Source organism: Bos taurus, chromosome 10 (genome assembly GCF_002263795.3).
Source record: "Bos taurus isolate L1 Dominette 01449 registration number 42190680 breed Hereford chromosome 10, ARS-UCD2.0, whole genome shotgun sequence".
Taxonomy (NCBI): domain Eukaryota; kingdom Metazoa; phylum Chordata; class Mammalia; order Artiodactyla; family Bovidae; genus Bos; species Bos taurus.
Genome location: NC_037337.1, coordinates 27,526,381 through 27,598,469, shown reverse-complemented (window position 1 = coordinate 27,598,469; position 72,089 = coordinate 27,526,381). Strand labels below are relative to the sequence as shown.

The 72,089-nt window shown below is 35.6% G+C and overlaps 4 protein-coding genes and 2 pseudogenes across 4 annotated transcripts; 2 read left to right on the top strand and 4 right to left on the bottom strand.

Annotated features, from left to right (window-relative positions):
• OR4K78P (olfactory receptor family 4 subfamily K member 78, pseudogene) lies at positions 3,071-3,972 on the bottom strand (annotated as a pseudogene).
• On the top strand, positions 14,803-30,373 carry OR4F69 (olfactory receptor family 4 subfamily F member 69). Its single transcript, XM_059890698.1, has 3 exons — positions 14,803-15,753; positions 29,963-30,069; positions 30,214-30,373. The coding sequence occupies exons 1-3, from the start codon at positions 14,803-14,805 to the stop codon at positions 30,371-30,373; spliced, it is 1,218 nt and encodes a 405-aa protein (XP_059746681.1).
• OR4K60P (olfactory receptor family 4 subfamily K member 60, pseudogene) lies at positions 19,602-20,492 on the bottom strand (annotated as a pseudogene).
• Positions 30,374-30,592: 219 nt separating the features above from the next.
• On the top strand, positions 30,593-35,463 carry OR4G21 (olfactory receptor family 4 subfamily G member 21). Its single transcript, XM_024998212.2, has 2 exons — positions 30,593-30,602; positions 34,535-35,463. Exons 1-2 carry the CDS (start codon positions 30,593-30,595, stop codon positions 35,461-35,463), a joined length of 939 nt encoding a protein of 312 aa, XP_024853980.2.
• Positions 35,464-38,724: 3,261 nt separating this feature from the next.
• OR4K35 (olfactory receptor family 4 subfamily K member 35) lies at positions 38,725-39,630 on the bottom strand. Its single transcript, NM_001390479.1, has one exon. The coding sequence runs from the start codon at positions 39,628-39,630 to the stop codon at positions 38,725-38,727; it is 906 nt and encodes a 301-aa protein (NP_001377408.1).
• Positions 39,631-57,214: 17,584 nt separating this feature from the next.
• On the bottom strand, positions 57,215-58,153 carry OR4K55B (olfactory receptor family 4 subfamily K member 55B). Its single transcript, NM_001390802.1, has one exon. It carries the CDS (start codon positions 58,151-58,153, stop codon positions 57,215-57,217), a length of 939 nt encoding a protein of 312 aa, NP_001377731.1.
• Positions 58,154-72,089: the final 13,936 nt, after the last annotated feature.

Genomic DNA, 72,089 nt, shown 5'->3' with positions numbered 1-72,089 from the left:
TCACTTCCACTGTATAATCATAAGGGATTTGATTTAGGTCATACCTGAATGGTCTAGTGGTTTTCCCTACTTTCTTCAATTTCTGTCTGAATTTGGTAATAAGGAGTTCATGATCTGAGCCACAGTCAGCTCCTGTTCTTGGTTTTGTTGACTGTATAGAGCTTCTCCATCTTTGGCTGCAAAGAATGTAATCAATCTGATTTCGGTGTTGACCATCTGGTGATGTCCATGTGTAGAGTCTTCTCTTGTGTTGTTGGAAGAGGGTGTTTACTATGACCAGTGCATTTTCTTGGCAAAACTCTATTAGTCTTTGCCTGCTTCATTCTGTATTCCAAGGCCAAATTTGCCTGTTACTCCAGGTGTTTCTTGACTTCCTACTTTTGCATTCCAGTCCCCTATAATGAAAAAGACATCTTTTTTGGGTTTTAGTTCTAAAAGGTCTTGTAGGTTTTCACAGAACTATTCAACTTTAGCTTCTTCAGCATTACTGGTTTGAGCATAGACTTGGATTACTGTGATATTGAATGGTTTGCCTTGGAAATGAACAGAGATCATTCTGTCATTTTTGAGACTGCATCCAAGTACTGCATTTCTGACTCTTTTACATCTAGTTCTGCTTTATTGACTATGCCAAAGCCTTTGACTGTGTAGATCACAATAAACTGTGGTAAATTCTGAAAGAGATGGGAATACCAGACCACTTGACATGCCTCTTGAGAAATCTGTATGCAGGTTAGGAAGCAACAGTTAGAACTGGACATGGAACAACAGACTATTTCCAAATAGGAAAAGGAGTATGTGAAGGCTGTATATTGTCACCCTGCTTATTTAACTTATATGCAGAGTACATCATGAGAAACGCTGGACTGGAAGAAACACAAGTTGGAATCAAGATTGCTGGGAGAAATGTCAATAACCTCAGATATGAGATGACACGACTCTTATGGCAGAAAGTGAAGAGGAACTAAAAAACCTCTTGATGGAAGTGAAAGTGGAGAATGAAAAAGTTGGCTTAAAGCTCAACATTCAGATAATGAAGATCATGGCATCCAGTCCCATCACTTCATGGGAAATAGATGGGGAAACAGTGGAAACAGTGTCACATTTTATTTTGGGGGCTCAAAAATCACTGCAGATGGTGACTGCAGCCAGTCCAGGTTCGATGCAGGATACTGGATGCTTGGGGCTGGTGCACTGGGATGACCCAGAGGGAGGGTATGGGGAGGGAGGAGGGAGGAGGGTTCAGGATGGGGAACACATGTATGCCTGTGGCGGATTCATTTTGATATTTGGCAAAACTAATACAATTATGTAAAGTTTAAAAATAAAATAAAATTTAAAAAAAAGAACAAGTAAAAAAAAATAATGAAAAAAAAAAGGAAAGTTATGACCAACCTAGATAGCGTATTCAAAAGCAGAGACATTACTTTGCCAACAAAGGTTCATCTAGTCAAGGCTATGGTTTTTCCTGTGGTCATGTATGGATGTGAGAGTTGGACTGTGAAGAAAGCTGAGCGTCAAAGAATTGATGCTTTTGAACTGTGGTGTTGGAGAAGACTCTTGAGAGTCCCATGGACTGCAAGGAGATCCAACAAGTCCATTCTGAAGGAGATCAGCCCTGGGGTTTCTTTGGAAGGAATGGTGCTAAAGCTGAAACTCCAGTACTTTGGCCACCTCATGCAAAGAGTTGACTCATTGGAATAGACTCTGATGCTGGGAGGGATTGGGGGCAGGAGGAGAAAGGGATGACAGAGGATGAGATGGCTGGATGGCATCACTGACTTGATGGACGTGAGTCTGAGTGAACTCCGGGAGTTGGTGATGGACAGGGCGGCCTGGCATGTTGCGATTCATGGGGTCGCAAAGAGTCAGATACGACTGAACGACTGAACTGGACTGAACTGAAAAATGGACTGGACACAGCAGCAGAAAAAAAATCAATGGATTCAAGACAAATCAATAGATATTATCCAAAGTGAATACAAATATGTAAAAGAATAAGAATATCAGAATATATGTGCATATATACATACACATATGAAAATAGCAGTTATTTTATTTAAGATTTATTCCTGAGATTCTTTATTGGAAATGTTACAAACTACACAGGACTATGTCATCTTTAGAAAGTAATATGGAATTGGTAGTATATCTAGATCCATGGATTTTATATAAATGGATGTAAACTTGTATAACATTTTGAGGAAGATTTCTGAAGAAAAGTTTTGTTTTGTTTAATGTAGTAATGAATAATTTGCAAACTTTAAACATAATCTAGTTCTTACAGGCTATTTGAACACTTCAGTGAAATAAAGGATTGCTGATTCCAGAGCTACATTTTGACCTACCTGTATGATGAACTGCCTAACCCATTTATGAATAGGAAGGGAAAACAAATTCTCCAAAGGTTGTTAATATAGACATCTTTGTGTTTAATATGTATCTTTTAAAGAAATTACATTTTTGCATATGACTAAAACATGATATTGAGGGAACAAGTCTCTCTCCAGATTATGATTATGATTCAACTTTCTTTCTGAATATGATTAGGAATACTTAATGATTACTTTTGTAGATATGTCTACAGAAGGTAATAGAATGTTAACTAATTGATAGACTAATTTATCATTTTGTATAGATAAATATAGCAATATAATGCAGTAACTTATTAAAGAAAACTTTAGAGAAGTCTATGTGAAATGCTCTACTAAAAGAAATGCATAGAATAGTAAAAAATTTTCAGATATGGTGTCAGTGTTGAAGTAACCAAAGAAGAGTAATAATTAATGTTAAAATTCTTATTAATTTAAAGTCATTCTTGAGAACAATAAAAATAATACTTATAAAGACTGGCCAAACTTCCCAAACAAAAACTCATTTTGACAATTCTGGAATACTAAAGAATTGACACAAAACTGTCATCAAGAGATATACATGATTTCCATATGTGCATTGGGGAACTCTTCCCAGTCTTAAGTAACAGAATAGGTGTGACTAATTTAAAGAACTCACAGAAAACATTCTGATAATTTGAGATGATGAAATACCAACAGAAACCTACAGTCTGTCATCATACTCTCTTAATGGCATTTCTAATCTCTTTATTTCTGAAAGTATAAATGATTGGATTTAGTAGTGATATGATGATCTCATAAAGTACAGCAAGGAACTTGCCCACCCAAGTAGTGCTGAGTGGAAACAGATAGATGAAGATGCAAGGCCCAAAAATAACACAACCGCCCTGATGTGGGTAGTGCAAGTGGAGACAGCCTTGGATGCCCTGTGCATTGATTGATGCAGACAGTAAGCAGAATAGAAGAGTAAAAGATCAGCAAAGAATGGAGCAGATGGTGGCCAAGTACCCCACTGTCAGCATTTATCAACATTTCAAGAATATCAGTGCCCATGCAAGCTAGCTTGATCACCAAATATTATAGAAAAAACTATCCAATTCTCTGGGTCCACAGAAAGGCAATTGTATAATTATAGCTAGTTGGCTTATTGAATGCACAAAGCCAATGATCCATGGTGTCATCACTAGCTGAATGCACATTTGTGTGTTCATGATGCTAGAGTACTGGAGTGGCTTTCAGATGGCCACATAACGGTCATAGGCCATAGACACAAGCAGCAACCCCCTCCCACCCCCGCCAAAAAAAAAAGAGGAACAAAAACAATGTGACACATGCATGCTCTAAAAGAGATGGTCTTGTTTCCTTTGAGAAAGTTTGAGGTCAGTTTAGGAGTAATTACTGTTGAAAGCCATAAATCAATGAAAAAAAAGCTTGACTAACAGGAAGTACATTGAGGAGTGGAGATGAAGGTCAGCAGTAATTAGGAAAACAAGAAGATGTTGCCCAAAATGGTGATTAAATAAAGTGAAGAAAATATCTCTAGGAGGAAGGCCTAAAGTTGTCATGAGTCACACAGCCCGAGAAAAATAAATTCAGACACCACAAATTGGTTATTTCTTCCATTTATTCAGTTTATTCTAATTTTATCTGAAGAAAAGACATAAAAATATTTTTTTCTGAATCAAGCAAGTTTCTTATTTATTGGTGATGGAAGCTTATTCTTACATAATCACTTTGGAAAAAAATTTGTGCTTTTCTAATAAAGCTCAATACTCACACATCCTATGGTCCAGCAATTTCAGTCCTATGTGTATGCTTGAGATAAATTCTTACAACTGCACATATAGAGATATTTATAATTATGCATATAAACAGGACAATGAAATATTATTCAGAATCATAGCATATAAGATACAACTATATAAAATGACAGATATATAGCTTTTTGATACACCATAATGAAGAAAAAAGAAGTTAGCAAAATTTTTGTAAAGTAAACAGCAATATAAAAATGCTGTATTTTGTAGGAACTTCTATATATAACTATTAAAAATGATGTAAGTAATTCTAACTGTGGGAGGCTAAGGATAAGGAAGAGTATGCACACATTATCAGCTATATTATTAACTGTTTAGGTCATATATTAGTCATGTTTTTATAGATATAGTTTTATTATCGAATAAACAAGCATAAAAATTCAAAATCACCATTGAAAAAGATGTTGAATATACTATGAATCAAGAATTATGATCAATTCAGTGCTGTGGACCTGAGGTTTAGTCTGGGTTTACCCTCCCTGTTGTCTGTAACTGAAGGCTATTGATGAGACTGTTTTTGTTTAAATCCACAGAGTTATCAGGTACCGAGGATAAAAATAAAAATAGAATTAGAAAGCTATAGATGTAGGAGGGGCTTTTAATTTTTTCCAGTGTGGTAAACAGAAATTTATTGAATATTTTCTTACTATGAACTGTGATCACTTTTGCGCACTTCAGTGAAAAAGAAATAGATTGTAGGTGGTGTATGTTATATCAAAGAATAAAAGCATATGCCTGCTTTTTCACCTAATACTAGCTTAATAGGCTGTCAATGTTATTTTAGTTAAATTAGAAAGGGCAACATATTGCTGCTATATAAAACTATATTAATAATACTGTTAAAATAATTATATAAAATAAGTATGTAATTTTTAACTCTAAGTAAAAGAAGTAAGCCTAAATATTCTAAGAGTATAGCTGTAAAATCAAATGAGTTAGAGCAGAACTCACAAAATAATCAAAAGTTAGGAAAATTAAAAATAAGAATTGAAAAAAAATTCATTTTATTCTTTGAACTGCTAATTTTAGGGCCATGGGAAAACTAAACATCCCTGTTTCTTTATATCTCCCTGTCACTCTCTCTCTGAATACCTCTCATATGATAGAAATTTTCACCTACATTGTCTAAAATAATCTTCACAATAACTAAATGAAATAAGTTAAATATTCTTACTATTCTGAGTTTGGCTGTCAGTGCAATCTGTTGGAGTTTCAGAGTGAGAAATAGCATGACTAAAGTGTAATCTGAATGTTCTCTGATGCCAGGCCTTCATCTATGTTGTCATTCTTTCTCTCCTGTTCAGTTCCAAGAGTATAATTCCATTTCCAGGGTAACTATTAATTATTATAGGCTTTGAGAGATTTCTCTCCATAATCTCTATCAGATTCTTTCCAGAGTTAACCATCACTTTTCTAAATATTTAGAAATTTCTATTAATTACAGTTATATATCTGTATCCAGAACACAGTTTTCCTTAACTTAAAGAAAACTGTAGACCCTGATGATTGTGGCTCTGTGACTACCTCAATATTACCTCAAAGAGGGCACCTCTGTAGCTGTAAGACTCTGTAGGAGTTACTCTTTTTGATGCTATAGGGAGTCCAGAAATTTCAAAATGTACCTTGGAGAAGAAACCCTTGATATTTCTGAAAGTTATGTAAAAATTCTAAACCATTCTAATTACTGTGCATGGAAATATAGCATTAAAAGATTGTCTTAAATATGACAGAGAAAGAGAACCAAGGGATAAGTTAAGAAGTTTACAAAATGTAGTGTAGAGTGTATCTTCTTACCAGAGAGAAACCATGGGGTCACAAAGAGTCAGACACAAGTGAGCGTACATGTACGCAAAGGCAATATTATCGATATTCTTCAAAATATTTTAAGGGAAGCTTACCTTTTATTTTCATTTATACAAATTATATGATTTAGTTAAGGACAAGAATCCAATACTTTAGTGATCTGAGAAGGAAATATGGTAACATGTGTCTATCTGCCCATGGCTGTTACATTTTTTTCATCAGAATAAAATTATTCACATATTGGTGTTTATGGTTTCAGTTTGTTTTCTATGCAGTTACATACTTACATGTGCACATCTCTCTCTCTCTCTCTCTCTCTCTCTCTCTCTCTCTCTATATATATATATATATATATATGCATACACACACACACATATATATATATATATATATACACGTATGGTGGAGTTTTTTCCTTTGAGATATAGAGTATGGGAGGATATTTTAAATTCAACTAATTTAAAATAATATTATGCTTAAATATACTTCATTCAATGCAAATGGCTGTTTTAGACAAATAGAAATTAGAGAAAATTTATGCAACTTCACATTTTTAGAGTTCTCTTTGCACTTTGGGAATGAATGGCAGGGTTTGGAAAGCAGGCATGAAAAGAATGAAGTAGAAGAGTGGCATTATTACACTTGACATTAACTATGTGGATAGTGTCAGTGATGTCAATCCACCACTAGTCAACTCAGCTGATGATCAGGCATAGGAGGGTCTTCTATCTTGACACACTGGAGACAGTGAAAAGTTAGGTGCTTGTCAGGGGATCATGAATTCATGAGGATGAATGAATATGTGAAGCACAGGAGATTTTAGTGTAATGAAATTCTTTATGATAACTGTAATTAAGAATATATTGTCTTAGGCATTTTCTATGTCTTCTGTGAGGGCCTAAATGCAATGGCACTCTAGAAACAATGAGCACGTTTATTTCTAATTCCATTATCCGTAAATGGAATCAGGGATCTTTGGAGATAGGGCTATTGTTGGAATAGGAAATTAAGATACAAGATAATCTGGGAGCATCTTTTAGTCCCAGAGAATAGAATGCTTAAACATACATAAACTCACAAAATTTGATGTGGCTATACATCAAAGAGGCTTTCAGAGCCAAATGAAAATATTCCCAATAGCAGTGTTTGATTATAATCCAGATTATAAAATAAATATCCATGATTTCATACTAATATAAATGATTGAATAAATTAGTACATGGGGTAGCAAAGTATGCAGGAGAATTAGAGATAAATTGCATAACACGCTACCCTAATCAAGGGGAGCATACTACTCATTCCTTAAATGTGGGCTGAGTATAGTGACTTTTCTCAAAATACAGTGTGGATAGTACGGAAAGTAAATCTACAGTGAGGGAACCTGACATTTCAGGCAAACGATCAAGGTCAACATCAGCAGACATATATCATGGTGATGGTATAGACACTTGATGCTGCTAAGTCACTTCAGTCGTGTCTGACTCTGTGCGGCCCCATAGACGGTAGCCCACCAGGCTCCCCTGTCCCTGGGATTTTCCAGGCAAGAACACTGGAGTGGGTTGCCATGTCCTTCTCCAATGCATGAAAGTGAAAAGTGAAAGTGAAGTCGCTCAGTCGTGTCCGACTCTTAGCGACCCCATGGACTGCAGCCTACCAGGCTCCTCCATCCATGGGATTTTCCAGGCAAGAGTACTGGAGTGGGGTGCCATCCCCTTCTCTGGTGTAAAAAATGGCGGATCACCTGTGGTGTGCATCCCCTGAACCCCTAACTTTGGTATAATCATGAGAAAATGCCAAATACATTTTAGTGGGGTGATAACCTTCCTACTTTGCCCTTCCTCACAAAGTTAAACAGAATTATCATAAAACTCATCAATTCTGCTCCTAGTCTATAACCCCAAAGAATTAAAAACAAGTATTAAAATCTCGTAATGAGTATTTAGAACTATTCACAATGGGCAAAGGTGTTCATCCACATGTTCATCCACTGATGAATGGATTGACAAATGTGGTAATCCATACAAAGGAATACCATTCAGACACAGACACATATCAGATACACATTTCAATATGGATGAAAATAGTCTGGGACTGAGTCAAAGTGATGATCCCACATATAATGAATGCCTAAATGCCATTGGTTTGTAGCTCTCAAATGGTTGATTTTACATTATGTTAATTTATCTTAATAACATAAAATGTAGCACTAAAAAGATAAACTAGTAAATATTATTTTCCACTATGAATTAAGATTTTAGTTATCAACTTTTTTTAGCTTATTTAAGGAAAAAAAACATACTTGGATAATGTGTATTTTTGATGTAAAAGAGAATGCTACAATTCTAACACTAAGATTTCGTTCATTTCTTTCTAGGCTGAATGTTATGTAGAAATTAGTCTACATTTTTGTAAAATGAGAATAATAGCAGTTTAATAAAAAGAATTTTAGTATAATATGTTGAAATGTAGCTCTTATAATAATGTTAAATTTTATAAGAATGGTGATATTTGATCTTCTGTGTGTACACATTGCTTTTCTGAGCAGTATTATAGAGTTAGAGATATTCGGTATTAGTATTAGAATTAGTTAATGAATAAAAAAATCACAGTGCTGAATGCCAAGGTACACAAATTATTTCCCCTTAACTGTGAAGTCACAGTCTTATTTCTCATCAGGTGAGGAAGAATATGGGATTTCCATCTCACTGTTTGGTTAGACATAATAAATGAGATCGTATAGGTATTATACTCAGAAAAGTGCAAAGCTTAATACACTTGTGAACTTCTCTTTAATACATCATGGCATTGATCTAAAAAATAAGCAGCATAGCTAGGGAATGAATTCATAAACTTCGAGATCAGAATATTTTTTCACTTGAATATTCATTTTGATTTTAGTATTCTGACCTTTGCCAACATATTTATTTATGTTTTTAAGATATTATCATGGCCAAAATGGGATTGGTAATTATATCAATGAGGTAAAAGCAGGGATAGGGTTTCTAGGAATATTGCATGAATATGTTTCCATTAGAATTTGAAATAATTTTTACTAATGAGTGTGTTAATAGGCATTCCTTTTTCACTAGTATTGGTCTAAATGATATTGATCAGTAGGTATTAAAATATTAGGAGATAAGTTTCCTTGAATATATTTTGCTGTCACAGTTTATTAATCATAGCTTCCTTTTATTCACATTTACTTTTTAAATCAAGCTTCTAATATTTTTTTTTCTCTTAATGGCATGGGAATTCAGGTAGAAATCTCATAATAAACGGCCTGGGGACTCAGGTCACTGAGTCATCAAAGGGCCACCCAAAAGTGTTGTTAGAGCTGGACTAGTTGTAAGGAGTACTAACCACGGAGATCAAAGAGGGAAACACTTCTTAAGAGGTTCATTTATAGTGAAAACATTGTTTTCTGGGGCTTTTTTTCGGGAAGTGAGGTCAGGTAAGTGAGGACAGTATAATTTAAGTGAATAGCCTGTTAAAATTACCAGCTGCTTTCCCTCTATGGGCAAAGTATAGCAACTCTGCTACAACATTTCAAAAATTCTCCCCTCTCCACCCCACCACTTTGCCTCCCACTCTCTCTAATCTCTATTTCTGGTTTTCAATTCAACATACATTTTTTGGAACTTGTTGAACCTATACAAGTGCCAGTCTTTCCAAGGGGAAGTTTTACTTTTCAGATTGCAAGAAGCTCTTCATGTGCCTGGATTGTATCTGAATTTACAGGGAAATTTTTAGATCTGGATTATATTTCACTTAAACTAGGAAGGACCTTGGGAATTGGTTTTGATGTGAATCATCTTTGACCTGTCATTTTTTTCATGGCAATTTCTAGAATGAAAATTGCTTTTTAATTCTACTGGCATCAGTTTTCAATGAGAATAATATAAAAAACCAGTGTGTTTACCAATAAACTGTTATCAATTTTCAAGGTATATGTACATGCATGCCCACAGACATCCAACCCCTTGTCTTCTCTCCCAAATTCACATGATTTCGTCCCTGCTCTCAAGAAGCTCATACCCTTTGCAGAGGAGACAGAGAAACTAGTCAATTGTAAATTATACTGTCATGAAAAAGTTATCATGAGAACTTCACAAGTAAGATGTGATAGCAGGGTGGAGGAATATCTCATGCAGACTGGAGGAAAGAGAGGGGTATCACTGAGTAATAACTGACAGAAATTTTAGAACAAGAATTAATCAGCCAAGGCACAAATGTAGAGAAAACTATAGGGCAGAACAAAAGTATGAGTAACCCTCATATCAATGAAAGAACAATTGTCTTAGTAGTTCAAGTGATTTGTGAGGTGGAGTTGTGAGATCAGAGGCTGGGAAAATGGGTTGTAGGCTGTTGTATTATGTGCCTTGCTGAGACATTGTATTGAGAGAAGTTACTGAGAGTTTGTAATTGGTGAGCAGGCAAAAAAGACTCAGGAACCACTCCTAAGGTATGCTGTTCTGACTGCTTCCTTTTTAATTGTTATGCTATTCCTTCTTGCTTGCTTCTATTCTTTCCTTTTTCTTTTGACTACTGTGCCTGTGTCTTCTGTCTCCTCTCTTTTCATCTCATTCCTTACTAGTATCAATCAACTAAATGATAGATAAATTTTACAGCCCTAGCAGTAGACTGCCACAAAGAGAAGATTTTTTTCTTGGCCGTTGATTTCTTATGGACAACACTTTCTGTTAAGGAGCTATTGTGATTTTCTATGAGTAAACAGTTGTTGACACACTTGTAAAACTTTATTTCAGTTTTTAAATGCTTGATTAAGTGGTACTACCGTCATGGCTCAGAGGGTAAAGCATCTGCCTGCAGTGCGGGAGATCGATCCCTGGGTCGGGAAGATCCCCTGGAGAAGGAAATGGCAACCCACTCCAGTATTCTTGCCTGGAGAGTCCCATGGATGGAGGAGCCTGGTGGGCTACAGTCCACGGGATTGCAAAGAGTTGGACACGACTGAGCGACTTCACTTCACTTCACCATCACTACAATCTGAATTTGAAGGTTATACATCTGGGACTCTTATTCTGTATTTTCACAATACATTTCATTTTTAAGTCAAAAGCCAATACCAGGTTGTTTTAGACCATTTGAATAATACAGAAATGTAGGTCTTAGGAGATGAAAGCCACGTGTATCCTATTTTGAGGATTCACTATTTGTAATATTTGGTGTGCAGTTTTGGAACTTTTTTCAAGTACAAACATATTTCATAAAAAGAATTCTGTTTTTGCCATTAGAGGCTCTTGATTTAATCCAGTATTTGGATGGTTGTTTTAGTTGTTTCCAGTTATTTGCTGCTGCTGCTGCTGCTGCTAAGTCGCTTCAGTCGAGTCCGACTCTGTGCGACCCCATAGATGGCAACCTACCAGGCTTCCCCGTCCCTGGGATTCTCCAGGCAAGAACACCAGAGTGGGTTGCCATTTCCAATTATTTAAATACGCATAAAAAACTGCCATCAGCATTTTACCAATTTAAGACACAGTATTGATCATCATGTAACAATTTTTACAGGAATTAATACTTGGCTATGAATATACATACCCAAATATCTTCCTCTAATACTTTTGACTTCACATCTAGATGATGATAACCTTATGATTACTCATGAGAACAGTACCTGAATTTTCATGTACCATCAAATTTAACTATGTTTCTGAATTGTATGATGCCTCATGTACGATAGCATGCAGTGTTTTGCTTTCTGTGACTGGCTTATTTCACTTTCTCTATGTTTAATCGCAAGTTGCTCTTGTGCTTTTTGGAAACGGCAGGAAATTTTTGTTCTTTTAACTTGAATATTATGTTGGTGTTTGTGTGCTGTGTGTGTGTATCACATTTGCTTTATCCATTCATTGACAAAGAGAAAAACAGGAAAAAATAATCACCTAATTTTCTTACTACTACCAACAATTTTTAATTACTACTTTTTAAAAAACTAACCTTTTATTGGTCTTTGAAACAGTTTTAAATATTTTTTACATATGAAAACAAAGTAAATATACATTGTTTTGTACACCAGACAATGTATATTTTTAAATCTACATATTGCATGATCATAGCCTTTAGATAGAGATTTGATTATAGCCCCTTTGAAATGTCACACCCACTGCAGTTAACTCTGATGATTGTCCTGTTCATTCTCCCTTGTTCTGTCCATATCTATTTTTTTCCCAGTTATTGGCTATAAAATCCTCCATCCACTGCCCCTGTATCAGGGCCTCCTGGCAGCACCCCTGCAGTGTTTCCTTTTGGCTGCAAGACCCACTTCACAACCATTACCCTCACAATGTCCTTCCTCACTGGCCTGGCTGCCTACTTGTCTCTTCTTGGCTATAACAGTTTCAAGGGGCTCCAACAGACTTAGGCTGCTTTCCCACTGAGGCAGTGCAGAGTTGTGTCCACGGGAGAGCCCAGGCGTGGTGGTGGGGAGAGCCCAGGCGTGGTTTGGAGTGCCAAGGGAGGAGTGATGAGAGAGAGCGTGGTTGTTGGTGTGGGGCCTGGAGGAAAGCTTAGTGGTGGCTGTGCAAGTGGGGGACTCCTGGTATTTAATTCAGATGTGGAACAAGCATCAGTAATTTGGTTTGTTTCAAGATACAGTTGTTTAATATTATGTCTAAAAGAAATAGTATGTGTATTAGGTTGAACTCTATAAAATTGATATTTGATCAAATATGAACTGACTGAAAGAATAATCTCTTATGACTCAAACTAATAAATGCATATAAGCCTGGAGAGGAACAATTTAGTGATAAGAATTAAAGATATGCATTTTCTATTTTCTCCTTAGACATACAAGTTTTAAAAATGAGTTTCCTGTATATCTTTCTTGTGAACTTCTCAGTTTTTAAATGGCTGTTATTCATATATTTCATAGCAATGAATTTTATTCCTATATATGAGTAATAATACACTTCCAAGATGAAAGAACTATGAATATTTAATTCATATTTATTTAACTATGAAGATGCTCCATTGCAGACTTTTATGTTATTTCTAAATTTTTTTATAATTTTTTTTTATCATTGATGCCTCTTGTAGCTTAACTGTTAGTTTATCTAGTTTCAATACACTAAGAAAATTTTCTTTTTTACTGAAGTATAGTTGATTAATTATTTTATATGTTTTAGGTAAACAGCAAAGTGATTCATTAATATATATATATATGTATATATATCTCTATATATACATATATATTCTTTGGCAGATTCTTTTCCATTAGAAATTATTACAAGATATTAAATATAGTTGTCTCTGCTATAGAATAGCTTTTGTTATTTATCTATTTTGTATATAGTAGAGTGTATATGTTTTCACTTGACTTAGTCATAAATAGTGAAAAATTTGAAGTTTAGGTGTCTATTTCTGAAGTACCTTCTAAACAAATTGAATTTCTTTTCTCTTTATCAGTGTATGAATGTGACTTTTTCCTCATAGCTTCACCCATGATTTCATCAATTTTTTTAAACCTTTGAAATTTGTTAATACAGAATAGCACCCAACGCAATCTTATTTACATTTCTTTGAGTGAGAGTTTAACTTTTCATATGACTATCAGCTATTAGGATTTCTTCTGTGTCAGTAGTCTTATATGTTTTTCTCATTGTAAATTTGGTATACCACACTTTCTATTTAATCTATCTGGAGGAACTAATTTCATAAAGAAATATTAGTCATCTTTCTGATATTTTATAACTTGTTTTTCAGTGTGTTTTTAATTTTTATTTTATAGTGCTTATATATCCATATAAGATATCTATGTAGCTATGTATACAAACTTTGTACATATACCTATATCTAAGTATAGTAAGAACTGAATATTATGGATAGTGCCAACTATTTTTCCTCCCTTATTTGTTAATGAGATATTCTTAGAATGACTTTTAGATGTTAAATATTTGTTTAAATATTATTTTTCTTTCTTTTGATTTGTTACCCTTTTGATGTTTAAATATCATTTTGAAACTTTCTTGAGTTTATGATGAGAGGCAATAATCTATGCATTTACAAGTTTATCTGTTGTGCCAACACCATTGAATGAATAATTCACCCTGTCCACACTGGTGTGATATGATTCTTCAATAGTCTCTTGAGGTTACTCATTTATTCTGGCCCTCTCCTTCCATTGTTTACATTGAGGTTTTTATAACTCTCTGAAAACAGAAATATTATCAGCTAGAGCTGAATATCCCCCCAGATTTTCTACTGCTTTCAGGGTAAAAAGCAAAATTCTTATTGTGGATCAAATATTTCATCCTGTTTGGCCTATTTCTCCAGCCTGATCTTAGTCATTCATATTCTTGTCCCCCCGAATTGTGTCTCAGGGCCTTTGCACACAGCATTTCCAAAGTCTGGACTACTCTACTTAATTTCAGTGATAGCTCATATTTTGCAGAGCCTAAATAATCATGATGGTGATGTGTCACATTATCATAGCCCTCTGATATTTCCTTCAAATTAGTTGTCAGAGATGTATCTGTATTTAAAGTTATTTAATGTTGATCTATCTGTATCTATCCATCTAGATCAAACCTGTAAAACTTCAAAAGTCAGAATTTCTGTTTCACCTCAGAACTTGACATTGGACTTAGAATATAGTAGATACTCATTAGGATATGAGTTACACTCGTTAGTTGTGTTACTTGAAGAAATAAATTAATGCATGATATTTTCATATTAATGGCTGTTAGTGAAGTTTTTTTCTTCATAAAATTGAATTTGATAAACGCTTAAATCTGTTTCTTTAAATATTAATATTTGTAAGTTCTTTGGATATTTTGTTTCTGGATTTTAGGTATCATCAGAAAAAGCCAATGTATGAAAGAAATGACACTTCAGTGTCTGAATTTGTTTTTCTGGGACTTTCTGCCTCTAGACCAGTGCAGCATTTCCTCCTTGCCTTCTCTACAGTGTTTTATGTCACAATTGTTCTGGGGAATCTCCTTGTTGTGTTTGCAGTGACCTTTGACCCTCATCTACATTCCCCCATGTACTTCCTTTTAGCCAACCTCTCATCTATTGATTTGTGTCTTTCTACCTTAACAGTGCCTAAGATGATCTCTGACCTGTACTCTGGGCACAAAACCATATCCTTCCAGGGGTGCGTCATCCAGATATTTGTCCTTCACACGCTGGGTGGATCTGAGATGGTGCTGCTCACTGCCATGGCCTTTGACCGCTATGTGGCCATATGTAAGCCCCTGCACTACCTGACCATCATGAGCCCACAGGTGTGCCTTTTGCTTCTGTGTGGTGCTTGGGCTATTGGCCTCATTCACTCAGTGGTCCAGTTAGCCTTTGTGATCCATTTGCCTTTCTGTGGTCCTAATGAAATCGACAGCTTTTACTGTGACCTTCCTTGGTTTATCAAACTTGCCTGTGTAGATTCCTACAGAATGGATTTCATGGTCACTGCCAACAGTGGGTTCATATCCATGGGCACTTTCTTCTTGCTGATCATCTCCTATGTTTTCATTCTGGTCACTGTATGGAAACGCTCTTCAGATGGTTTGCACAAGGCCCTCTCTACTCTGTCAGCGCACATCACTGTGGTGGTTTTGTTCTTTGGACCCTGCATCTTTGTTTACATGTGGCCATTTCCCACGGTGCCAGTGGATAAGTTTCTTGCCATTTTAGACTTTTTGGTTACACCCATCCTGAATCCTGCCATTTATACATTGAGGAACAAGGACATGAAGACAGCAATGAGGAGACTAGTAACTCATGGGAGCACAGCTTATTTCAAACAACTTCATGAAATACAAGTGGTTATATACAAATTTGGGGCTGTTTTTTTCTGAAGTTACCATTTTATAATATTTAGACTAGACCATTGGTTATGTTGTTACATTGAATCATCATGTTAACTCTCTAGATAAAGATTTGTCAGCCAAATTAAAGCCCCAATAAGTATTTGGACATTTTTGGCAAAGCAATGATTAGACACTTGTGTCTGCTGAAAAGTATGGCCTTATGCATCAGACTGCCCATATTCAATTAATCAACTGAATTTTATTAATTCAATAATGTAGAACTAATACCTGCAAATTTTCAGAAAATTATGAAATATATAACTCTCCAATTTAAATGCTGGATATAAATAATTAAATTTATCCTTTCTTCTGAAAGACAAAAATATGTGTCTGGGAGTATTTATGACCTGGGGCAAAAAACAGCGAGTGAGAGGTGGAGTAGAGAGAAAATGGATCATATGCTGTAATAGAGATTGACAGATACGGGGAAGGAAAACAAGGAGAACCTCATAAACAGTATGTTTTATGAGTTTGAATATGTGCATCCCTTCCTTGTTTCATTTCAAATGGACTCAAGTCATCTCCAGTTGACTTAGGACAGGAAAATTTATGTATGTCGGTACTTCACAATCTTTGAAACTGTGACTTAATCCATTGATGAATATTCATCAAACATCAGAATGTGTTGATCTGACTATAGCCTGGATGGTATTATTCTTATCCAACAACTACTCTATCCAAATTTTTTGCTGTTTTCCCTAGTAACTCATATAACTCTCAGTTCAGTTCAGTCGCTCAGTCGTGTCCGACTCTTTGTGACCCCATGAATCACAGCACGCCAAGCCTCCCTATCCATCACCAACTCCCGGAGTTCACTCAAACTCACGTCCATTGAGTCGGTGATGCCATCCAGACATCTCATCCTTTGTTGTCCCCTTTTCCTCCTGCCCCCAATCCCTCCCAGCATCAGCACCTTTTCCATTGAGTCAACTCTTCACATGAGGTGGCCAAAGTACTGGAGTTTCAGCTTTAGCATCAGTCCTTCCAAAGAACACCCAGGGCTGATCTCCTTTAGAATGGACTGGTTGGATCTCCTTGCAGTCCAAGGGACTCTCAAGAGTCTTCTCCAACACCACAGTTCAAACGCATCAATTCTTTGCGCTCAGCTTTCTTCACAGTCCAACTCTCTCATCCATACATGACCACTGGAAAAACCATAGCCTTGACTAAATGGACCTTTGTTGGCAAAGAAATGTCTCTGCTTTTCAATATGCTATCTGCTGCTGCTGCTGCTAAGTCACTTTAGTCGTGTCCGACTCTGTGTGACCCCATAGATGGCAGCCCACCAGGCTCCCCTGTCCCTGGGATTCTCCAGGCAAGAACACTGGAGTGGGTTGCCATTTCCTCCTCCAAAGCATGAGAGTGAAAAGTGAAAGTGAAGTCACTCAGTCGTGTCCGACTCTTAGCGACTCCATGGACTGCAGCCCACCAGGCTCCTCTGTCCATGGGATTTTCCAGGCAAGAGTACTGGAGTGGGGTGCCATGTCTCAATACATGGGTCTTAAATATGTGTTAGTGTGTATGATCTGTGTAAATTACAAAACCTATTTAATTTATAGCTGGCTTTGACAACTAGAAGACTGAGCCAGGTTCACTGTGAAGCTATGAAAGGACACTATGTCCTGAGTATTTGTGATCACAATTCTTTCAGGATTATGCAATCAGTTTTTATTTCATATTTTTCTGTTTGCAATTATTTTGTAATTTGATTTATATTTTTAGTTGATTTTTTTTAGGTACATTAAGTTAGAAAGTACAATATAAAGCCAAAACTCTGACTGAGGAATTTGCCTTACTTTTGAAAGTAGCAGGAGAATAGAGAAGACTAAATTTGTAAGCTCAAAAGTTCTGAAAGGCAATAGGAAACCACCTGAACTCTATCAGACTAAAGAGCAAAAGATCTATTAGAATCATAATCCAAATGTGGAAAGGATATATCCAAGAAACAGGAGCAAACCTTAACTGTACCAAGTCTTATAAAAATTACACTGTAGAATCAAATAGGGTAGTACTTGATCAGATTGAAGTGATCACACCTTAACATTTTATGCCTCAGAGAGGAAGGAGTAGATTATTTCTGAAGGAATTTATTATATCAGCACTATATGATCTTTGATATACAATGTGTAAAATATAAAAAAAAATAATTGTGGAATATGCAAGAAGCAGGGATATGTGATTGATAATTAGTGGGGAATGAGTTAAGAGAAGCAGACCACATAAAACACAATTTGTGAAATCAGAAGAGAGCATAAAATAATTGATATAGTTAAAAGACATTAAGAATTTGAAAAACTGAAAAAAATTACACAGAGGAACAGAATATCTAAGAAAGAACCAAGTGATTTTAGAATCGAAAAGGAAATGTGCAATATTATGAATTTAAGAAGACAAAAACAGATTGGACACAGCAGAAGGAAAAAATCAGTAGATTCAAGACAAATTAATAGATATTATCCATAATACAAAGATATAAAAGAATATAAGAATAAATTTTATAAAAGACTAAAAATAGCAGAATGCATGTGCATATATACATACACATATGAAAATAGCAGTTATTTTACTTAAGGGTTTATTCCTGAGATTGTCTATTGGAAATTTACAAAATACAAAGGATCATGTCATTTTTAGAAAAGAATATGAAATTGGTAGTATATCTAGATCCATAGATTTCATATAAATGGATGTAAACATATAACATTTTGAGGAAGATTTCTGAAGAAAAGTTTTGTTTAATGTAGTAATAAATTATTCACAAGCTTTGAACATACTCTAGTTCTTACAGGCTATTTGAACACTTCAGGGAATTAAGTGGATAATTTATTCCAAAGCTACATTTTTTGACCTACCTAATGATGAACTACCTAACCCATTTATGACTAGGAAGGAAAAAAGCAAAATCTCCAAAAGTTGTTGATATAGCCATCTTTGTATTTAATGGGCTTCCCTGATAACTCAGCTGTTAAAGAATCCACCTGCAATGTGGAAGACCTGGGATCAGTCCCTGGTTTGGGAAGATGCCCTGGAGAAGGGAAAGTCTAACCCACTCCAGTATTCTGACCTGGAGAATTCCACGGACTGTATAGTCCATTGGGTTACAAAGAGTTAGACACGACTAAGTGAATTTCACTTCACTTCACTTGTACTTAAGATATATCTTTTAAAGATATTAAAAAAAAAGTGTACTGTTTCACAAATGACTAAAACATGATGTTAAGAGAAAAAAAACTCTTCAGATTAGGATTATGATTCAATTTCCTTTCTGAATATGATTAAAAATATTTAATGATTACTTATATATATATGTTTATAGAATGTTAATAGAATGTTATCTAATTGATAGACTAATTTATCATTTTATAAAGATAAATATAGCAATATAATGCACTAACTTATTAAAGAAAATTTTGGAGAAGGCCTATGTGAAATGCTCTTTAAGAAATGCATAGAATAATAGAAAATTTCTTGATATGGTGGTCAGCATTGAAGTAATACTAAGAATCATAATAATTAACATTAAAATTCTTACTAATTTCAAGTAATTCTTGAGAACAATCAAAATCACACTTATAAAGACTGGCCACATTTCCCAAACAGGAACTCATTTTTGCAATTCTAGAATACTAAAGAATTGATACAAAACTTTCTTCAAGAGATATACATGATTTCTATATGTGAATTAGGAAACTCTTCCCAGTCTTAAATAACAGGATAGGTGTGGCTAATTTAGGGTGCTCACAGAAGACATTCTGATAATTTGAGATGATGCAATACCAACAGAAATCCACAGTCTGTCATCATAGCCACTTAATGGCATTTCTAATCTCTTTGTTTCTTAAAGTATAAATGACTGGATTTAGTAGTGGTGTGATGATCGCATAGAATACAGTGAAGAACTTGCCCACCCAAGTGGTGCTGAGTGGAAAAAGAGATGAAGATACAAGGCCAAAGAATAAAATGACCACCGTGCTGTGGGCAGTGCAAGTGGAGAGAGCCTTGTATGCCCTGCACCTGGATTGATGGCAGACAGTAAGCAGAATATAAAAGTAAGAGATCATCAGTAGAATGAAGCAGATGGTGGCCAGTACCCCGCTGTCAGCATGAATCAACATTTCTAAGACATAAGTGTCCAAGAAAGCTAGCTTGATCACCAATCGAATATCACAGAAAATACTATCCAATTCTCTGGATCCACAGAAAGGAAATTATATAGTTAGTAGGCTTATTGAATGCACAAAGCCAGTGATCCAGATGTCATCACTAGCTGAATGCACATTTGTGTGTTCATGATACTAGAGTAATGGAGTGGCTTGCAGATGGCCACATAAAGGTCATAGGCCATGGACACAAGCAGCACCATTTTGCCCCATCAAAAAAAATGTCCCCCCAAAAATCTGAGACACGCATGCTCTAAGGGAGATGGTCTTGTTTGCCTTGAGAAAGTCTGAGGTCAGTTGAGGCGTGGTTACTGATGAAAGGCATACGTAAATGAATGAAAGATTGACTAATATGAAGTACATAGGGGAGTAGAGATGAAGGTCAGCAATAATTAGCAGCACAATGAAGATGTTGCCTAATATGGTGATTAAATAAAGTGAGTAAAATATCATTAGGAGGAAGGCCTATAGCTCCCATAAATCACACAGCCCAAGGAAATTAAATCCGGACACTACAGACTGGTTCAGTTCAGTCCAGTTCAATTGCTCAGTCGTGTCCGACTCTTTGTGACCCCATGAACCACAGACTTTTTACTTCTTCCTTTTACTTCAGTTTATTCTAATTTTATCTGAATAAAAGACATAAAAATATATTTTCTGAATCAAGCAGGTGTCTTATTTATTGCTGATGGAAGCATTTACTTACATAGTCACTTTGGAAAAAAATTGTCCTTTTCTTGTAAAGCTCAATATTCATATATCCTGCTGCTGCTGCTGCTAAGTCGCTTCAGTCGTGTCCGACTCTGTGCGACCCTGTAGACGGCAGCCTACCAGGCTCCTCCATCCTGGGGATTCTCCAGGCAAGAACGCTGGAGTGGGTTGCCATTTCCTTCTCCAATGCATGAAAGTGAAAAGTGAAAGTGAAGTTGCTCAGTCGTGTCTGACTCTTAGCGACCCCATGGACTGCAGCCAACCAGGCTCCTCCATCCATGGGAGTTTCCAGGCAAGAGTACTGGAGTGGGGTGCCATTGCCTTCTCCGCTTGTACATCCTATGGTCCAGCAATTTCAGTCTCATTTGCATGCTTGAGATAAATTCTTACAACTGTATATATGGAAATATTTATAATTATACATATAAACACGACAGTGGAATATTATTCTGAAATAAAACATAAAATACAACTATATAAAATGACAGAGATGTATCTTTTTGAGACATAGTAATGAATAAAAAAGAGGTCATCATAATGTTTATAAAGTGAACAGCAATAGAAAATGGTGTATTTTATAGGGACTTCTATGTATAAACTATGTATTTAAAATGATGTAAGTAACTCCAGCTGTGGGGAAGTAAGGATCAGGATGAGTATGCACACATTATCAGCTATATGATATTATGAGCTATTTAGGTCTTGTATTAGTCATGTTTTTATAGCTATAGTTTTGTTGTAAATAAACAAGCAAACAAATTCAAAATAGACATTGAGAAATTTGTGAATGTGCTATGAATTAAGAATTATGATCAATTCAATGCTGTGGTCCTGGGGTTTTACGTGAATATAATCTCCCTGTTGTTTGTAATTGAAGCTATTGATGACACTGATTTCGTTAAAAGAAAATTAGAAAGTAATAGATGTAGGTGGGGCTTTTAATGTTTTTCCAGTGTGGTAAACAGGAATTTATTGAATATTTTCTTACTATGATCTGTGATCACTTTTGAGCACTTCAGTGAAAAAGAAATAGATTGTAGGTGGTGTATGATCTATCAAAGAATAAAAGCTTATGCCTACTTTTTCACCTAACAGTAGCTTAATAGGTTGTAAATATTATTTTAGTTAAATTACAAAAGGCAAAGTATTACTGCTAAGGTAATTATATAAAAACTATATTAATAATATTGTTAAAATTAATTATATGAAATAGGTATGTAATTTTTAACTCTACCCTAAGTAGCAGAAGTAAGCCTAAAGATTCTAAGAGTATAGCTGAAAATCAAATGAGTTAGAGCAGAACTCACACAAAAAAATCAAATGTTAGGACAATTAAAAATTAAAATAAATGCGACAATTTATTTTCTTTGAGCTGCTAATTTCAGGTTATGGGAAAACTAAACCTTTCTCTTCCTTTGTCACTCTCTCTCTGAATACCTCTCATATGCTAGAAATTTTCACCCATATTGTCTAATCTTCACAATAACCAAATAAAATAAAATAAGTGAAATATTTATTACTATTCTGAGTTTGGCTCCCAGTGTAACCTGTTAGAGTCTCAGCGCTTGGAAACAGCATGACTGGAGTGCAATCCCGATGCTCTCTGATGCCAGTCCTGCATCTGTGCTGTCATTCTGCGTCTCCGGTTCAGTTCCAAGAGCAAAATCCCATTTCCAGGGTAACTCTTGACTATTTCAGGCTTTGAGAGATTTCTGTCCATAATCTCTATCAGGTTCCTTCCTGAGTTAAATTAATAACTATCACTTTTCTCAATATTTGGAAATTTCTGTTAATTACAGTTACATATCTGTACCTAGAACATAGTTTTCCTTAAGTCAAGAAAACTGTAGACCCTGATGACTGTGGATCTGTGAGGACCTGAATATTACCTCAAAGAGGGCACCTACATAGCTATGAGACTGTGTACTCATTTTGATTATATAGAGAGTCCAGAAGGTCCACCAATACCTTGGAAAAGAAATCTTTGCTATTTCTAAAAGTTATGGAACAATTCCAAACCTTTCTAATTAGTGTGCATGGAAATATGGCATTAAAACATTGTCTTCAAAATGATAAGAAAGGGAACTAAGGGAGAAGTTAAGAAATTTAGTGTGCAGAGTGTATCTCTTCACCAGAAAGGCACCATATTTGACCACACTTCTTCCCGAGAATAAAACATCGTCCATATTCTAAATAGACTCTGAAATAGAATCATTTTGCATCAAAACAAAGAATCCACTTTCTGCTGTGACCAGCGTTCATGGGGGAGTGTGAGGCATATATTTAGTATAGAGAAAGGCCTCTGGAGTAGGAAATTTTTCAAGCTACTCATGCTATGTTCTTTTGAGACCACTTCATTCTGATCTCTCTGAATTAAGAATATCATCTGGGAAGTGTGTCTTTTGTCAAGATAAGAGTAAGAACTGGTGAGGACAATAATAAAAGTTCTAATGAAGAATAGAGAGACATTTTAAAGTGTCAAAAGTTTCTTTGATTATTTGAGCAATGATCATGATTAAAAAATGAGTACAAGGCAATATTGGGGCTTCCCAAGTGGCTCAGCAGTAAAGAATCTCCTGCCAATGCAGGAGATGCAAGAGATACGGGTATGACCCATGGATGGAGAAGATCCCTAGTATAGGAAATGACAACCAACTCTAGCACTCTTGCAGGCATAATCTTTTAGACAGAGGAACCTGGCAAGCTACGGTCCGTGGGGTCACAAAGAGTTGGACACAACTCAGCACTCTCATACCCAAAGGGCAATATAAACAATATTATTCAAAACAACAAAACAGTAAGGGAAGTTTACCTCTTATTTTCATTTATACAATATTATATGATTTAATCTTATGGACAAGAATCCAACACTTTAGTGGTCTGAGAAGGAAATATGATAGTGTGTCTCTATCTGCCCATTGCTGTAACTTTTTTTTTTTATCAGAAAAATAAAATTGTTCACATATTGGTGGTTATGGTTTCAGTTTGTTTTCTATGCAGTTATATACTAACATGTGCACTTTTAAATATATGAAAGAATCTTTTTCTTTGAAAAATATTCAGTGTTAAAGGATATTTTAAATTCCAGTTACTCTAAAATAATATGTTTAAATATATTTCATTAATGTATATGGTTGTTTTTAGAGAAATTAAGAGAAAATTTATGTAACTACACATTTTTAATGTTCTTTTCACACTTTGAGAATGAGTGGTTAGGGTTTGGAAAGCAGACAGGAAAAGAATGAAGTAGAAGAGCGGGATTATTACACTTGACATTAACTATGTGGATAGCGTCAGTGATGTCAATCCACCACTGGTCAACTTGGCTGATGGTCAGGCATAGGAGAGTCCTCTGTCTTGACACACAGTTTAGAAACATCTGTACGTTAAACTTTAGCTGACTGTGTTTAGGAATTGAAGCCAGAGATAACTCTTTAAACCATTTACTTAGGTTCCATTGTATGAATATCTCAAACATTGGGAATACAAACATTTAATGATGATAGCTACATTAAAATAACCTTGAATATGGGGTTGGGTGGAGAAGGAAATGGTGACCCATTTCAGTGTTCTGGCCTAGAGAATCCCAGGGACAGGGGAGCCTGGTGGGCTGCTGTCTATGGGGTCACACAGAGTCGGACACGACTGTAGCAACTTAGCAGCAGCAGCATGGAGTTGGGAGAGGGCAGAGTCAAATACCTTTATCTCAGCTCCACATCAGCTCATCAAGAAAGGGTGGCTACAATGCAGCATATCTACAGGATGACTTTCCATTCATTTTCTTCCCTTCTTGTTGTTAGAGAGCTTTTGTTAAACAGACATTTCACTATTTCTCAGGGACTGGGGACTCTGGACGGATCCCCAGGGTTTATCTAAACTTTATGGGTACTTCCTCTCTATCTAGTATATCTATTCATGCGTTTTAGGGAGTAAATGAATCTTGTGTTTCAGGAGACACAATAATCTTGTCTCTTAGGAGACAACAATTGGAGGAGGTGGACATTCTATTCCATTAATCAAGGTGTTGATATTGTTATTCTTATACTCCTGTGACTTCTAGGACTTGGGGCTTTTAAAGAAATCAAATGGGACAACCAATGAAAGAGTAATCTAAAGAAACCTCTAGGCCAATTAAAACAGCTTTGAATAAGGACAAAGATTTGGAAGATAGTTTGGTAGAGCTTTACAAAACTAATGATCATATTGCCTTATGATAAAGTAATAGTACTGCTGGGCATTTACCAAACTGAGATAAAAATTCTGTCTATACAAAACCTGCATGTGAACATTTGTGGCAGCTTTATCCATAATTACCAAAAACTAGAGCCATCCAAGATGTCCTTCAATCTGTTAATGGTTAAATAAAGTGTGGTACACTGGTACAATGGAATATTATTTGGCAATAAAAAGAAATAATCTATCATGCCATAAAAAGATATACAGGATCCTTAAGTGTCTATTGCTACACAAAGAAAGCCAATCTGAAAAGTCTGTGTGCTGTGTGATTCCACCTGTATGAAATGCAAAATTATGGATACAGTGTTAGGTGGTTAGGTGGTGGTTAGGTGGTTGTCAGGGGTTCATGGGTTAAGGGGAATGAATGAATAAGTTACACCCAGGAGATTTTAGTACAGTGAAATTATTTTTTATGATACTGTAATTTGAAATATATTTTCTAAGACATTTGCTGTGTCTTCTATGGATGCTTGAATGGAATGACAGCCTAGCAACAAGCTTGAGAGCTCGTGAGCTTGTGAGCTTCTGTTTGTTTCTAAAACTGTTATCCAGTTAAAGGAACTAGGGATCTTTCGAGAAATGGCTATTGTAAGAATAGGAAATAAAGATACAAGATAAGCCAGGAACATCTTTTGGTCCCAGAAAATAAGGAAATGCTCAAACATACATATACTCACAAAATTTGATGCAGGTATACATCAAAGAGGCTTAAGAGCCTCATGAAAATAAAACGCCCAATAGCAGTTTTAGATTATAATCCAAATGATAAATACTCATGATTTCATACTGATGTAAATGATTGAATAAATTAGTACATGGGGTAGAATAGTAATCACCCATGCAGGAGAATTAGAGATAAATTATGAAGCACACTACCCTAATCAAGGGGAACATAGCTACTCGTTCCTTAAGTATGGGCTGAGTGTAGTGACTTTCCTCAAAATACAGTATGGATAGTAGGGAAAGTAAATCTACAATTAGGCAACCTGAGACACGTTTCACTCAGGTGATCAAGGTCAACATCAACAGACATAAATCATGGTGATGGTACAGACACTTGATGGGAGGTGTCAAAATGGCAGATCTCCTGTGGTGTGCTTCCCCTGAACCCATAACTCTGGTGTAATCATGAGAAAAATGTCAAATACATTTCAGTGGGGTGATACCCTTCCTACTTTGCAGTTGCTCAAAAAGTTAAACAGAATTACCATAAAACTCATCAATTCTGCTCCTAGTCTATAACCCCAAAAAATTAAAACCAAGTATTAAAACAAAATCTTGTATGTGAACATTACAGAACAGACTCTTGAGAGTCCCTTGGACTGCAAGGAGATCCAACCAGTCCATTCTGAAGGAGATCAGCCCTGGATGTTCTTTGGAAGGAATGATGCTAAAGCTGAAACTCCAGTACTTTGGCCACCTCATGCGAAGAGTTGACTCACTGGAAAAGACTCTGATGCTGGGAGGGCTTGGGGGCAAGAGGAGAAGGGGACGACAGAGGATGAGATGGCTGGATGGCATCACTGACTCGATGGACCTGAGTCTGAGTGAACTCCGGGAGTTGGTGATGGACAGGGAGGCCTGGTGTGCTGCGATTCACGGGGTTGCAAAGAGTAGGACACGACTGAGCGACTGATCTGACCTGATCTGATCTGATCGACAATGACTTAAGGTGGAAACATTCTAAGTATTAATCTGCTGATGAATGGATGTATTAATCCATAATGAACAATAATATTCAGCCAAAAAAAGGACTGATGTACTGATACACATTTCAGTATGGATGAAAATATTTTGGAACTAGATAGAAGTGATGATTCCACAATATAATGAATGCCTAAATGCCATCAGTTTGTAGCTTTCAAATGATTGATTTTACCTTATGTTAATTTTACCTTGATAAGATAAAAGTGAAGTGAAGTGAACTTGTTCAGTTGTGTCTGACTCTTTGTGACCCCATGAACTGTAGCCTGGCAGGCTCCTCTGTCCATGGGATTTTCCAGGCAAGAATACTGGAGTTGGTTGCCATTTCCTTCTCCATATATAAAATGCAACGCTAAAAAGATAAATGAGTAAATATTATTTTCCACCACCTTTTTTTAAGCTCATTTTTTTTAATCATGCTAAGCTAATGTGTACTTATGTAAAAAAGAATGCTATTGTTCCAACACAAAGTTTTTGCTTATTTCTCTCTAGGCTAGATGTTATGCAGAAATTAGTCTAAATTTTTGTAAAATGAAAATAATAGCAGTTTAACAAAAATTAATTTTTTAAAACAATCTGTTGAAATGGAGCTCTTATAATAATGTTAAATGATATAAGAATTGTGATATTTGGTCTTCTGTGTGTACACATTACTTTTCTGAGCAGCGTTATAGAGTTAGATATTCAGTAAGTCTAGATTTAGTTCATGAATAAAGAATACACAGGGCTGAATGCCAACACACACATTCTGTCCCTTTCCTACTATTAACTGGTAAATTACAATCTTATTTCTTCATCTAATGGGGAAGAATATTGTATTTCCATCTCACCATTTTGTTGGAAATAATAAATGAGGTAGTAGAGGTATAATACTCAGAAAAACAAAAAGCTTAATAGACATAAGAGCTCTTTTTTAAATATGTTATAACATTGATCTAAAAAAGAAGCAGCATTAGTATAGGGATTAAATTCCTGATTCAGAATATTATTTCATTTGAATATTAGTTTTGACTTTAGCATACTGACCTTTGCCAGCATATTTAATTTCTATTTTTTTAGATATTATTATGGCTAAAATGTGTTTGGTAATTATATAAATGAGGTAAAAGCAGGTATAGGGTTTCTGGGAATATTCCATGAATATGCTTACAGTGGAATAGTAAATAATTTTTACTAATGAGTGTCTTAATAAGCATTCATTTTGCACTGGTATTGGTCTGAAGTGAAGAAGTGAAGTGGTCGCTCAGTCATGTCTGACTCTTTGCGACCCCATGGACTGTAACCCACCAGGCTCCTCCATCCATGAGATTCTCCAATGGAGTGGGTTGCCATTTCCTTCTCCAGGTATTGGTCTAAGTGATATTTAATTTATCAATAGATATTTAAATGTTAGGAGATGCTGAGTTTCCTTGAAGATACTGTTGTCATAATTTATTAACCATAGCTTCCTTTGTTTCCCATTTACTTTTTCAATCAAACTTCTAATATTTTTTATTCTCTTAATGCTATGGGAATTCAAGGTAGAGATCTCATAATTAACAGCCTGGGAATTCAGGTCACTGAGTCATCAAAGGGTCATCCAAAGCTGTTGTTAAAGCTGGAGTAACTATAAGGAGAACTCACCACAGAGATCAAAGACGGAAACAGTTCTTAAAAGATTTTATTATAGTGAAAATATTGTTTCTTGGGATTTGTTTTTTGGGGAGGTCAGGTAAGTGGAGAAAGTATAATTTAAGTGAATAACCTGTTAAAATTACCAGCTCTTTCCCCTATATGGGCAAAATATAGCAACTCTACTACAACATTACAAAACTTCTCCCCATGTACCACCTTACCTCCAGCTCTTTCTTATCTCTGTTTTTCAATTCAATATGCATTTGTTGAACCTTGTCGAATACACAAGTGCCAGTCTTTCCAAGGGTAAATTCAAGTTGTCATTTCAGGTTGTGTACAGCTCTTCATACACCTAAATTGTATTTTAATTCACAGGGAAATTTTTGGACATGGATTATATTTCACTAAGTACTAGAAAGGACCTTGGGAATTGATTTTGATGTGAATCATCTTTTACCTGTTGTTCATTGAAATTTCTAGAATGACAATTGCTTTTTTAAATATTCTACTAGCATTAGTTTTCTTTGAGAATAATATAAAAAAATTAGTGTGTTTAATGAGAAACTATTATTGTCAATTTTTGAGACATATGTATATGCACATCCACAGCCATCCAAACCGTTGTCTTCTCTCCTAAATCCACAAAACTTCATCTGGTCAGGATTTATGTTTAAGACATAGTTCCTGCTCTTAAGAAGCTCATACTCCTAGCAGTGGAGACAGAGAAACTGTGGTTAGTCACTCAGTTGTTCCTGACTCTTTGCGACCCCATGGACTGAAGCCCACCAGGCTCCTTTGTCCATGGGGATTCTCCAGGCAAGAACACTGGAGTGGGTAGCCTATATCTTCTCCAGGGGAACTTCCCAACCTACGAATCGAGCAGAGGTCTCCTGCCTTGCAGGCAGATTCTTTACCAGCTGAGCTACCCGAGAAGCCCACAGAGCGACTAGCCAATTGTAAATTATAACATCATGAAAAAGAATATGAGACTCTCACTAGTAAGATGTGGTAGCAAAATGGAGGAATATCTCAGGAAGACTGGAGGAGAGAGGGGGACATTGTTGAGTAAAAATGGACAGAATTTCTACAACAAAAAGTAATCAGCTACATGAAAAAGTAAAGCTATAGTGCAGAACAAAAATATGGGTAACCTTGATATTAAGGACAGAACAAGTGTCCTTGTAGTTCAGGTTGTGAGGCAGAGAGGTGAGATACGGGGCTGGGAAAATGAATTATAGACAGTCCCATTATGTGCCCTGCTGAGACGTTGTGAATACAGAAGTTACTGAGAGTTTGTAAGCAGTGAGCAGGCAAAAAAGACTCAGGAACCATTCCCTAGAACGCTGTTCCAACTGCTGCTTCCCTTTTAGCTGTCATGGTATTCCTTCTTGCTTGCTTCTATTCGCTCCTGTTTTTTTCCTCTGTTTGTTCTTGTCTTTTCTGTCTCCTCTTTTTTCTTTCCTTTTCCTTTCATCTTCTTCCTTATTAGTATCAATCAGCTAAACAATAGATATGCTTTAAAGAAACTAGAGACTGTGACTCAGCAACGCTGTCTCCGCTCTCGCAGTGTTCCAGAAGGCCTACACCCCCAACCCCCCAACCCCCCACACACCCCCCCCCACCCCCACACCCCCCCCACCCCACACCCCCCACACACCCCCCCACACCCCCCACACACCCCCACACCCCCCACACCCCCACACCCCCACCCCCCCACCTCCCCCCACACCCCGCAGGGCTTGTGGCCCGAGTCCCAGGCAGCTGCAGAGCACGGCTCACTCAGGAACGCACGCGGTGTCACACGACGGGACAATCGGACGGCGGACTGCTTTCGTCGTCGTCGGTTTGTTGTTTTCTCTTCCAAAAAAAAATAAAGTCAAGATTTAACGGCTGATTGGCAGGTGAAAGGGAATGAGAAAGGACTTCAAGACAGGTCAAACTCGAGGCAGAAGCCTGCTCTGTAAGAAGCTTTTCATGCTGCGGATAGGTCCAATGTCGTTCTGGTGTTTGCGCCGCGCAATGAAGGAGGTCAGTCTGGACGTGTCGAGGACGCCCGCGCCTTTGCCGTGGCCGTGGCCTGCCTGCAGCCACCGCTCCTGGAGGGCCGACGCAGCCGAGGGGCGTTTGGCGGGGTCCTCATGCAGTAGGAAGCACACGAAGTCCTTGGCCCTCTGGCTCACTCCTTGGGAAGCTGAAGTCCAGGCGGCAAATGTTGAGGCAGGTCTCTTCCACACTGTCGTCCAGGAAGGGGGACACGCCGCTGAGAAGCACGTAGGCCAGCACGCCCACGCTCCATGTGTCTGAGGTCAGGGAGACCGGGTTCCCCAGGATGATCTTGGGGGCCGTGAACTCGGGGTTCCCCAGCAATGGGTGGAGGTAGTAGGTTGTGTTGAGTTGGACGGCATCTCCAACTCAGCTGAGTTTCTTTACTCAGCTATTAAAAATAATGCATTTGAATCAGTTCTAATATGGTGGATGAAACTGGAGCCCATTATACAGAGTGAAGTAAGTCAGAAAGAAAAATACCAATACAGTATATTAACACATATTATGGAATTTAGAAAGATAGTAATTATGACCCTATATGCGAGACAGCAAAAGAGGCACAAATGTAAAGAACAGACTGTTGGACTCTGTGGGAAAAGGTGAGAATGGGATGATTTGAGAAAATAGCATTGAAACATGTTTAAAAAAAAAAAAGAAACTAGCAGTAGACTGTCACAAATAGAAGGTTTTAACTTGGTCATTAATTTCTTATAGAGAACATTTTCTGTTAAGGAGCTATTGTGATTTTTTTACGAGTAAGCAGTCATTTACACACTTGTAAAATTAATGTTTAATTGTTTGACTAAATGGTACTGCCATCACTACAGTCTGAATTTGAAGGGTTGTATGTTTATCTGAGGCTCTTATTCTGTGTTTTATCAATAAATTTTATTTTTAAGTCATAAGCTAATAACAGGTTGTTTTAGACCATTTAAATAATACAGAAATATAGGCCTTAGAAAATAAAAGCCATATGTAGTCCTATTTTTCAGGATTCACTATTGGTAATATTTAATGTGCAGTCTTAGAACATTTTTTCGAGCACAAACATATTTTCATAAAAATAATTTTTTGCTGTTGGAGGTTCTCACTTTAATTCAGTATTTGGATGGTTGTTTCCAGGTACTTAAATAAATATAATAAACTGTCATCAACATTATACCAATTTAAGACATAGTACTGGTCATCATGTTACAATTTTTACAGAATCAATACCAACTATGAATATGAATACACAGATATCTTTAATACTTTTGACTTTGCACATAGGTGATGATAATATTATTACTCATAAGAACAGGACCTCAATTTTCATGTAACATCAAATTTAACTAGATTAGTTCCTGAATCGCTGTGGGTGGAAAGCTCTTTTTCTAGGACTGCACAAGCCCCAACAAATGATGATTAATATAGGCTTTTTCAGATAGTTTACAATGTTATTATGCAGTAACAACCTTAATGCAAGTGGCTTATAACAGGTTTTTATTTTTTCAGAAAAATTGAGGTATAATTGTCACAAATATTGTGTATATTTAAGGTGTACAACTTGATGCTTTGATTTAGGTCTATTATACATATGTATATCAAATAATTTTTGTTATATGTCTATATTATATATGACAAATAATTACCAATAATTATCAAATAACTACCACAATCAAGCTAATGAATGTATCCACCACTTGGCACAATTACCATTGTTTTGTGCGTGAAAACACTGCAGGTTTACCTCTCAGCAAATTTCAATATAAAGCACAACTTGCTTGTGCATTAGGTCTCCAGAACATATTCACCTTGATATGTGAAATTTTGTCTCTTTTGACCAACATCTCCCCATTTCACCCTCCCCTCAGACCCCGAAAGCCACAATTTCACCCTTTGCTTCCATGAATTTGACTCTTTTACATGTCTCATATGTGATGCGATGCAGTGTTTTGCTTTCTATGACTGGCTTATTACACTTTTTTCTGTGTTTAATCACCTTGTTGAAAATGGCCGGATTTTCTTTTTTTTTAGAATGAATTGTATTTTGGTATGTGTGTGTTGTGTTGTGTTGTGTGTGTGTATCACATTTGCTTTAACTGTTCATTCATCACCAGAAATTTTGTTTGTTTCCATAATTTGGTTAATGTGAGTAATGCTGCAATGAACATGGGATTGTCATTATTGCTTCAAGATACTGATTCCACTTCCTTTGCATATATAAGAAGTGAAATTGTTACATGAAAGGATAGTTCCTAATTTTAATGCTTTGAGAACCTCAATACTTTTTACAAAATGGAAGGCGTAGTGTTATTTTTATGTACTTTCTTGTGTCCCCTAAGTTGAAAATCTTTCCATATCTGTATGTATAGAGAACTATTTATTTAATTTTTATAGCTTCATAATATTGGAAATTCTTTTTCATTTTCATCTGTCTCTTTTTCTCTTTCTTTTTTCCCTGTCAGTTGGTGAAACAGAAAACTGTGAGTCTCCTCATCACTGCTGCTGCTAAGGCTAGGCGTCTATCAATACGTTCGTTGGTCACCTGTATGTGTTGTTATTGTTCCTCCTTGTCAGTGCCTGTGCACGTGTCTCCACTTTTTCAAGTTTAATCTCCTTGTGCAGTTGCTATATTGACCTTTGCATCAAATATAATCTTTCATTTGACTAATGCCAATATATTGCCTTTCCTACTGAACTATAACAAATGAAGAATGTATTATTAATGGATTTTTAATGTTTAGAAAGTTTAGAAAGAGAAAGGAAAAAAATGATCACCTAGTTTTCCTAATACTAATACAAAAATTAATCAGTATTTTTTTAAACTGAACTTTCTTTGGGTCTTTGAAACACTTTAATTTATTTTTTACATTTGGAAACAAAGTGAATATACATGTTTTGTATACCAGACAATGTATATTTTAAAATCTACATATTGCATGATCAAAGCCTTAGACAGAAGCTTGATTATAGCTCCTTTGAAATGTCACACTCACTGCAATTAACTCTGATGATTGTCCCATTCATTCTCTCTTGCTCAGTCCAATTCTATTTTTTTTGGTTATTGGCTATAAAATCCTCTAGTCACTGCCCCTGTATCAGGGCCTCCTGGCAGCACCCCTGCAGTATTTCCTTCTGTCTATAAGACCCACTTCACATCCATTACCCTCATAATGTCCTTCCTGACTGGCCTGGCTGCCTGCATGTCTGTTCTTGGCTATAACAGTTTCAAGGGGCTCCAACCGGCTTATGCTACTTTCTCTCTGAGGCAGTGCAGAGTTGTGCCCACAGGAGAGCCCAGGCGTGGTGTGGAGTGCCAAGAGAGCATGGTTGTTAGTGGTGTGGGGCCTGGAGGAAAGCTTAGCGGTGGCAGTGCAAGTGGGGGATTCCTGGTATTCAATTCAAATGTGGAAAAAGCATCACTAATTTGGTTTGTTTACAGTTGTTTAGAATATCATATATGAATAAATAGCTTATATATTAGATTGAATTTTGTAAAATTGATATTTGACCAAATATGAACTGAAAGAACAATTTATGACTCAAACTGATAAATGCATATAAGCCTGGACTTGAACAATTTACTGATAAGAACTAAAGATAAACATTTTTCTATTTTTCCCTAGACTTTGTAGGAAAATGGGTTTCCTATATATTCTTCTTGTAGATTTCTCATTTATTAAACATGGATATAAGATTCCATCCTGTCTGGCCTGTTTCTCCTCCTGAGCTCAATCATTCACCTTCCTCACTGGCTTTTGTATCTCAGGGTCTTTATACATGGCATTCCAAAGTCTGGACTACTGTATTTACTCTTTGAAAATAACTCATATTTAGCAGAGTCTGAGTAAGTATGATGGTGATGTGTCATATTGTTCTCATAGCCCTCTGTTCTTTTCCTTGAAATCAGTTGTCAGAGATGTATCTGTATTTAAATTCATTTAATCTATGTATCTACCTGTATCTACCCATCTAGATCTAGTCCATTTTCTCTCAAAGTCAGAATTACTGTTTAACCTCAGAACTTAACACTGAACTTGGAATATAGTGGATACTCATTAATAATATCAGTTACACTCATTAGCTGCATTAGTTGAAGAAACAAATTAATGCATTATATTTTCAGAATATATTCATGGCTGTTCGTGAAGATTTCTGATTTAAAACTATATTTGATAAAAGCTTAAATCAGTTTCTTTAAATAAAAATGTTTGATAAATGCTTTGGTTATGTTTTGTTTCTAGTCTTTAGGTATCGCCAGACCAAGCCAATGTATGAAGCAAATGACTCTTCTGTGTCTGAATTTGTTTTCCTGGGACTTTCTGCCTCTAGACCAGTGCAGCATTTCCTCCTTGCCTTCTCTACAGTGTTTTATGTCACAATTGTTCTGGGGAATCTCCTTGTTGTGTTTGCAATGACCTTTGACCCTCATCTACATTCCCCCATGTACTTCCTTTTAGCCAACCTCTCATTTATTGATTTGTGTTTTTCTACCTTAACAGTTCCTAAGATGATTTCTGACCTGTATTTTGGGCACAAAACCATATCCTTCCAGGGGTGTGTCATCCAGATATTTGTCCTTCACACGCTGGGTGGATCTGAGATGGTGCTGCTCACTGCCATGGCCTTTGACCGCTATGTGGCCATATGTAAGCCCCTGCACTACCTGACCATCATGAGCCCACAGGTGTGCCTTTTGCTTCTGTGTGGTGCTTGGGCTATTGGCCTCATTCACTCAGTGGTCCAGTTAGCCTTTGTGATCCATTTGCCTTTCTGTGGTCCTAATGAAATCGACAGCTTTTACTGTGACCTTCCTTGGTTTATCAAACTTGCGTGCATAGATTCCTACAGAATGGAATTCATGGTCACTGCCATCAGTGGGTTCATATCCATGGGCACTTTCTTCTTGTTGATCATCTCCTATGTTTTCATCCTGGTCACTGTATGGAAACGCTCTTCAGGTGGTTTGCACAAGGCCCTCTCTACTCTGTCAGCGCACATCACTGTGGTGGTTTTGTTCTTTGGACCCTGCATCTTTGTTTACATGTGGCCATTTCCCACGGTGCCAGTGGATAAATTTCTTGCCATTTTAGATTTTTTGGTTACACCCATCCTGAATCCTGCCATTTACACACTGAGGAACAAAGACATGAAGATGGCAATGAGGAGACTGAGTAGTCAGCTTCTGATTTGGAGGAAGGTCTCCTAAGTAACTCATGGAAGCCCAAGTTACTTCAAATAATTTCATGTAATAAAAATGCTTAAATTAATATACAAAATTTGGGGATTTTTTTTCCCTAAAGTCACCATTTTATAACATTTAGACTAGACCATTTATTATGAGGTTACATTGAACTCTTTGGGTAACAAGTTGTTTGATTGCCAGATTAATCCCAGGAATTGCTTGGTGGAAATTTTTGAAAACGTGTCAGTTATACACTTTGAATCTGCCGAGTGTATGGCCTTATACATCACCCTGCTTGGATTCAATTAATCAATGTAATTCAGTTAATTGAATTAACTTATAACTAATATTGTCAAAAGCCTGAAAGAGTTGTGAAATATCTAACTGGCCTTTGATTTAAAGCTAGGATGTGAAAAAATCATATTTTTTCTGAAAGACAGAAAAATGTGTGAGGGAGGATTTAAAACCTGCCGAAACAAAACAGGGTAATAGAAGTGGAATGGACAGAAGATGGATAAGGTAGCATAATAAAGGGAGACTAACAGATGGCAGAACAAAAGCATTTGGGAGAGCCACATAATATATTTCATGAGCTTGGCCTCTGGCTACTAATCTCACCCTAGTTAGTTAGTTAGTTCAGTCTCTTCAGTCGTGTCCAGACTCAAGTCATCTACAGTTGGCTTTGGACAGGGAAATTTATGAATATGTTGTTATTTCACAGTTTTCTGAAATTATGACTTAATCCATCAATGAATATTCCTCCAACATTGAAACATGTTGGTCTGACCATAGCCTGTTATTAGCTAACAGCCATTCTGTCCAAATCACTATTTTTCTCTAATAACTCATCTTATATAACTCTTTTGTGTCAAAACATGGGTCTCGGTTATGTGTTATTGTGTATAACCTGTATAAATAACAAAACTAATTTAATTTATAGTTTACGTTGATAACTAGAAGACTGAACCAAATTTCCTGCATAGCTGTGAAAGGACCCTATGTTTGAGTATTGTGATCCAAGATTCATTTAAGATTATCAATCAGTTGTACATTTTATATCTTTCCTGTTCACAATTATTTCATTGCTTTTATTTGTATTTTTAATGGATTCTTGTTAGGTACATTCATTAAAAAGAACAGTGTAAAGCCAGATTTCTCTTTGGGTAATTTTCCATACTTCTTGAAAGTAGCAGGAGAAGGAAGAAGACTAAAGTCTAAAGTTCTAAGCATAAAAGTTCTGAAGGGCAAAACTGAATCACCTGAATTCTTTCAGACTGAGGAGAAAAAGATCTAGTAGAATCATCATCCAAACTTGGAAGGGATATATCCAAGGAACAGGAGCAAACCTGAGCTGTACCAAGTCTTAAAATTTACAATCCAGATTCAAATAGGCTTTAGTACTTGACTGGATTGAAGTGATCACGCCTTAATCTTTTATGCCTCCAAGAAGAGAGAGTAGATAGTTTGTGGAGGAATAGTGACTCAGATGGAAAAGATTCCACCTGCAATGCAGGAAACCTGGGTTCGAGAAGATCCTGTGAAGAAGGAAATGGCAACCCACTCCAGTGTCCTTTTGTGGAGAATTTTGTGGACAGAGGAACCTGGTGAGCTTCAGTCCATGGGATCGCAAAGGGTCAGATATGATTGGGTGACTAACACACACACATATCATGCCAGAGCTAAATATTCTTTTATACACAGTATTTAAAATAGAAAAAAATATGATATATAAGTAGCAGGGATATGTAACTGATAATTAAGAGGAAAATAATAGAAGTAGACTATGGATGGCTCAATTGTTAGCAAAGAGTATTACTCGTATAATCTAAAGCGACATGAAAAAGTTGAAAAACTGAAAAAATTTTCACAGACAAGCAATCTAAGAAAGAACCAAAGGATGTTTTGAAATAAAATTAAATATGTGCAGCTATAAATTTAAGGGGACTTGATTTAAAAACAGACTGGACACAGCAGAAGAAAGGCTCAGTGGATTCAAAGATAAGTTCACTATATATTATCCAAACTGAGTAAAGAGAGACTAAAAGAACAAAAAAAAGAATACATACGCATATGCAAGTAGCAATTCTTTTATTTAAGGGTTTATTCTTGAGACTTTCTATTGGGAATGTTACAAAATGCACAGAACCATGTCATCTTTTGCTTCCCTGGAGGCTCAGATGGTAAAGAATCTGTCTGGAATGCAAGAGACCTGGATTCAATCCCTGGGTCGGGAAGATGCCCTGAAGAAGGGAATGGCAACCCACTCCAGTATTCTTGCCTGGAGAATTCCATGGAGACAGGAGCCTGGCAGGCCTTGGGGTCACAGAGTTGGACACGACTGAGTGACTAGCATACATGTCATCTTAAAAAAATAATATAAATTTGAGATGTATCTAGATCCATGGATTCAGATAAATGAATGTAAACTTGTTTAATTTTTTTTGAGGAAGATTTCTGAAGAAAAGTTTTCTTTTGTTATATGTAGTAATGAGTAACTTGCAAATTTTGTATATAATCTTATTTTTACAGGCTATTTGAACACTGCAATGAATTAAATGGATAGTTTATTACAAAACTAATTTTTTTAACCTACCTATACGATGAACTGACTAACCAATTTATGAATTGGAAGGAAAAAAGCAAAATCTCTAAAGGTTGTCAATATAGCCATCTTTGTATTTCATATACATCATTTAAAGACAATTATGGTGTTTCACAAATAAAACATGATGTTGAGGGAACAAAGCTCTATCCAGATTATGATTATGGTTCAACTTTCTGAATATGATTGGGAATGCTTAGTGATTACTTTTATAGATATGCCTATAGAAGGTAATTGATGACTATTGTTTTGTAAAAGTAAAAAGAGCAATATAATGCAGTAGCTTGTTAAAGAAAATGTTAGAGAAAGTCTATGTGAAATGTTCTGCTAAAAGAAATGCATAGGATAATAGAAAACTTCCTGATATAGTAGTCAGTGTTGAAGTAATAGAATAGTAATATAAAATATTAACATTCTTACTAATTTCAAGTCATTCTTGAGAACAATCAAAATCATACTTTTAAAGACTGGCCAAATGTCCCAAACAGGAACTCATTTTAACAATTCTAGAATCCTAAAGAACTGACACAAAATTTTCATCAAGAGATACACATGATTTCCATATGTGAATAGGGAAACTCTTCCCAGTCTTAAGTAACAGGGTAGGTGTGGCCAATTTAGTGTGCTCACAGTAGACATTCTGATAATTTGAAATGATGAAATACCAACAGAAATCTAAGTCATCATAGCCGCTTAATGGCATTTCTAATCTCTTTATTTCTTAAAGTATAAATGACTGGATTTAGTAGTGGTGTGATGATCCCATAAAATACAGCAAGGAACTTGTCCACCCAAGTGATGCTGAGTGGACATAGGTAGATGAAGATGCAAGGCCCGAAGAATAACATGACCACTGTGATGTGGGCAGTGCAGGTGGAGAGCGCCTTGGATGCCCCACCCTTTGATTGGTGACAGACAGTAAGTAGAATATAAGAGTAAGAGATCAGCAACAGAATGAAGCAAACGGTTGCAAGTACCCCACTGTTAGCATTTGTCAACACTTCTAGAATATAAGTGTCCATGCAGACTAACTTGATCACCAATGGAATATCACAGAAAAAGCTATCCAATTTTCTGGGCCCACAGAAGGGTAGTTGTGTAATTATAGCTAGTTGGCTTATTGAATGCACAAAGCCAATGATCCATGATGTCGTCACTAGTTGAATGCACATTTTTGTATTCATGATGCTGGAGTAATGGAGTGGTTTGCAGATGGCCACATAACGGTCATAGGCCATCATCACTAGGAGCACCATCTCACCCCCTCCAAAAAAATGTCCAAAAAACATCTGACACATGCAACCTCTAAAGGAGATGGTCTTATTTTCTTTCAGAAAGTCTATGATCAGTTTAGGGGTGGTTACTGAGGAAAAGCATAGGTCAGAGAATGACAGATTAGCCAATAGGAAGTACATAGGGGAGTGGAGGTGAAGGTCAGCAATAACTAGGAGCACAATGAAGACATTGCCTAAAATGGTGATCAAGTAAAGTGAAGAAAATGCCACTAGGAGGAAGGCCTGGAGGTCCCATGAGTCGCACAGCCCAAGAAAAATAAATTCAGATACCACAGACTGGTTTGCTTCTTCCATTCTGTTCCGTGTCTTCTAAATTTATCTGAAGAAAAGATGTAAAAATAGATTTTCTAAATAGTCTGTGCATCAAGTGTGTTTTTTATGTGCTACTAATGCAAGCGAGTACTTACATAATCACTGTAAAAAGCAATTGGACTTCTCTTTTAATGCTCAATATACATATATTTCACAGCAATTTCACTCCCATTTGTATGCTCAATGTAAACTCTTGTATCTGTATACAAGGAAAATTTACAGCAATGCCTATAAACATAGTGATAGAATCTTAACAAAGTACAGCTATATAAAATGACATGAATGTGTGTTAGTAAAATATAGTAATAAAGAAATAAAAAGCCTCACATAGATCCTCTCAGCATAAATTTTATAAGATGAAGAGCACTACAAAAATAACAGTATATTTTGCAGGAATTTGTATAAATAATAAAACTATGTCCCAAAATGTAACCTCAATTGTGGGAAGCCAAGATTCTGCGTGAGGATGAACACATAAGCAGTTGTCCATTATTATCATCTGTTTAGGGCTTGGACTGGGAATGTTTCATAGGTATAGGTAAGGTAAGTCACTTCAGTCGTGTCCGACTCTGTGCAACCCCATAGACGGAAGCCCACCAGGCTCCCCCGTCCCTGGGATTCTCCAGGCAAGAACACTGGAGTGGGTTGCCATTTCCTTCTCCAATGCATGAAAGTGAAAAGTGAAAGTGAAGTCGCTCAGTCGTGTCCAACTCTTAGCGACCCCATGGACTGCAGCCCACTAGGCTCCTCTGCCCATGGGATTTTCCAGGCAAGAGTACTGGAGTGGGGTGCCATTGAGTTTTATTATTATATAAACAAGCAAACAAACTCAAAATGGACATGGAAAAATTAGGAGAATATACTGTGAATCAAGAATGATGATCTATTCAATACAGCAGACCTGAGTTAAATAGTGGTTTCAAAAAAATGGTATTTGCATTTGTTAATTGAAGTATAGTTGACTTATATTAAATGACTTAAATTCTGCCATCTACAGCAACATGGATGGACCTATAAAGTATTAGTTAGTGAAATGCCAGAGGAAGACCAGTACTGTTTGATATCACTCATATGTGGAACCTAAAAAATAATACAAAAAGTGACATTTTATTAATATCTTGAAGCTGTGTGGTAAAAAGATATTTATTATACATAAATTTGAAAAACTCTTTATTTTTTTTATAATGTATTTTATTTAACAATATATCAAAAATATTAACATTTAAACATGCATTCAGTATAAAATAGAAGGAGTATATTTTACCTATTTGTTTTCTAAGTCTTGAAATCTGATGTGCATTTTACAGCTATGGCACAACTCAGTTTGGACTAACCACATCTCAAGTGGTCAATGGCCATACATGGCTGGTGGCTACTCTATTGGGTAGTGGAGGCCTGGAACATTAAATGAAGATGAATAGCTGAATAGACCAATATAACTAATTAGGTTATTTCAAGAACAACTATTTAGTATGGCAATTTCCCAGACCCTGAGTGGCCATGTAATATTTGGGCATTGGTCTTAATATTACATTGAAAGAAAAGCTGAGTAAAAATAGAAATGATATTAATAAAAAGAGGGTAAATTATCTGCTTGGCAGATATGATATTTTATTTTATTTTTTTTTCTTTTATTTTTTATTATTTTTTTTAATTTTTAAACCTTACATAATTGTATTAGTTTTGCCAAATATCAAAAACTCAATATTTAACATATTATTGAAGAGTAATAATAATTTAAATCAATGGATCCAGTAAAAAAAGAGATATTAATACTAGTTTTGATAAAATGAACAAAATTTTTTTACCAAGAAGAGCAGATAAGCTAATCAACGGTAATGTGGAAGAATACATGTTGCATGCATAAGGAGTAAATCACAAGCATCAGGAAGAAATGTATTCTGTTCATGAAATTCAAAGCTACATAGCCTGTAATTGAGATAAGAAGATACGTGCTTCCCAAACTGTATGAAGTTGCATTACTGCTCTTGGCACACATTGCTTCTGGTTTTGCTTTCCTTTAGTCTTGGTTTACTTTCCCTGTTTTCTGTAATTGAAGTTGTTGTTGATTATATGTTTGTTGTTTAAATCAACACAGTTATCACGTACTAGGGATGAAAATAAGAACAGAATTAGAAAACACTAGATGTAGAAGGGATTTTTAATTTTTTCTGATAAGGTAAACAGGAATTTATTGAATGCTTTCTTACTGTGAACTGTAATCACTTTTGAGCACTTCAGTGAAAAAAAAGTGGATTGCAGTCATTTGAGATTATACTAAAGAAGTAAAAGGTTATGCCTACTTTCTCACCTAATTTCTGTAAATGTTGTTAATATTATTTTAGTTGAATTACAAAAGATAAAGTATCACTGGTAAATTAATTATGAAAAATGAAAGTGAAAGTTGCTCAGTCATGTCTGACTCTTTGTGACCCCAAGGGCTATTCCAGTCCATGGAATTCTCCAGGCCAGAATACTGGAGTGGGTAGCCTTTCCCTTCTCCAGGGGAACTTCCCAACCCAGGGATTAAACCCAGGTCTCCCACATTGCAGGTGGATTCTTTACCAGCTGAGCTACTATATTTAATTTTCAAGCACATACTACATGGGAGAAGTAAATCTAAAGATGTTAAGAGTACAGTTGTAAAATCAAATGAGTTAAAGCAAGACACAAAAAAGAATCAAAAGTTAGAATAATTAAAGTAAAAAAAAGGAGACAATTCTCATTTTTTTAAGCTGCTATTTTTAGGATCATACATAAATTAAGTCTCTCTGCTTCTTTGTATCTCCCTGTCTCTCTCTGACTAGCTCCCCTGTGCTATAAATTTTCACCTTCATTATCTAAAGTAATCTTCACAATAAGCCCATGAAAGACATCTTATTCTGAGTTTGACCATCAGTGTAACCTGTTAGAGTCTCAGAGCTGAGAAAGAGCATAACTGGAGTGCAATCCCAGTGCTCTCTGATGCCAGTCCTTCCTTTGTGCTGTCATTCTGTGTATCTTTCTGTTCAGTTTCAAGAGTGTAATTCCATTTACATGGTAACTATTGACTGTTACAAACTTTAAGAGATTTCTCTTTGTGTTCTTTGTCATTTTTCTTCCTGAGCTAAAATAATAGCAATCACTTTTCTCGATATTCAGAAATTTCTGTTAATTACAGTTACATACCTGTGTCTAGAACACAGTTTCCCTTAATTCAGGGAAACTGTAGACACCAATGATTATGGCTCTGTGAGGACATGAATGCATCCTCAAAAAGGGAGCTGTAAGGCTATATAGAAGGTACTCCTTTTGATGCTGAAGGGAGTCCAGAAGTCCCAGCATGTAACTGGGAGAAGAAATCCATGATATTATTGGAAGGTATACAGCAATTCCAAACCATCCTAATTAGCACATATGGAAATATGATATGAAACATTCTCTTAAATGTGATAAAGGAAGGGAACTAAGGGAGAAATTAAGATATTTACAGAGCATATAGACTATATCCTTACCAGAGAGACACCATATTTGACTACCTTTTTTTCCCAAGAATAAAGCATTGTTTATATTCTAAACTAGAATCTGAAAAAAAATCATTACTTCCTCAAAACAGAATCTGCTTTCTGTTGTGATCAGCATTCATGCGGGACTGTGAGACATATATTTAGTGAAGAAAGTGGCCTCTGGGATAGGAGACTACCAAGCTATATTCCTTTGGGACCACTTTATTCTGAGTCTCTCTGAATTGAGAGTTCACCTGGAAAGTGTTCCTTTTGTGTACGTCAGAAAGAGACCTGTGGGGACAATGATAAAAGTTCTACTGGTGGAAGTTAAGCACAGTTTTAAAACATCTATTTGCTTACTGTTTTAAAAAGAAAAAATATTATTCCAGAACTAAGTTGTCATGTCTAATTCCAGATGACTTGAGTGGGTGGATAGGAGATGATCGGCAGAGGGAGATGACCTAGTTACTGCTGTCCTATGTCCACGGTGAAACAGCCTTAACTGCTGGTTTTGTTGGGTTTCAATGAAGATTAGAAATATTATGAAGTATTAAAAATTTCTGATTATTTGAACATGATCTTGGTTTAGCATTGAGTAATGTGAAGGTACAGTTGTACAGTCATGTCTGACTCTTTGTGGCCTCATGGTCTGCAGCCCACCAGGTTCCTCTGTCCATGAAGTTTTCCAGGCAAAATACTGCAGGGGGTTGCCATTTCCTACTCCAGAGCACCGTCCTGACCAAGGAATCGAACCATGTCTTTTCTGCATTTCCTATATTGGCAAGCAGATTCTTCCACTGCGCCACCTGGGGAGATGCTACCATTGACTAAAGGGAAATATTATCAATATTCTACAAGACAAAAGGCAATAAAGGAAGCCTACATTTATTTTTCATTTAGGGACTATTATATAAATTCAATATTATTGACAAGATTCCAACATTTTAGAAGCTTGAGAAGGAAATGTGATAGTCTGTCTCTACCCATCTCTATTACTTTTTTCACTAGAAAAAAAGTTATCCATGCTTAGTGGTTATTCCATGCAATTACATATGCATATGTCAGCATATATGTTATGGAGGAGTCTTATTTGCTTTGTGGAATATATAGTATATGTAAGGGTGTTTTAAATTCCAATTTATATAAAATCAATTTATGCTTAAATATCCATCAGTCAATGTAAATGGTTGCTTTTAGAGAAATTTAGAGAGAAATGTATGTAACAACACATTTTTAGTGTTTTCTTCACACTTTAGGAATAGATGCTTGTGGTTTGGAAAGCAGATGTGAAAAGACAATGAGGTACAAAGATGGGATTATTGAGCTTGACATTAACTTTGTGGATAGTGTCAGTGATGTCAGTCCACCACTGGTCAGCTTGGCTGATGATCAGGCATAGGAAGATCCTCTGTCTTGACATTTAGCCTAGAACATCTGTGCATTAAAGTATAGTTGACTATATTTAAGGAATAGAAACCCAAGGTAAATTAGGAAACTACTTCAAGTCCAGTATTCTTGAACATAGGGTAGCACAAACATATAAATATGACAACTATACTAAAGTGTCCTTGAATATGGAGGGGGCAGAGTCAAAATACTTCATCTCAGCTGCATATAAACTCATTAAGGAAGGGTGGCTATAATGCAGTGTATCTGCAGGATGACTTTTGTTCATTTCCTTTCCTTCTCATTGTTAGAGAACTTTTGATAAACAGACATTTTACTCTTTCCGAGTGATGGGGGACTCTGGACAGGTTCCAAGCATTTATGTAAACTTCATAGTCACTGTCTTATCTACCCAGTAAATCTATGTGTTCTAGGGAAGAAATGAATCCCATGTTTTAGCTTCATCAAGTTTCTAGGTGACACAACAGTAGAGGAGGATGGTGACAAGATTCTATTCAGTTAATCAAGGTAGCAAGGCTGTTATTCTTGTACTCCTACAGCTTCTAGAAAATGAGGCTTTTAAGCAAAGAAATCAAATGGGGAAGCCAACCAAATAATAATATATTGAAATCTCTAGCCTGATTAATACAATTCTAAATAAGGACATACATCTGAAAGATAGCTTTGTAGTGCCTTATAAAGCTAAAGATCCTATGGCCATGTGATAAAGTAGTAGTACTCCTAGGTACTTACCAAACTGAGTTAAAAAATCCTGTTCATACAAAACCTGAATGTTTGTGGCAGCTTATTCATAATTATCAAAAACTAGAGATAACCAATATTTCCTTCAATATGTTAGTGGACAAACTGTGATACATCCTTATAATGGAATACTATACAACAATAAAGGGATGTAATCTATCAAGTCATGAATAGATATAGAAAATCCTTAATATCTTGCTACATGAAATAAGCCAATCTGAAAAGTCTACATACTATATGATTCCCCATATATGACATGCTAGAAAATGCAAAACTATGGAGACAGTGAAAATGTAGGTGATTCTTAGGGATTCGGGGGGATGGATGAATAGCTGAAGCATAGGAGATTTTAGTATGGTGAAATTACTTTTTATGATGCTGTAGTTTTGGACATATGGACTTAGACATTCGCTGCATCTTCTGTGAGGACCTAAAAGGAATGACACTGTAGTAACAATAAATTCAAATATGCTTCTAATGCCACAATCCAGTAAAAGGAGCCAAGGATCTTTGGAGAAATGGCTATTGTAGGAATAGGGAAGAATGAGGAAGAAAGGTACAAAATAATCTTGGAGCATCCTTTAATCTTAGAATATCAGGAAGTGCTCAAACATACATAAAATCACAAACTTTGATGTGGATATACATCAAAGGGACTTAGGAGGCAAATAAAAAATCTCCCAGTATTAGATTATAATAATAATTATATACATAAATAAAAAATATAGAGAGAGATTATAATTAGCAGTATTATATTATAATCCAAAGTATAAAATAAAATCCATGATTTCATACAGATATAAATGATTACATAAATTAGTACATGAGGTAGAAGAGAAATCACCCATGTAGAAGAATAACAGAAAAATTATGCTGTCCTACACAAGGAGAACTTAGCTTCCTATTCCTTAAGTATTGGCCGAGTATAATGACTTTTTTTTTTTTTTCAAAAAGTGCATTGTGGATAGTAAGGAAAGAAACTTTACAATGAGGCAACTGACAAACATTTCAGTCATATGATTAAGGGCAACGTTAGCAGTATAAATCATGTTGATGGTATAGACCCTTGATAGGAGGTGATGAAAATAGGACTTTACCTGTGATGTTCCTCCCTTGAGCCCATAATTCTGGTATAATCATGGGAAAAAATGTCAAGTAAATGTCAATACAATGGTATCCTTCTTACGTTGCAGTTCCTTAAAAAATTAAACATACAATTATCCTACAACCCATCCGTTTTGCTCCTAGTATTTAATCCCAAAGAAATAAAAGCAGGTATTGAAATAACAACTTGTACACAAATGTTTAGAGTAGAACTATTCACAATGGCAAAGGGTGAAAACAATCCAAATGTTCATCAGCTGATGAATGGATAAACAAATGTGGTAATCCATACAAAGGAATATCATTCACCACAAAAAAGAACAGTGCACTAATACACATTTCGATATGGTTAAACTTGAAAACATTATGCTACATGAAAGAAGCCAGACACTAAAAGCAACATAATTGATTTGATTCTTTTTGTGTATGATATGCAGAATAGGTTAATTCATATAGACAGGAAGCAGACTAATAAGTGCCAGGGGCTTATTAGTGGACAATGATTGGGAGGAAATGATGATTGAACAGTACTGTGAATGTACTAAATGCCATTGGATTGTACTCTTCAAATGATTTGCATCACATTATGTGAATTTTACCTGTATGATAAAATAGCATAAAATTTAATACTAAAAAGATAAATGAGAAAATATCATTTTCCATTATGAATAAAGACTTTAGTTATCGACTTTGTTTTAGCTTATTTTTTTCAAAATCATACTTGGTTTATGTGTACCTTTCCCTTTTTTAGGTAAATGTATAATTCTTATGTAAAAGAGAATGCTGCAGTTCACACACTAAGTTTTTGCTCATTTCTCTCCAGGCTAGATGTTATGTAGAAATTAGTCTAAATTTTTATAAAATGAGATCATAGCAGTTTAACTAACAGAAATCAAATTTTTGGGACAATGTATTAAAATGGAGCTCCCTGGTGGCTCAGCAGTGAAGAAACTGCCTGCCAACGCAGGAGACAGGGTTCAGTCCCTGAGTCAGGAAGACCCCTTTGAAGAAGGAAATGGCAACTCATTACAGTAGTCTTGCCTGAGAAATCCCATGGACAGAGGAGCCTGGAGGGCTACTAGTCCATGGTGTTGCAAAGAGTCAAGCATGATTTAGAAACTAAACAACAAAATAATGGTGTTAAATAAGAACAGTGACATTTGGTCTTCTGTATGTGCATGTGGATTTTTTGAATAGCATTAAAGAGTTAGAGATATGCAGTATCTCTAGGGATCAAGACCATCCCCATGGAAAAGAAATGCAAAAAAGCAAAATGGCTGTCTGGGGAGGCCTTACAATTAACTGTGAAAAGAAGAGAAGCAAAAAGCAAAGCAGAAAAGGAAAGATATAAACATCTGAATGCAGAGTTCCAAAGAATAGCAAGAAGAGATAAGAAAGCCTTCTTTAGCGATCAATGCAAATAAATAGAGGAAAACAACAGAATGGGAAAGACTAGAGATCTCTTCAAGAAAATCAGAGATACCAAAGGAACATTTCATGCAAAGATGGGCTCGATAAAGGACAGAAATGGTATGGACCTAACAGAAGCAGAAGATATTAAGAAGAGATGACAAGAATACACAGAAGAACTGTACAAAAAAGATCTTCATGACCCAGATAATCACGATGGTGTGATCACTGACCTAGAGCCAGACATCCTGGAATGTGAAGTCGAGTGGGCCTTAGAAAGCATCACTACGAACAAAGCTAGTGGAGGTGATAGAATTCCAGTTGAGCTATTCCAAATCCTGAAAGATGATGCTGTGAAAGTGCTGCACTCAATATGCCAGCAAATTTGGAAAACTCAGCAGTGGCCACAGGACTGGAAAAGGTCAGTTTTCATTCCAATCCCAAAGAAAGGCAATGCCAAAAACTACTGCAAAATTGCATTCATCTCACACTCTAGTAAAGTAATGCTTAAAATTCTCCAAGCCAGGCTTCAGCAGTATGTGAACCGTGAACTTCCTGATGTTCAAGCTGGTTTTAGAAAAGGCAGAGGAACCAGAGATCAAATTGCCAACATCCACTGGATCATGGAAAAAGCAAGAGAGTTCCAGAAAAACATCTATTTCTGCTTTATTGACTATGCCACAGCCTTTGACTGTGTGGATCACAATAAACTGTGGAAAATTCTGAAAGAAATGGGAATACCAGACCACCTGATTTGCCTCTTGAGAAATTTGTATGCAGGTCAGGAAGCAACAGTTAGAACTGGACATGGAACAACAGACTGGTTCCAAATAGGAAAAGGAGTATGTCAAAGCTGTATATTGTCACCCTGTTTATTTAACTTATATGCAGAGTACATCAGGAGAAATGCTGGACTGGAAGAAACACGAGTTGGAATCAAGATTGCCGGGAAAAATATCAATCACCTCAGATATGCAGATGACACCACCCTTATGGCAGAAAGTGAAGAGGAACTAAAAACCTCTTGATGAAGGTGAAAGTGGAGAGTGAAAAAGTTGGCTTAAGGCTCAACATTCAGAAAATGAGGATCATGGCATCCAGTCCCATCACTTCATGGGAAATAGATGGAGAAACAGTGGAAACAGTGTCAGACTTTATTTTTCTGGGCTCCAAAATCACTGCAGATGGTGACTGCAGCCATGAAATTAAAAAAGACGCTTACTCCTTGGAAGGAAAGTTATGACCAACCTAGATAGCATATTCAAAAGCAGAGACATTACTTTGCCAACAAAGGTTTGTCTAGTCAAGGCTATGGTTTTTCCTGTGGTCATTATGGATGTGAGAGTTGGAATGTGAAGAAAGCTGAGCGCCGAAGAATTGATGCTTTTGAACTGTGGTGTTGGAGAAGACTCTTGAGAGTCCCTTGGACTGCAAGGAGATGCAACCAGTCCATTCTAAAGGAGATCAGCCCTGGGATTTCTTAGGAAGGAATGATGCTAAAGCTGAAACTCCAGTACTTTGGCCATCTCATGTGAAGAGTTGACTCATTGGAAAAGACTCTGATGCTGGGAGGGATTGGGGGCAGGAGGAGAAGGGGACGACAGAGGATGAGATGGCTGGATGGCATCACTGACTCGATGGACAAGAGTCTGAGTGAACTCCGGGAGTTGGTGATGGACAGGGAGGCCTGGTGTGCTGCGATTCATGGGGTCGCAAAGAGTCGGACACGACTGAGCGACTGATCTGATCTGATCTGGTCTGATAGGGAAAAAAATCATAAGGCTGAATACCAAAGCACACAAATTCTATTACCTATTCCTCTATTAACTGACCTATCACAATCTTATTTCTTCATCTTATATGAAAGAATATTGGGTTTCCATCTCACCATTTTATTAGAAATAATAAATGAGATAATATAGGCAAAAATACTCAGCTAAGCATAGAGTAAAGTAGACTCGTGAACTCTTATTTATATGTTCTGCAATGATCTAAAGGAGAGAACATATAGTGTAGGAATTAAACCCATGGACATTGAAATCAGAAAGTTATTGTGTTTGAATATTAGGTCTAACTTCAGCATATTAACTTTTGCCAACATGTTAAACTTCCATATCATTTAATATTAGTATCACTAAAATGAGGATGGTAATTGTATTAATGAGATAAAAAGCAGGTTTAGTGTTTTCAAGGATACTCCATGGATATGCTTGCAATGGAATTCTAAATATTTGTTAATAATGTGTTTGTTAATAGGTATTCCTTTTTCAATGGTATTGGTCTAAATGATATTTATCAATAGGCATTAAAATGTCAGGAGATACTGGTTTTCCTTGAAGACATTTGCTGTCATATTTTATTAGACATAGATTCCTTTGTTCTCCATTTACTTTTTAAACCAAAGTTCTAATAATTTTTTCTTCTCTTAATGTCATGAGAATTCAAAGCAGAGATCTCATAATAAATGGCCAGGGGACTCAGTTCACTGAATCATCAAGGGTCCAAGCTTGCTCTGCTCTTCACAGGGTAAGTCAATGACTGAGAAATGAGGTGTTGGGATCAGCAAGAGACTTTATCAGGAGCTAGCTGGCTGACTGAGAAGATGGTGCTTGCACCTCAAAATAATCATCTTGTCAGGGCCTGGTTGCCAGGTTCTTTTATGGATCAGAGATGGGGTGGGGAGATGAGGAGACAAAGTAAATACTATTCAGTCCTTGCAAACGTCCCCCAGAATGCCAAGCCTCAGGCAGGGGAATGTGTTGGTTTCACTTCCTTATGGTCCTTCACAGGTAAGCAGCTTAGATTATCTCCTCGAGGCAGTCCGTAATTCATGCTTGCAAAAGTGGCAAGATGAGGGTTAAAGTTACAGAAGTAGATACAGCATAAATTCAAAATTAACCTTTCCCAGTTACAAAGGGTCACCAAAAAACTGTTGTTAGTCCTGGAGCGGTTCTAAGGAGTACTAACCACAGAGATCAAAGAGGGAAACATTTCTTAAAAGGTTCAATTATAGAGAAAATATTGTTTTCTGAGTTCCTTTTTTTGAGAGGTCAGATTATATGGGCCAGTATAATATAAGTGACTACCTTGCTAAAATTATCAGCTGTTTTCCTTTTATGGGTAAGGCAGAGCACCTCTGCAACATTACAACAAATCTTCCACTCCCTCTTTCCTCTGACTTTTCATTACTGTTTTCAATTCAACAAGCATTTACTGAACTATTACAGGTACCAGCCTTTCCAAAGGGAAGTTAGTACTTCATTCCAAGTTGCTTGAATTGCTTCATATACCTTGATTGTTTCTTGATTTACAGGGAACCTTTTGGGTCTGGTCTATATTTCACTAGGGACTTGAAGTGTTAGTTGCTCAGTCATGCCTGACTCTTCGTGATCCTATGGACTATAGCCTACCAGGCTCCTCTGTCCATGAAATTCTCCAGTCAAGAATACTGGAGTGGGAAGCCATTCCCTTCTCCAGTGATTTTCCTGACCCAGGGATTGAAATGAGTTGTCTTGCATTGCAGGCAGACACTTTACCGTCTGAGCCAAACAAGTGGAATACATATATTGGAAGGACAGAGGAGGGGATAAAAAGCCTCCAATTGAGCGGGGTCCAGCTTGTCGATCCAAATGGTGATTACCTCTTTGTGATGATCTTCCTCAACATCATCATAAAGTGGATGCTATCTTACCATACAAGCCTTAAAATTGAGATGCAAAAAGAGCATTTTATTTTCAAGTGGAAATCATAAGTAAGAGATTAGGTTTAGGCAGGTCCACAGGCATAGAGAAGTTACATTAATTTATGACTCAATTCATTCAACAACTACTATTGTCCAGTTGCCTTCCTTTGCCCTCTACATACACCTATAGTTAACACAGAGAATTCCTTATAATGAGTAGAATGAAAATTTAAAATTTGGGCCTGAACATACAGATGGTTTTGCATGATATGTTGGTAGCAGCTAGGAGTAAAGGGCTACAGCTTTACAGCCCCAGTTTAGTGAAGTACTGTGGTTGCATATAACTTAGTTGTGGTTAGTATTTGGGCTTCCAAGGCGATGCTAGTGGTAAGGAACCCACCTGCCAATTCAGGAGACATAAGAGATTTGGGTTCAATCCCTGGGTTTGGAAGAGCCCCTGGAGGAGGGCATGGTAACCCATTCCAGCATTCTTGCCTGGAGAATCCCATGGACAGAGGAGCCTGGTGGGTTACACTCCATGGGACTGCAAAGAGTTGAACACAACTGAAGCAACTTAGCACGCACATTGTCAGTATTCTGATTATGGTCCTGAAAAACACTAATAAGAAATTCTCCCATTTGGAAGAAATACAAGCAGTATATTTGGTTTTCCACTTTGTTTGGTTAGAAGCATGCATATATACTGATTCATGAAAAGTTATTAATGGTTCGATTAGATTCATGGGGTCGCAAAGAGTCAGACACGACTGAGCAACAGAACTGAACTGAACTGAACTGAACTAGATGGTCAGAACTTAAAGTAAATAGAATTGGAAGACTGGTGGTGAAGAATTCCTAGGGGATAATTGGTGGGAATTGATCTCAGAATGGGCACAGATTATGAAAAAATCTGTGTCTCGTGTATTCTTACCAAAGGGTATCCATTATAGAGGAAACTTTAGTAGTAGACTAATAAATTCTTTGTATGCTAACCTATTTTTCCAGCCACCTCCAGTGCTTGCTAAATGGGATTTTGTACAAAATAACCATGGTCAGAAATCATGTATTGCTAAACACTGAATTTTATCAAGTTTATTTTATAGCAAAGCAATTAGCAACAATAGTTACAGAAGCAGATTTGTGGTCATGGAATTCATGGATCATAACATGTACTTAATCACCCATAAATAGCTGATCTAATAAATGGTAGAAGGGCATACTGAAGACTTCCTTATGAGAAGGAAGTTCTCTTTTGGGAGATAATATCTTCATTCTCTGATTCTGGAATCAAAATGTGGAAGTGATAGTTAATCCTTACACTCTGATGTTTCATAACCCACTCACAAAATTTTTGCATCCCACCTACCACTTTGAATGCTTCCACCAGAGTAAATGGCATTTTCACTAACTTGGAAGTTAAGACTGACTACTGGCCATGTAAGTTTAGCTAGAGAATGTATAAAACTATGCATCCCACTGATTAATATCTTTGAGGATGAATATAAAAGAAACCAGTGAGAATTAAGGAGAATTTGCCTTTCTGATAAGTGTGTGAAAAATAATGTCAGATGGTATGAAAGTGACTGTAATGTTTGAGTTGAGAGCATGTGATACTTGCATTTGTTGTGGCAAATTATATTACAAGACAGTATAAGCTGCATTTTCCATCCTTATGCCCTTCTATCTTCAGAATATTAGAAAGTTCATACAAATTGTACTTAAGAGGTTTATTTTTTAAGGACTGAGAGAAGTAAAAAGATACCCATTATTCTAAGTAGGATAAAAGATGCTTTAAAAATACAGAGATGACAATGCAGCAAATGAATGGGCATAGCCATGAGAAAGAACTGAGGCAACTGCCCAAGATAGAGACAGCCATGTGGTTGGCTCTTGGTCCTTTGGCACCACCTCTGTGCAGGCATGTTCTTGGTGATGTTTCTTTTATTCCCAACTTTCACTTCATGATACAATTAGCTTGCAAATCATATTACTCTCAATATTTTTATACAGTTACATTGATAGAGACACTCTAATATTTTATTCTTGGCATAATTTATTCTTTTATTCTCAGGAATAATTTTCTATTGTACTGTGTACTGTCATATAATAAATGAATAATTTTTGAAATCAGATTGACCTTTGAATCTTTAAGTGAAGAAAAAATTAAATTGTACTATCTTGAGGAACTGTATTTCATATTTCTGAGTCTCATTTTCTTATCCATAATTTGGATAATATAATAATAGTAAATTTATATAACAAACATAACAGTGGTATAGAGCAGGCATTCAAGGATGATAAGTGCTATTTTTTTGCTAAGATTGTTTTAATTTTTTCACTTTAGTTGAAGCATAGTTGGTTTATAATATTATACAGTATTCGTTTTAGGTGTACAGCAAAGTGATTCAGTTATATATATATATATATATATATATATACACACTCAATATATGTATTCAGCTATTATAGGTTATTACAAGATATTGAATATAATTCCATATGATATATATAAATCATTGCTGCTTATCTATTTTATGTATAGTACTTTGTATCTGTTAATTCCATTCTCCTCATTTATCCCTCATCCCACCCTTTCTCCTTTGGTAACTCTAAGTACGTTTCTTTTGAGAATCTGTTTCTGTTTTATGTATAGATTCACATATTATTTTTATATTCTACACATTTCTACACAGAAGTGATAGCATATAATATTTTTCTTTCTCTGTATGACTCATTTCACTTAGTATGATTTTCTCTGTATTCAACTATCTTGTTAAAAATGACAATATTTCATTCTTTTTTGTATCTGAGTAATAGCCAGTAAGTATGTGTGTGTGTGTGTGTGTGTGTGTGTGTGCATGTGTGTATCACATCTTCTTAAATCAATCTTCTGTTGATGAGCAGTTGGTTTGTTTCCATGTCGTGGCTACTGTAAATAATTCCTATGAACATTGGGGTGCATGTATCTTTTCAAATTAGAGTTTTCATGTTTTCTGGATATATGGCCAGGAGTGGGATTGCTGTACATTTATTTCTAGGCTATTTTGTTCCATTGACCTATATGTCTATTTTGTGCCAATACCATGCTGTTTTGATACTGTAGCTTTATAGTATAGTCTGAATTCTAGAAGGGTTGTCTCCAGCTTTGTTCTTTTTCTTCAAGATTGCTTGGCAACTCTGGGTCTTTTGTGGTTCCAAAAAGATTTTAGGATTGTTTATTCTAGTATAGTGAAGAATGCTATGAATGTTTTGAAAAGTATCACAGTAAATTTGTAGGTTGTTCTTCCCTGGTGGTCAGACGGTTAAGTGTCTGTCTACAATGCGGGAGACCTGGGTTCAATCCCTGGGTTGGGAAGATCCCCTGGAGAAGGAAATGGCAATCCACTCCAGTACTATTGCCTGGAAAATCTTATAGACAGAGGAGCCTGGTAGGCTACAGTCCATGGTGTCACAAAGAGTTGGACACAACTTAGCAATTTCACTTTCACTTTGGGTGGTATAGCCATTTTAACAGTGTTAATTCTTCCAATCTAAGAGCATGAGATATCTTTCTATTCCTTTGAATAAGTTTCAGTTTCCTTTATCAGTTTTTTATAGTTCTCAGCATATAGATTTTTCACCTCCTTGATTAAAGTTATTCCTAGGTATTTTAATTTTTTTTTTTTTTTGGTATTTTACTTTTGACACAATTTTAAATGGAATTTTTTTTTTTGCTTTCATTTTCTGATACTTCATTTTTATATAAGTACATCACTTTTATTCTGACATTTTTCTATTTTTGTGTCCATTTTAAGAGAATGAAATTTCTATATGTACCATATTTTTATTTTAGGACTTTTATTGTTGATTCTTACAACTGAATTTACCTAATTTATACCTCTAAAGGAAAGTAAATTCTATTTATTATTTAAAATTTTTAGGAATTTTTAATTCATGAAAAAAGACTGTACTTAAATACCTCATGATTGATAAATGGTATTGATATTTGAATAAAAAATGGCCTTTTATATATAAATTAAAATATGTTTGTTAAATATTGATTACAAGTACTAAGTACTGTAGTTTAAAGAATTAACCAGGTAAGGCATGCTGTCTGACTCTGTGCGACCCCATAGACGGCAGCCCACCAGGCTCCTCTGTCCATGGGATTCTCCAGGCAAGAACACTGGAGTGGGTAAAGCATAGCCCCTACCATTAAGGAGTTTACAATTTCAGGACTTCTAAACCAATGGTTAATATAATTCAAAGTAAAAATGTTAATCCTTGAGACTAAGATAATCAAAGGAAATATCATTTGGGTTTTTTTTTCTTTTATTGAGTTAATGGAAACCAAACACAGAACAGCTTCTGTTGTTATTCTAGTGTCCACTGTCATTCCCTATGTACTGTACCACTGTTACTCTCTCTTTATTTTTCTCCTACTGCTTTCCATTAGTATTTGGGTAGAGAGTTAAGCTAAACAGTAATTCAGTTGACAAGAGGTCAAGTGAAAAGTCTGAGGAAAAGAGTCAGTGTTACAGAAATACCTTCCAAATGGAGTTAGGAGAAAATTCTAAAGAAGTTTATTAAGATGCTATCCATCAGAATGGGTGTATAGCTTGGTTGAATGAATTTTAGCTTCTCACTTAATACAGTTAAAGGCATAGGAAAGTTGATTAGACAATTCACTTACAAAGAAGAACCATTTGTATTGAATTTTAGGGAAACATTTTGTGGTGTTCCACTGGTTGATTAGTGAATGTTAAAATTCGATGAACTTCATTAACCCTATTCCTGTACTTGGAGACAGGCATTAGTTAGTTCAGTGGCTCAGTCGTGTCCGACTGTGACTCCATGAATCGCAGCATGCCAGGCTTCCCTGTCCATCACCAACTCTCGGAGTTCACTAAAACTCATGTCCATCGAGTTGGTGATGCCATCCAGCCATTTCATCCTCTGTCATCCCCTTCTCCTGCCCCCAATCCCTCCCAGCAGCAGAGTCTTTTCCAATGAGTCAACACTTTGCATGAGGTGGCCAAAGTACTGCTGTTTCAGCTTTCGCATCATTCCTTCCAAAGAAATCCCAGGGCTGATCTCCTTCAGAATGGACTGGTTGGATCTCCTTGCAGTCCAAGGGACTCTCAGGAGTCTTCTCCAACACCACAGTTCAAAAGCATCAATTCCTCGGTGCTCAGCTTTCTTCACAGTCCAACTCACATCCATATATGACCACTGGAAAAACCATAGCCTTGACTAGACGGACTTTTGTTGGCAAAGTAATGTCTCTGCTTTTGAATATGCTATCTAGGTTGGTCATAACTTTCCTTCCAAGGAGTACGCGTCTTTTAATTTCATGGCTGCAGTCACCATCTGCAGTGATTTTGGAGCCCAAAAAAATAAAGTCTGCCACTGTTTCCACTGTTTCCCCATCTATTTCCCTAGAAGTGATGGGCCCAGATGCTATGATCTTCATGTTCTGAATGTTGAGCTTTAAGCCAACCTTTTCACTCTCCTCTTTCACTTTCATCAAGAGGGCTTTTTAGTTCCTCTTCATTTTCTGCCATAAGGATGGTGTCATCTGCATATCTGAGGTTATTGATATTTCTCGCGGAAATCTTGATTCCAGCTTGTGCTTCTTCCAGCCCAGAGTTTCTCATGCATAAAATGTAGATATAAATTGAATGTCTAGAATTTTCAACCTCTTTTATAAGGTCAGTATATTGTCAATTTGAAGTGTTTCCAGTGAGGTTTCTGGGTATTAAATATTTCCCTTGTGATGTATGTAGTAGCTTCTGAATCTCTTTATAGCAGTTTTTATCTCTTTATTTCTCAGGGTATAAATGGCTGGATTTAGAAGAGGTGTAATAACAGAGTAAAACACAGCAAGGAATTTGTCCACCCAGGTGATGCTGAGTGGCCACACATAGATGAAGATGCAGGGCCCAAAGAAGAGCACCACCACTGTGATGTGGGCAGTGCAGGTAGAGAGTGCCCTAGATGTACCAGCTTTAGAGCTTTGGCGAATAGTAAGAAGAATATATGAGTAGGATATCAACAAAACTATAAAGCAGGTCATGGCTGGAACCCCACTATCAGCATTCATTAATATTCCCAAGTTATAGGAATCTATGCAAGCAAGCTTGATTACCAGTGGTATATCACAGAAAAAGCTGTCGATTTCCCTGGGGCCACAGAAAGGCAATTGCACAATCACAGCCATTTGACTCATGGCATGCACAAAGCCAGTGGTCCAGGAAGTCAGCACAAGCCCAATGCACTTTTGCAGGTTCATTATGGTTGAATAGTGGAGTGGCTTGCAGATGGCCACATAGCGGTCATAGGCCATTACCACCAATAGCACCATCTCACCCCCTCCAAAAAAATGCACAAAGAGAATCTGGCACATGCAGCCTCCAAAGGAAATAGTCTTGTTCTCTCTGACAAAGTCTGTTATCATCTTAGGAGTGGTCACTGAGCAAAGCCACATATCAACAAAGGACAGGTTGGCCAATAAGAAGTACATGGGGGAATGCAGATGGGGGTCAGTGATGATTAAGATTATGATGGCAATGTTTCCAAATACAATGATCAGGTAAAGCATAAAAAACATCAGTAAGAGTAAGACCTGCATAGTCCATGAGTGACAAAGTCCCAGAAGCACAAATTCTGACACTACAGACAGATTTCCTGCATCCATTTAATTCAGAGTGTCCTCTAAAATAAGCAGGAGAAAAAGACAGATTTTTCAGTTAGTAGGATGGGAAAGGATACTTAATCTTTAGAAATTGGTTGAAATTCTATCTCAATGAAGTTTAAATTCATTGAAAATTAGCGTCTATATCTGAAAGTGAAAATTTAATTGGGAAGACAAATATTGGGAAAATACTCATAGTATTATGACCAAAAGAGAAGTAAATCCCTAAAATTTGCTTTCCAAGATAGACTTATTATAAATGATTAATTAAGAGGATATTCCCACAAAGAATAAGTGAGAAAGGTGGATAGCAAGATGAAAGACTGAGAAAAAATTATAGTGTCACCTAGAAACTAGTTTCATTCTGCTTCCCCAGTGAAAAGAATCTGAGTGCAGACCATCAACTGTTATACTGTAATAACGATGATTTGAGTAGTCTACTTAAGAAGATGATAGTGAACAGATACTGAAGTCCAGAACAAACGCATGGCACAAAATTACAGTTTCTCTCTATTATGCATACTGATTTCTTTAAGCCTCATTTGCGTGTCTTCTATAAGACATCATTTAATTAAAATTTTACCTTATTTCTCTACATTATATATTGGAACAATCTTTAGGAGAAAAGCCATATAATAAATACAAGGCATGATAATTCACATGGAAAATCAAGCACATAATTTATCATTATTTAAGATCACAAGTCAATAGAATTCATTTAGTTAACTGAATCTATTAGAAAAAATGTCCGGAGACTTATGTGAGAAAGGGAGGTTAACTCAGACGCAGGTTCTGTTTTAATGACATGTGAATGAATGTTCCTTATAACTCGAGCTTATGAATAGAAAATATTTACTTTCAATTATATCAGTAGATGTTAGGAAACCCCTAGGTTTTGAAATATTACTGTAAATGTATATAAAAAATGATTTGGGAGAATGGCATTGAAACATGTATAATATCATATGAGAAATGAATTGCCAGTCCAGGTTCGATGCAGGATACAGGATGCTTGGGGCTGGTGCACTGGGATGACCCAGAGGGATGGTATGGGGAGGGAGGTGGGAGAGGGGTTCAGGATGGGGAACATGTGCACACCCGTGGTGGATTCATGTTGATGTATGGCAAAACCAATACAATATTGTAAAGTAATTAGCCTCCAATTAAAATAAATAAATTTAAATTAAAAAAAGAAAAAAAAAGCCAGTCTTGCAGATAAGCAGCTATTATCTTCTGTAACTTTAAATACATGTTATTTATACTTAATAACCAAATAAAAGATGTGAGGATTAAAAAAAAAAAAAAAACTTCAGAGATCATCAATTACTGACCTCTGAATAGAATAAAGATATAGTTTATATTAATCCTTAAGTACACTAAGAATTCCTCTTGAGCTGAATGGTGAAAATATAACTGTGTATCTCTGAAAGTGAAAGTGAAAGTCACTCAGTCTTGTCTGACTCTTTGCGACCCCAAAGAGGTCCCCATATAGTCCATGGAATTCTCCAGGCCAGAATACTAGAGTGGGTAGCCTTTCCCTTCCCCAGGGGACCTTCCCAACCCGTGGATCAAATCCAGGTCTCCCACATTGCAGGAAGATTCTTTACCAGCTGAGTCACAAGGGTGTGTATCTCTCTTCCTAATCTATTTATTTCCCTTGGCTTTGTTTTACTTTTTGGATGCTGCATTTTCTTTTATCCTTTGAAATCTCAAGGGTGGTGCTAAGGAGAGCAGGTGAACAATGAAAACTATTACCTCATCATGAGCACTGATTTCCCCTTCCCTTATAATGTGAACTCAGAAGTATAAAGGATGGAAAGAAAAAATAATTTCTTCAAAAAATTAGATGACTCACACATTTGCTGTGAAAGGGAGAACATGTAATAATAGTCTCAAGGTTTAAAGATAAATATATCCTCCATGATAGAGATATGTTTAATTTCTAAAGAAAATATCCTATATTACACACAATAGACTTATGTCCCATGAGAAATTTGAACAATTTGACCTTTACTTGGAAACTTAATTTTTGTCAAGATAAACCTGTCAAGATAACAGACCAGGATTAGTTTTCTATATATTTTTTAAAATACCTCTTGGGATAGGGATATGGAAGATAGCTAGTAGCAAAAGCAGAATTTCAACTGGGTTTGAGAGAGGAATTTCTTAAAAGATTAATATGTACATTGCTGAGGAGCCATTTACCAAAAATAAATGACAGTGTTTTTAAAATCAGTTTTGAAATTGTTAATATTTCATAATATTAGTAGACTGATTATATCAATTAATGTCAATCTAACATTTGAGATAATTAGTAGAATAACCATGGACTTTTAGATTAGTCAGATCTGGTCTAAACTCCAGCTTTGTTACCTGTTGACCTTGTGATCTTGAGCTAAATTTATTTCTATTTCCATTTCCTCATCTGTGAAAAGAGAACAGTCAATCTAATAGAAAGTGAAGTTGCTCAATTGTGTCCTACTCTTTGCGATCCCATGGACTGTGGTCTACCAGGCTTCTCTGTCCATGGGATTTTCCAGGCAAGAGTACTGGAGTGGGTTGCCGTTTCCTTCTCCAGGGGATCTTCCTGACCCAGGGATCAAACCCAGGTCTCCTGCATTGCAGGCAGACACTTTACCCTCTGAGCCACCAGGGAAGCCGCCCAATCTAATAGACTTGTCTTCAAATCAGAAAACACAGAAATTACTTAAAGTTATCTGATATTCAGCATATGTTTAATAAATACTAGTTATTTCCCCTCCTTATTGATTAAAATGTAACTTAAAGCTCTGCAGTTTCCAAAGTTTTCAAGAAACAATCTTAGTTAACTGCCAACCACCTTCTATAACCAAAATATATAAAGTAAATTTTATTTAAAATAATAACGGATTATATTTTATTTAACTTACATTAAGCAACTTTATAGGATATGGATGCAAAGGAAATATCAAGAAGCAAGAATTGCTTCTTGCTTTCCATGAGCTTAACACGTTTTTCACCTTTACATCTGCTTCTATCTAGGAAGTGTTTTGTATTTTAAGAAAGCCTTCAAGAGAATAGTACATTTTTTTTTAAGTACCTTTAGAATCCTGTAACTTAGGGTCAGTTTTCACAAGAAGAGGTAGTTATAACTTTGGGATTAGTGAAAATGAAAAAAAAAAAAAAAGAAAATTAGGGAAAGGAGACAAATTGAGTTACTCTTTTTAGAGTATTAAAATACAGCCAAGCATTTTTCATCCCCATCTAGACACAAGATCCTTTTATTAATTTTTATTATAGCAATTATAAAACTGTGATTATCAACATTTTTAATTTTACAAAGAGAAACTTGGACACAGAGAATTTAATAGATAGTCTGAGATATACACTAGGGAAAGTACACAGGGAAATTGTCCAAGTTCCTTTCTCTTCCTAAAGGTGCCCTCTTTTCTTCCTAAGGTTCTGAGTTTTAATCCTGTTAAATCCTATTAACCCTACAGTAACTTAGTATAGCATCACTTTTCACCGGTTATATAATTATTTTTTCTTCTATCTTTATGCTGAAAGTTACCTTAGTATGTAGTACTCTCTCTGATATAAAACTCTTATCTTTTAAATGGGAAGGACCATTTAGCCAGGATAGCTGGAAGTTGCTCATAATCAAGTAGTTGTTATAATATTCAAAGAACTGTGATCTCTCAAAGCAGACTTGAGAGCACCTCTGAGGCATGGCATTATGATGGTATGTACACTGTTGTTAAAGAGACCATGGAAATTCCAGTAGGATAACTGATTATCTCTTTAAAGGTCAGAAGCTAAACAAGTCATACTCAACTCTAAGCGTAGTGGGCATGCATGAAACAGATACATAGAAATACTTTTTAAATTATTTTAAGGAAGAAAGTTCTAGAGAATATGAGATAACTTACTAAGACCAGATTTCTCTAAGACCAGATTACTTTTTACTCTTCTCTTCTGATGTATGGTTGAGATAACATCCACTGTGGAGTGGAAACAGTATCTGTGGGAGAAATTTCCCTCAGCCTGACATATATTCACCACTGGAAGGAATCCCTTGGGTGAATTTTTCCTATTACCTGTTCTAGACAGAGCAAGAATCATGAAAATAATTTACATTGTACATCTCTTAGGAACATTTTTGTTAAGAGCAGTAACTTTTGCATATTCTGGAAATCAGAACTAGGAGTGAAGAAAAATCACACATAAAGCAGCTAAGAATAGTGAAGTTTTTAAATTACTTTTAAGTTAACCTGTAAGTACCTAGATGTATTCTTCAGTCTTAATCTCTAACTAGATATAAATAATCAGATGCAATTAAGATTTAATTCCAGTTTTAAGAAACCGTATCCTGACCAGTGTGTGATATATGACCACCAATAGAAAATCCTCATGTGAATAGCAAGATTACTTGTCTATGTAGAAAATATTCAAAGAAGATTTGATACCTACCTTTTTCAAACTTTCTAAAAACTTGGAGAGATAAAATTCTCCAAACATGTTAAAGAAACCAGCATTACTCTGATACCAAAACCAGACAAGGACATCACACACACACAAATTATAGGCCAATAACATTGATGTACATAGATGTAAAATTCCTGAACAGAATATTAACAACTGAATCCAACAATTAATTAATTTAATCATATATCACAATCTAGCAGCATTTATTCCCAAAATGTAAAGATGTTTCAGTATTCACAAATCTATCACTGTGATTTATCGCATTAACAAAAAGAGGGATAAAAATCAGATGATTATCTGAACAGAAGCAGAACTGCATTTGACAAAATCCAGCATCCATTAACAATAAAAACTCTGAACAAAATTTGAAATATTTTCCTCTTAGATGAGGAACAGAACAAGGATAACCAGTCTCCCACTTTTGTTTAACATAGTATTGGAAGTTCTAGCCATAGCAGTTAGGCAATAAAAATGAAAGTCATCAAAATCTGAAGAGGGCTTCCCTGATAACTCAGTTGGTAAAGAATCTGCCTGCAATGCAGGAGACCCTGGTTTGATTCCCGGGTCGGGAAGATCTGCTGGAGAAGGGATAGGCTACCCACTCCAGTCTTCTTGGGCTTCCCTTGTGGATCACTGATAAAGAATCTGCCTGCAATATGGGAAACCTGGGTTCAGTCCCTGGGTTGGGAAGATCCCATGGGGCTTCCTTTGTAGCTCGGGTAGTAAAGAATCTGCCTGCAATGCAGGAGACCCGAGTTCGATTCCTGGGTTGGGAAGATCCCCTGGAGAAAGAAATGGCAACCCATTCCAGTATTCTTACCTGGAGAATCCCATGGACTGAGGAGCCAGGCAGGCTACAGTCCATAGAGTCACAAGAGTCAGACACGACTTAGTGACTAAACCAACCAACCAAAATCTGAAGAAAAGATGTAAAAATGTCACTATTTGAAGATCACATGGTACTATATATAAAGAGCTCTAAAGACTTCACCAAAAAACTGTAAAAACTAATAAATTGATTTAGTAAAATCAGAGTACAAAATTAATTTACAGAAGTCTGTTGCAGTTGTACACACTAATATCAAACTGTCAGGAAGGTAAATTAAGAAAGCAAACCCATTAAAAATTTCACCAAAAAGAATTTAAAAACCTAAGAATAAATATAATTACAGAGGTTAAAGTTCTATATAGTGAAAACAATTAGAAATCAATTAGATGAAACCAATGAAAGCAATTAGAAGATACAAATTAAAAAGATGTTTTGTGTTCATGGATTGAAAGAATTAATATCGTTAAAATGTTCTTGCTACCCAAAGGAATATACAGATTCAGTGCAATCCCTATCAAAATTCTAAAGGTGTATTTCACAGAACTACAACAAATAACTATAAAATTTGTATAAATCAAAAACAATCCTCAATAGCTAAAACAACCCTGAGAAAGAATAATAAAGCTGGAGGTATCATACTGTCTGATTCTAACAAGCTGTAGTAATCAAAATATTTTGGTACTGGCACAGAAACGGACACACAAGATTAATAAAACAAAGATGAGAGTCCAGAAATAAACCCACATGAATATAAACAATTTGTGACAAGAGAAAAGGTCATACTCTGAAGAAAAATAGACTCCAATAAATGGTGTTGGGAAAATTGGACAACCACATGTGATAAAATAAAACTAGATCATCTTTCACCATTCACAAAAATTAACACGAAATGGATTAAAGACATGAGTGTAAGACCTGAAACCATAAAATTCCTAGGAGAAAGCATAGGCCATAACCACACTGACATCAGTTTTACTGATGTTTTTGTGCATGTGACTTCTGATGCAAGAGCTGCAAAAGCAAAAACAAACAAATGAAACTACCTCAGCTAGAATGCTTCTGCACAGCAAGGAAAGCTATAAACAAAATCCAAAGAGAATCTAAGAAGTGGCAGGAGATGTTTGTAAATCACATATCTGACAGGTGGTTATAAAATATATAAAGTCATACAACTTAAGCAAACTGATTTAAAAATGAGTAGAGGGTCTAAATAGACATTTTTCCAAAGAAGACAACAAATACATGAAAAAATGTTCAATACCACTAATTCTTGGGGAAATGCAAATCAAAGCCATAATGAGATATTGCTTCACACATGTTAGAATGACTATTGTTGAAAAGAAAGTAATAACAAATGTTGGAGTGGGTGTGACAAAAAAGGAGTCCTTATACATTATTGGTCAGACTGTAAATTAGTGCAGCTACTATGGAAAGAAATATGGAGACTCCTCTAAAAATTAAGAATAGAGCTAACTTATGAAACATCAATTCCATTTTGAATATTTATCCAAAGAAAACCAAAAAACTAACTTGAAAAGGTATATGCAAATCATCCCACCCTCTCCCTCTCCCACAGAGTCCAAAAGACTGTTCTATACATCAGTGTCTCTTTAGCTGTCTCGTATACAGGGTTATTGTTACCATCTTTCTAAATTCCATATATATGCATTTGTATACTGTATTGGTGTTTTTCTTTCTGGCTTTCTTCACTCTGTATAATAGGCTTCTGTATGGCAAAACCAATACAATATTGTAAAGTTAAATTAAAAAAAAAAAGGTATATGCACCCCTATATTCGCTGTCCCCTTATTTACAATATCCAAGATATAGAAACTAGTGTCCATCAGTGAATGAATGGATGAAGAAGATGTGGTGTATATACACAATGGAATATTACCCAGCTCTAAAAGAGAATGAATTCTCTCATTTGTGACAACATGGATGGACCTTGAAGGTTTTATGCCAAATGAAGTAAATCAGATGAAGATGACAAATACTGCATGATTTCAGTAATATGTGAAATCTGGGACAACAAAGCAAACACAAACTCATAGGTACAGAGACCAGATTAGTGACTGCCAAAGGGGAAAGGGGTTGAAGAGTAGGTGAAATGGGTTAAGAGTGTCAACTGACTGATGAGGAATGATAAGTATACTTAGACTAGGTGTTGATTACTTTGTAGGGTTTACAGATGTCAAATTATAATTCTATACACCTGAAATCTATATAGTAAGTAAATAAACACATAACAAATAAATAGAAGTAACCTGAAAAACACTAATTTTACTGAGCCATTTAAAATGTAATATACACTTGAAATTAATATATTAATAATATTGTAAGTCAACTATACATCAATAAATTTAGAAAAATAAGTGAAGTCGCTCAGTCATGTCTGACTCTTTGCAACTCCAAGAATTGTAGCCTACCAGGATCCTCCGCCCCTAGGATTTTCCAGGCAAGAGTACTGGAGTGGGTTGCCATTTCTTTCTCCAGGGATCTTCCCGACCCAGGGATCAAACCTGGATGTCTCACATTGTAGGCAGATGGTTTACCGTCTGAGCCACCAGTGAAGTCCTTAGAAAAATAAAATATGCAATATTACTGAATGTTTTAACACTGATTTAAGTTCACCATTAAAATAATTGCATTCATTGTGTTAAAAAAATTTAACGCCATTTTTAAAAAAATTTTACAACAAACATGGCTTCTCCTATATTATTTTCTAGGATACTTATAGCTTACATTTTACAATACATCTGTGATCCATAATGAGTTAGTGTTTGTGAAAGATGTAAGGTCTATGTTTAAATTCTTGGGATTTTTGCATGTGGATATCTAGTTGTTCCTGCACTAATGAGATCTTTGATGTATTATATTGTGCTTGTTTCTTTGTCAACTGATTGACAAACGCCTACATATGTCTATTTCTTGGCCTTTTATACCTTTTATACCATATTTTATACCATTATGGTATAAAATATATATATATATTATATATATATATAAACAAAATAAATATATATTTCCATTCTTTAGCCAATATCGTACTGTCTTGATTGCTGTAGCTTTATAGTAAAGTCTAGTAATGTCAGTCCTCTGATCTTGTTGTTCTTCATCTTTTCATTTTTAATCCATATCTTTATATTTAAAGTGTGTTTGACATGTAATATATAGTTGCATCAATATTCATGAGAGATATTAGTCTGTAGTTTGTGTTATTTTTGTGTTGCTTTTGTACCAGAGTAAAATTGTTCCCTACTCCTCTATTATCTGGAAAAGTTTATTGAGAATTGGAATCATTTATTATTTAAATATTTGGTAGAATGCACCAATGAAGCCATTAGGGCCTGGATTTTTCATTTTAGTAAGTTTTATAATTCCTAATTCAATTCAGTTTTTTTTTCTTTATGTCTTCAATTCTCTATTTCTTCTTGTGTCTTTTTTAGGTATTTGCCCATTCCATGTAAAATATCTAATTTATTGGCATATTGTTTTCTATAGTATTCTTTTTAATTCCTCAGCACATGGATAGATCACAATTTGCATATTAATTTGAGTTATTTCAAGTGTTGGCATTATGAACTGAGTGCTAAAAACATTTGCAAAGTCACTGTGTGGAACGAGACAATAATTGATTCCTTTCAGAATGTAGTAACACTGGACAGCAGTTCCTGCAGATTCTGAAACTCCAACTAGAACCCCAAATCTCCAGGTACAGTTTCTTATAGTTAGACATGCCTTTCAGTTACACAAATTGAGCTTCTAGGTCTTTTATTCCAGTTCTTCTTTACCTTTCCTTCTATCTTTTCCTAGTCTCCACACCCACTGGACACCAGTTCCCTAGGGCTTTGGTCTCAGCAAGTTGTCATGGAATAAAGGAGATAAACCAACTCATGATATGATATGCATGACTGCTGCTGCTGCTGCTAAGTAGCTTCAGTCATGTCCAACTCTATGCAACCCCATAGACAGCAGCCCACCAGGCTCCCCCATCCCTGGGATTCTCCTGGCAAGAACCCTGGAGTGGGTTGCCATTTCCTTCTCGGATACGCATGACTAAAACCAAGCAAATATGTTAGTGTTTGTAATTTTGTATACTTAAGTACTTTTTTTAAGGAAATGGTTTTATCACTAAAAGAGTGACAAAAATAGTGGAATTTTAGGATGCGTAGCAAGTAATAATCAGTGAGTATTTTGGGGAAAATACTTTTCCAGGCACTATTGAACTTTACCAAATATATGTATACTTGTGTGTGGTCCGTGTATAAAGCTGTCCCTATGCTTCCTCTCTAAGATGGGTAAGACCATCTTTTGTGAACATGTCAAATACAGCTCTGATCCTTGTAGGATACAGTGAGTTCTCTAAATGACATGGCTTCTTTCCTATTTTCAGATAGTTGTGAGCAACCAAGAAAATATTTCATATATCTCTACCTATTTTTTGCATATTTATCTTTGGACTGTAAGAAAAGTAGTGGAGACACTGAGACATTTATCCAGACTTAGGCTTTCCTGGTGGCTAAGATGGTCAAGAACTTCCCTGTAATGCAGGAGACCTGGGTTTGATCCCTGGGCTGAGAGGATGCCCTGGAGAAGTGAATGGCAACTCCCTCCAGTATTCTTGCCTGGAGAATTCCATGGACATAGCAGCCTGGTGGGCTACAGTCGATGGGTCACAGAGTCAGATACATCTGAGCGACTAACACACACATATCCGAACAAGAGTTTGGTGTGGGGTGTGGAAAAATAAGTGAAGAATATTAAGAGGTACAAACTTTCAATTATAAAATAGAGAAGTTAGGAGGATTTGATTAAAACTTGGGAAATATAGCCAAAAATAGTGTAACAACTTTGTATGCTGACATGTTTACTAGACTTATTGTGGTCATCAATATTTAATCTGCATAAATGTGAAAAATCACTATTTTGTACACCTTAAATTAACATAATATTCTATATCAACTATACTTCACTTAGAAAAAAATAAAAATAATCAAGATAAAAAAGCATTGAAAATGTTAAGCCCATTATTGTAACAGATTAAATGAGTGAGGATAATTATCTCAAACTGTACAGAGAAGTTTTACGAATTAAATATTCATTTATTATTAAAATATTACAAATCTATTAATAGAAGAGATACATCTTAATTTCAAAAAAGTATCATCCATGATGGTATTTTAGAAACAAGCATTATGTATTTAGGGGGAAAAAATGCTTCTCTTCAGCACTGTACTGGTGGTTCCAACCCATTCAATATGAAAAAATCTAGAAAACAATAACTACTTGGTCTAGAAAAGATCAGGAAAAAATTGCTATTTGTTTTCTATATACCTCTTCATGGATCATAGCCTTGTCGTGGGGAAGGGACTCGCATAACTTAGTGAAGCAATGAGCCATGCCGTGTAGGACCACTCAAGATGGATGGGTCACAGTGAAGAGCTCTGACAAAACGGGGTCCACTAGAGGTGTGGGACTTTAAGAGGAATCTATATACAAAATACAAATGAATGGTAGGAAATCTCAACAAATTTAATGAATATACAGTGAATATATGAAAATTGCTGTTTTTCTACGTTAGTAATGACCTACTAAAATATAGAGCAAAAGATATTTCTATGTAATAGCTTGAAAATATAATGCCTGATAACAAATTAAACAAATCAAAATCACTAAATATGAAAGAATAAAATGTAACCAGGCAAAGCGATATACAAGGTTTATGGATTAAAATAATCAAAATCATAAAATTATCTATTCTTTCCAAATTGATCTATAAATTCTATCCACTTTCAATTGATATCCTGAGATTGTTATTGTCAAATTTGACAACTTATCTTAAAATCATCTGTAAGAGTTAGGTGACAAGAAGAACTTAGATATTCTTAAAGTAGCATACTTGGAGAGTATAGATTAATTGTGCTAAGTACCAACCATATTTAAGATTTTGTATTGTTGTATCTGAGAAATAAAATGACTAATGGACAGAATGATAGATTTCAGGAACAGAGCCAAGCATAGATGAATGTTTGATATATAGCAAAGATGACATTAAAATCAGTAGGGAAAATCTATTCAATAAATCATATTTAGATGATAGCTTATATCCATATAAAATAAATTGTATTCCTTTAATACACCAATACAAAATTTAATTTTTTGTTGGATTAAATAACTGAAAAATAAATGTTTAAAATTATAAAAAAGTGTAAAGACAATAAAATATTTTGGGAGTTTAGTTATGAAATGTACTACAGAGGAGACAAAAGCTTTAAATTTAAAGGAAAGAAATTGATAAATGTAACAATTAAATTTTGTGTATGTATAAACATCACAAACTTTTCATATCATCTATAGGAGTGAAGGCACTTTCAGTTTATATATTTTTTTGTATAAAAATTATAGCATCTCCAAAGATTTAGCTGAAGTATGAACTAAAAAGATGAAAGACCATATCCAGTAAATATTCAATTTGTTGTCCAAATTCACTATTAGCCAAGAAAATGCAATAAACGTTTTAAAATTAAAATTTAATATTTTATTTTAAAATATTTTCTATCCACCTAAATGGAAATAAAACACAGCAATTTGCAAAATTCAATATTGATAAGTCATGGAGAAATTAGGATCCTTGGTAGAGTATAAATATCTACAACTTAGGAAGAAATTTTTTAATTTCTAGTAAAGTTAGAAGGTTTATACCTTACAATTCAGCACTTCCAGTTCTAGGTAAATATCCTACAAAAATTATCACATGTACACAAAGAAGTATATATATATATAGGCATGTATACCTGTATATATATATATATATATATATATATTCAATTGAGACATTATTTATAATAGTAAATAATTAGATAATTCTAAACTTTTTCCAAGGGGAGAGGGAAATACATTTTTGGAATACCCATTAGAAGAAGACTGTAGCCATTAAAATGAATAAACTAAATTCAATAAGTGGGGTGAGAAAGCTAGATATACACATATAAAAATGATGCTGGATTTTTAACCTTTCACCATATACAAAAATAAATCCAAATGATTTAAATACCTAAATGTAATACCTGAAACTACTGAACTTGAAGAAGAAAATATATGAGATTTTTAAGATGTTGATTTTGGCATTAAAATTTGAATTTTGTTGAATAGGACAGCAAAACATAGCAAAAGCAAAAATCAGACAAAATTATATCAAAGTTAAAAACTTCTCTGTAGCAAAAGAAACAATCAAGAGAATGAAAAGGCAAACTACAGAATGGAAGAAAATATTTGCAAATAATATATATAAGGAGTTAATATATAGAATATATAAAGATCTTGTACAACTTAACAATATGAAACCAAATAACCCATTGAAAAATGGGCAACAGACTTGAATAGACATTTATTCAAAGAAAATATACAATAGTCAGCAAGCATGTGAAAAAGATGTTCAACAGCAGTAATCATCAGGAAAATGTAAATCAAAACCACACTGAGATATTACCTCACAACTGTTAGGATGGCTTCTATCAAGACAAAAACCAATAAATAAGTGCTGATGAGGATATGGACATTCAGAAAAATGGAAAGCCTTTGCATTGTTAGTGGGAATATAAAATGTTACAACCATTCTGGAAAAAATTATGGAGTTTCTTCAAAAATTAAAAACAGAGAATAAAAATAGAGTTATCATTTGATACACACATTTGAATTCTAAGGGTATATATATATATGTATAAATAAAGAGTTGAAAACAGTATCTTGAAGAGATATTTGCACACCTATGTTCATTGCAGCAATATTTACAATATGCAAGGGGTGGAAGCAAACTAAATGTCCAATTATGAATGACCAGATAAAGAAAATGTGGCATGTCCATCAATGGAATGGTATTTAGCATTAAAAAAGAAGGAAATCCTATCATATGCTACAGCATGGGTGAACTTTGAGAACAGTATGCTAAATGAAATAAGTCCATCTCAAGAAGATAAAAATACTTCATGATTGACTCAAGTACTCAAATCCTTAGAAACAGAATGGAGACTGGTGGTTGCCAGGGTGAGGTGAAGTGAAAAGAGCACTTGTATAATGGCTATAGAGTTTCAGTTTTGAAAGATGAAAAATTTCTAGAGATCTATTTCACAAGGTGCATATATTTAACATTATTGTACAATTGAAAATTAAGATGTTATAGTTTAACCACATTTTTAAAAAGAATGAACTAGAGCAGGATATATTTAAGTAGATAAATCTTTACAACATAACAATGAGTGAAAAAAACAAATTTTAGAATAATGGCAATAATATATAGGTACCATCTGTATCAAGTTAAAACTATGAAAAATGTATTTTTTCACAATGTATGAAAAATGAGAAAAATATTTTTTTTAAATATACAAGGTAGTGATACTCATGGAGTTGATAGTTATTATCTTTGCTATGATGAAATAATTGGATATAGAGGATTGCTTAGAGGTCTTTATTATTTCTAATAATCCACTTTTGTAATAAAGAGGAATCTGAAATAAATAAGGCAAAATGTTAAAAATTTGATGAAACCACATACCATATCAGTGTCCAGATTAAACTCTACAATCGAAATAGTTTATAGGAAAGATAAAAATATGTTCAGTGATCTCCAGGGACCTTTCCAACCCT

What these genes read in the sequence shown, in the direction of transcription:
- OR4F69 (XM_059890698.1), top strand. Translation starts at nt 14,803, where the DNA reads ATGTATGAAAGAAATGACACTTCAGTGTCTGAATTTGTTTTTCTGGGA. An exon ending in AACAACTTCATGAAATACAA is followed by an intron (nt 15,754 to 29,962) that starts GTGGTTATATAC and finishes CACACCCCGCAG; the next exon opens with GGCTTGTGGCCCGAGTCCCA. An exon ending in GACTGCTTTCGTCGTCGTCG is followed by an intron (nt 30,070 to 30,213) that starts GTTTGTTGTTTT and finishes TGCTGCGGATAG; the next exon opens with GTCCAATGTCGTTCTGGTGT.
- OR4K35 (NM_001390479.1), bottom strand. Translation starts at nt 39,630, where the DNA reads ATGGAAGAAGCAAACCAGTCTGTGGTATCTGAATTTATTTTTCTTGGG.
- OR4K55B (NM_001390802.1), bottom strand. Translation starts at nt 58,153, where the DNA reads ATGGATGCAGGAAATCTGTCTGTAGTGTCAGAATTTGTGCTTCTGGGA.